Genomic DNA, 62,833 nt, shown 5'->3' with positions numbered 1-62,833 from the left:
TTTTTCAACACCAAATCAAGTCAAACTAAACCACTAGTCAGGTTCTTTTGTCGGTTTGACTAGGTTTATCGGTTTGGTGCGGTTTATCGATTTACTTTGTACACCTCTAATTAAGAGTAATAAATAATTTTAAATATAGGAAAATATTATTTTTCAAAATCTATGTAATAAAAAAAATGGTGTCATATCAAATGAATGGACAGGATAGTCCCACCTGCATAGATAAGGGACACAAAATGCTCGTGTTAGCTAGTTTCAGGTGCTAGAGGTAGCTATTGACCCCTCAAGAACCTTGATGGAGGATACTTCATCTGTCACAATGGCAAGTTAATATTGGTCGACTTCTAGACAAGAATTCACATGTTGTACTAAGCCATCGATGACTACGTACAACTGTATTATGTGGATACAAAGTTATTTAAAAAAAGAAAAAAGAATTCTCGAGGAGCTCCATCCGTCTCAATTTATATACTTTTTCATCGGCATTTTTTTTGAAAAAGAATGGCATTGATCTTTTTATATTTACTTTTTAAAAAAAAAATTAACCTTTAAGCTTTATTATAAAAAATCATGTTGTATTTAAAATTACAAATTTTAAAGGTACTTTCAATATGCAGCATTTTTAAGGCTAAATACATACGCAACCCCTTAAACTTGTCCGAATTTTTCATTTTGACACTTACCCTCTGTTTGGATGGTTATTTCCCGTGGTTCATTAATGTACAGTATGGTATGGTATAGTGTGGTGTTGTATTGTATTGTACTGTATTAATGAACACAATGTATGGATAGACTGTATCGTTTGTTGTGGTTTAATAACATTTGTATTGTTTGGTTTGATTGTATGGTACTATATAATAACTTGTAAGTTTACTAAAATATCCTTAACTCTTAATTAGAAATTAATTTATATATATATATATATATATATATATATATATATATATATATATTAATAAAATTCAGGTAAAGAATAAAATAAAAACTTTAAAAAATAAGTAGATAGTGGATAAGGATTGTGTATATATTTAGCCCATTTTTAAACTCTATGACTAGTTAAACCGGGAGGAGTATATTTATGTGAGATCTCTCAACATGGACAACCCCACATGCTTGGCCATTTCGTATATGTATACTTCATCTGATTTCTGATTGCACGCATGACCTATAAACACATTACACAAAGACAACAAACTCGGGACAATTGGCTTCAAATTTTTAGGTTCACGTGGAGCCTGGAAGAATAGCTATTAAGACACAAAGTCTTAGGTTATTCAATCACACTACTTAAACGGACAAAGGGTGCTTTTAGGCGAGAATAAGGCTCCCTGTAGATTTGTCGGATATTCATCATATAAACTCAGCCGACTCTTAATTATTTCAGGAACCAGTCTACTCAATCTAACATCCTTGGACCAGCTCAAAAGGATAAGAGAACATATATGTCGTAATCCTAGTCCATCCATATTGATCTATTTGCTTCTTCCTGGTGAATAACGATCTTAATATTATATACTCCCTCCGTCTCATATTATTTGTCTACTTCCTTTTTAAAAATCACATTATATATATATATATATATATATATATATATTGACCAACATTTTGAGATATGTTTTTTCACCATATTAATATGAGAAGAATTGTAATTTATATTACTTTTCGTGTAGTTTTTTAATAGCTAAATTATCTATACCTATATTAGATTAAAAGCATGAACTCCCTAACTTGAAAGTTAAATTATGTAAATATCCTTCTTAATAACTTAATTAACTATCTTTTTTTTTTCTTTTCAAAAAACTGATCCTACGAAACAGTCCCAACCAAACAATCACAACCATTCGGATTTTTAAGTGGAACTAGCCCACATGAGGTGTTCACGCTACATTCTAAATGACAGAATTGACGAATTGTGGTTATGTTGCCCTTTCACACGCTGCTTATTCACTGCATTGCTAAGGAACAATGTGCACTCCCTTTCCCCAATTTCCATCACTCATGATTTATGTACATTAATTTAATGTTTTCGATAAGTGTGTTGTAGTGTTGCGAGTAGTTATGTGTAGTTTTTAAGTATACCAGAAATGACTTTTCATTAATTTTGTCTTTCACTTTCTAAATCATAAACAAGAAACGGCGAGCGAAAGCGAATTAGTGGATATCATCCAATACCTAATCTCATTTGCATTTTTCAGACAATTTACCCAAAAAGAATCTACAAGGTGTTAGGACAATTTACTAAAATTTCATAGGGTTTCATGTTTGACTTTTACAATTTTTATTAGGCTTTATAGATTATTTTATGACATCTCTGCATAAACGAAGGCAAAGAAGTCATCGCGAAAAATATGACTTGGAAACACTTATAAAAATCAGAAAAGAAGATGCAAAATTTTTGAGTAAATTTTTCAAATGGTAACTCAGCTTGATAAAATTGTGTAGTAAAATTACTCTGTCTTAAGTCATTTTTATATCACTTAACTTATAAATTGTGTCTAAAAAAAAAACTCTCAATGGAAATGTGACTTGGACGTTCGGCCCCATGACGTAAAACAATGTCTAACCCAATATCAAGCTAGGACCCACTCATTATGACCGTTACTTTATAATAATTAGAGGTTTTTTAACTTAAACAAATTAGCATATCATAATAATTTATCTAACATTCTATATATTAGAAGATTTAAAAACGAGTGACTTTGCACTTAAATTCACATGAGATCCAAGTTAATGGCAAGTAATTCACCAACAACACCTAAATTAAAACAACATTCATAGTCTACCATAATATATTATTTGAATAGTTGAAGTGTTAGGCCTTCATTTTAATTAGTGGCGGCCTTTGAAGCGAGAAAGCTTGCAACGAGAGCCGATAGGTACAATTAACCCATACTAGGATGACCAAAGAGGTGAAGTTGGAGAACATGATATGTCCTATTTACGGTAGTTATTCTCTCTGGCATGAAGTTTTCTTTGATACACGCATGGAGAAAACCTTATTAAGAAACTATCTCTCTGAAACTCCTCTTGATTTAATTAGAACGCAAAAAGATTAGTATTACAAATTAAAATTAAATCTTTGCACTTCTTGATGAAACTGTAAGAAAACATCTCAAATACGTCAGATTTTTCAGTGAAAAAGGTGACTTATTTGGTGGGAGTTGTTTTGTAGAAGATAATGTATAAGAGAGTGATTTTATTGATACAAAATAAGATTTATTACATAATTTCACTAAGTAGAGTGAACATTTGAAAAATTTACTCCATGAATTTTGAAAGGTTGGCAGCAGGGCTAGATCCAGAATTTCAAGAGGATAGATGTACTATTACGAAGAGGTGGATTCGGGATTTACATTCAGATTAAATTTTCCAGTTCGTACCATGAATCCATTACAGTTTTGAAATTATTGGTTCAAAACTTCAAATTATCAATTTATTTTACATTTTAGTAACATATCTACAATTTGTTGAAGAAATGGGGATCAGTTAACCCGGTTGAATATATGCTACATCCTCTACTACTCTCAATTTTAATATAGACATTTGATTTGACTAAATAAAATTTATGGTGACAAAAGTAGAATAGTGATTTTAATGTGTCCGACAATTAAGAAATTAGAAAGAATAAATCAAACAAAGATAGAAAGGAAAAGAAAAAGGGTACTTAATTAAAACGCAAGTTTTTTGGAGGTTACTTTTTGTTCAAAAACATGTTAAAAATCTTATGGAATTATTCAAAAGCTCATACAAAATAATGCAAGATACACGTGCAAAGCACATGCCGAGAAACTAGTAATATTAAAATATTGGATTGATTTAAATCAATTTAGCTCCAAAAATTAGTCAACTTAACTCTCGAAAAGCAAAACAGGACAACTAATATGGACGGAGAGAGTACATAACAACTCAAATACGTACTTTTAACTGTACGAAGTTAAGTTGAGTTGCAATTACAGACAGTTACCATATCAAACTTGACTTGTCAATTTAAAAATTATAGTAATAATCTGCTAATCCATTAAATTGCATTGACAATATTAAAAAAATGTACACATTCGATGTATATTATGATTGTTGAAACAAATCGTAGAGCAGTTTGGATTTAATTAAGGACAGGGAAAGAAGGGATCTCCCCTAATAGCAAAATCAGTTAAACATCTAAATCATTATCGACATATCCCTTCAAGCTAGAAACTTCTTCCTAATTTTTCATGCACAATCAAACCAGTGAAAAACAATAATTGGCTCAGAATTGCCAAGACACATAATATACCATTATTTTACATCTTCAAGGCATTTGAACTCATTGGTCAAAATTGAAAAAAGAATATACTTACAATGTAATTTAATGTAAACTTTAGGTGCGAGTAAGTTCTTCGTGAGATTATGTTAGAAACTTCTGCATTACAGACATAAACGAAGATGAAAGATTTGTATTCTAGAAAATCGCTGATAATTAAACTATCTCTACCTAAAAGGAGATTGTACAATCTCTTTATGAACAAAGGTACGCCTGTTCAAACCCAAATTGATGAGTATAATTTAATAAGAATATCGATATCATTAAGAGTGAGAAGTAAGCCTTGATTACGTCGTAATATACCATTGTCTTATGATACTTTTGATGATATATATGTACATTGTTGTATGCGAAAGGTAGTATTTCACTGGAAGATATTAGTAATGCACTAAAATATAAAGAGTGAAAGAAAAGAAAAGCTTTGCAGATAATGTTGATTTGGCGTCACCATGCATTTATATTGTTTCTCCTACTGTACTTGTCACTAGGGAGATTAAAATATTAAATGCATAATGCATGTATACACCATGCACGATTATTGATCTCTGGAATAACACGAGGCAAGAAAAATTGGTTAAGAGCGGTTGTGATGTTGATCTAACGTTAGCGTGGTTAAATGTGCAGAAATGACTACTGATCAAAATCAGGATATATAGCTAAACTAATTAAGATCAAGTCATAGAAGCTCAACAACTCCTTGTAAATTAAGGTTAGCTATATAAATTTTCACTAATTATGCCATTCTATTTAAATTCATAATCAAGCAAGCATTATATAATAATAATAATAATATGTTGTGAATATTAAAATATGAATGTTTGTCCATTTTATTTATTTGGACTTGGGCAACAAGTTTACTTGGTCACAAAGTAAACTTGGTGGATGCCATGGCCCACTTACTGTAGGAAACTCTCCACCTCAAGTATTGAGGCATTATGTTGATATGTAAATGTAACAAAAAAAAGATTAGTAGAATCAACAGTAATAGCACCACTGTTCCCTCCCGGTCTCTGTACCTTTTGCCCTTTAATTTGAAGTTTAGTTTTATTTTATAACATAATATAATAATAATAATAATAATAATAATGACAACAACAGCATAAAAGTACTAGGATTTCCTTATATTTTATTAAAATTAATGTGATGTTGTATATGTGGAAGGCTAAACAATTTTTCGAAAAGTATAGGACGTAAAGTAAAAGTGCTAACGTGAATAGAATATATTATCAACTAGTAATATATATTTTCTATATAATATTTTTCTTCTATTGTGTTTTATTTTTTGCTTAAGTCTGCATAAATCCCTAGAAATTTTTAGGACATTTGATATAACTTTCTTTCAAGTAATTTTTTGTCGAGTTCATCTCTTTTTAACACCTTCGCTCACCATGGTTCACATCTACGAATCGGTACATCTGGTGGTCAATGTAGGAACAATCTTGTCTCATTTTATCCTCGATATGTACTACTTGAACCTTCTCAGGAGTGTGATCATCATTTCTAATCTTGTCTCTAATCTTATATGACTGCACATCCTAACATTTCATTTATGTGACAGTCATCTTGTAGATTCATTCGACATCGGCTCTCAATATTCACTTCGATATGATATTTTACCTTCATTTACAAATATCCTTAGATTTATTGCATAACACTTTGATGAGTCCGGAGCCTAAAGGGTATAAAAATAGACGGTATTTACCAAAAGGGGATGACCAAAAATTTATATACCAAAAGGGGTATATCGTGGATCAGCCCACGATATACCCCAAAAAAAAATTGCCGCTGTCAGAACCAAATCAACTAAAAAATTTTTTTAAAAAAAATTTAAACGTATAACGTGGACTGATCCACGTTATACAATATATTTTATAAAACGTGGATTGATCCACGTTATACAAAATATATTGTATAACGTGGATCAGTCCACGTTATACCTCTAAAGTTTTTTTTTTTTTTTTTTGCGAGCACTAAAAAAAAAATTTGGTAAACCTTTTTTTTTTTTTTTTGCGAGCACTAAAAAAAAAATTTGGTAAACCTTTTTTTTTTTTTTTTTGCAACACTTAGTGTGTTTTTTCATACTTTGACCAATGATTAGTCGTGTGTGAAGACTCCGAAACGTCAATATTTTATATAGAACCTGATATTTTTTTTCTGCGTACAATAATGTAAGTTCAATACATCAAGGATACGTACACGTTCGGATCGTCATTTTAGGGGTTGAAAAGGTGCCCGAAATAAGTTTTGTTTGAAAAAACTTAGTGTTTGACTGTAAGGTTATTTTAGTCAACTTTATATGTCGAGAAAATTAGTCAGCTTTATTTTCAAAAATTGAAACCGCAGAAGTGAAATTGACATTCACAGCTACATTACCCCGGGATTTTTACGTTGAAATCTATTGTGTATCATCATCTTATAATTAAATAAAACTGAAAATTTCACGCCAATTTTGGGGAAAATCGAAATTGAATGGGATAAAAGGCGTTTTTTTAAAAATCGGCTCGGCCAAACCGCCTTGCGGCAGTTTGTCCGCATAGATCTAGAAAAATACGCAAGTTCAAAAAACAAAACGCGTAAAACGGACATCCGAGCGTAAAGTTATGACCATCTAAAGTTTGACCACTCTACAACTAGTTTTTCTCCCTATATTTTTTAGAATTATATTTATATTCAAAATAAAGTTATGTCGTGATTAAAAAATAACACGCTTAAATCAAAACCTTAAAAAATAAAACACTTAAACCTTAAACAAAACTTACTTCGGGTACCTTTTCAACCCCTAAAATGACTATCCGAACGTCTACGCATCCTTGATGTATTGAGCTTACATTATTGTACGCAGAAAAAATATCAAGTTCTATATAAAATATTGACGTTTCGGAGTCTTCACACACGACTAATCATTGGTCAAAGTATGAAAAAACACTAAGTTTTTTCAAACAAAACTTACTTCGGGCACCTTTTCAACCCCTAAAATGACGATCCGAACGTCTACGTATCCTTGATGTATTGAGCCTACATTATTGTACACAGAAAAAAATATTAGGTTCTATATAAAATATTGATGTTTCGGAGTCTTCACACACGACTAATCATTGGTCAAAGTATGAAAAAACACACTAAGTGTTGCAAAAAAAAAAAAGTTTACCAAATTTTTTTTTAGTGCTCGCAAAAAAAAAAAAAAAAAACTTTAGAGGTAAAACGTGGACTGATCCACGTTATACAAAATATATTGTATAACGTGGATCAGTCCACGTTATACGTTTAAAATATATTTTTTTTAATTTTCGTTGATTTGGTTATGACAGCGGCAAATTTTTTTGGGGGTATATCGTGGATCAATCCACGATATACCCCTTTTGGTATATAAATTTTTGATCATCCCCTTTTGATAAATACCGTGTATTTTTATACCTTTTAGGCTCCGGACTCACACTTTAACGACACTTCTCCATTTCAACTATCTGATTTTGAAAAGTCACAATAACCCAATTTAAAAATAAAGATAAAAATGAAAACACTTTGTTAACCGAAAGTAAATGTAAGAAAATGATAAGGCAATATTTGCTGTTCATTTTTAATGTGCAAGAAAGGGACACAACTCAGAGGGCCCTCCAAAGACCAAATTGTCTCATTTTCCACTGCCGTATGTCCCTTGGAACATGGAGGAAATCATGGCACTTTTCCTCACTATATAACTCCTCTCGATCTCCTTCTCTTTTCACACAATCCCTTTCTTCTCTCAAGAAAAAAAAAACACTTAGTTTCCATGTAAAACTACCAATAAATCCTAAATAAGAAACAAAGCCAAAAAGTGATCAAAACTCATCCAAGAATAAGTCATGGAAATAGAATTGGCAAAGTGCGACTGTTGCGGGTTGAAAGAAGAATGCACAGTAGACTACATAAGTGAAGTGAAGGGAAATTTCGAGGGCAAATGGCTATGTGGTTTGTGCTCAGAAGCTGTTAGAGATGAAGTTAACAGAGGAAAAAAGCAACAATTTCTTGAGATGGAAGAAGCTGTAAAAGCTCACATGTCGTTTTGTAGAAAATATAAGTCTAATAATCCTGCAGTTCGTGTAGCTGATGGTATGAAGCAGATGCTAAGGAGAAGGTCAGGTGATTTGTCAAAAACTTCTTCATCTCCTTCTAAGAAGTATACAAGGTCAATATCCACATCACAAGTAGGAGATGAATATTCTTTCTCCTATTATTAGCTAAACAATATTATCAAGTACTATTGTGATGGAATGAGTGAGATTACTGTACTTTTATTAAACGTTTCAGATTCAAGTACTGAAAATAAAAAGATTACTAGTAATATTTAGAAACATATTTTCCTCTTTTAATAGGCATTAATATTATGTGACATGAATTCGAATTACTTGGACCTCAACTTCGGTTGAATAAGGTCTCGCAATTCCTTTTCATGACTAAATCTTTATGTACCATCTCTGTCTTTGTACAAAGGATGTAAATTATTTTTGTGGAGGCTACTGTAGATAGTTTTGTTTTCTCTTTGTTTATATATGTGGATATGCGCGTTACTGATTTTTCCACTTCAGTCACTGAATTATCATACTATATCTTACACGGAAAGGTATTTTTCTGCTTTTATTCCATGATAAAGGAATTTTTAATTAGTCTAAGTGCACACGATATATATTGTTTCTTCTCTTTTTGACAGAAGAGAAAAAGTAAAGTTACTTTACGATGACTCACTAGAGCACTTTCTGATGTAGATTGGATTAGTTCACCCACTTCATTAAAAATAAATAAAATGGTCTAAGCTACTCAACTAACTCACAACTATGATTACATGATTATTTCAGCAAATAAAGTTAATTAGTTGACTTAATATGATTTTTCTTGGCTGATCAAGTTCAATCAGTCAATCAATAAAGTACAACTCAATTCTAAACAAGTTAGAGATAAGCTAAACAAACTCCATTTTCTTTCTGCTCCTAATTAATTCCAACCCTTTCATTCTTTTTTAAATTCAGTAATGATAAGATTATACTGGGTATGTTATTGTCGTTGTTGTTCACAAGTAATCCATGTTGTAATTAAATTATTCCATTTTTTTAGTTTCTCACTCGGTGTCCGGTATTTGCATTAGAGTACGATTATATCCGGATTCGTGTTGCGTAGGGTCTTATTCGGGGGGAAGCACTCCCTACCAAGGATTTCTTCATACCCAGGACTTAAACCCGAGATCTTTGATTAAGAGAGTAGCAGCTCCATCTGCTACACCACATCCTTCAGTGGTAATTAAATTATTGCATGATTATATAGGAAAGTCTTCCATTATACCGGAAAGGTCAATTGCATTATTTCTACTATATTAGAAGCACTGGATGGTGCACTTTTTCGTCGTCCGTTTGTGGGCCCAAAAAAATTGTGGGCCCACATATTAAACACAAACCAACCAATATTAAAAAAAAAAAAAGTAAAAAAAGTGGAACCCACCATCTCCAAATTCACGGAGAAAAAAAAGTGGACCCCATATTAACAAAATCAAGCAATATAAAAAAAAGTGAATCTCATATTAAAAAAACAAACAATGTCAATAAAAAAAATGTGCAGACTTTGTATTCGTAGTAAACACTAATATTTCTACTATATTAGAAGCACCGGATGGTGCACTTTTTCGTCGTCCGTTTGTGGGCCCAAAAAAATTATGGGCCCACATATTAAACACAAACCAACCAATATTAAAAACAAAGTAAAAAAAATGGAACCCATCATCTCCAAATTCACGGAGAAAAAAAAAGTGGACCCCATATTAACAAAATCAAGCAATATAAAAAAAAAGTGAATCCCACATTAAAAAAACAAATAATGTCAATAAAAAAAACGTGCAGACTTTGTATTCGTAGCAAACACTAATATAATAAAGTTTTAGATACGGAGCACAAACTATACTGTTATATTAATCGTGTTTTGAATATTAAAAAAAAAAAGGTAAAAAAAGGTGAAACCCGCCATCTCCAAACTCACGGGGAAAAAAAAGTGGGCCCCATATTAACAAAATCAAGCAATATAAAAAAAAGTGAATCCCATATTAAAAAAACAAACAATGTAAAAAAAAAAAACGTGCAGACTTTGTATTCGTAGCAAACACTAATATAATAAAGTTTTAGATACGGAGCACAAACTACAATGTTAATTGTGGGCCCACATATTAAACACAAACCAACCAATATTAAAAAAAAACAAAAAAAAAGTAAAAAAAGTGGAACTCACCATCTCCAAACTCAAGGGAAAAAAAAAGTGGACCCCATATTAACCAAATCAAGCAATATAAAAAAAAGTGAATCCCATATTAAAAAAACAAACAATGTCAAAAAAAAAAAAAACCGTGCAGACTTTGTATTCGTAGCAAACACTAATATAATAAAGTTTTATATACGGAGCACAAACTACAATGTTATATTAATCGTGTTTTGAACATTAAAAAAAAAGTAAAAAAAGTGGAACCCACTATCTCCAAACTCACGGGGAAAAAAAAGTGGACCCTATATTAACAAAATCAGGCAATATAAAAAAAAAGTGAATCCCATATTAAAAAAACAAACAATGTCAAAAAAAAAAATTGCAGATTTTGTATTCGTAGCAAACACTAATATAATAAAGTTTTAGATACAGAGCACAAACTATAATGTTATATTAATCGTGTTTTGAACATAGTTGTATATATATATATATTATATGCATAAAAATAGTGTAAACCAATAATGTCCAAAAGGATGGGCCTCATACTAAACAACACCAAGCAATATAAAAAATGGACCCCATATTAACAAAATCAAGCAATATAAAAAAATAAAAAATAAATAAAAAAGTGAACCCAATATTAAAAAAAATAATGTAAAAAAAAAAGAGCAGAATTTGTATTCGTAGTAAACACTAATTTTCAAAGTATCTCATTAAGTCAATAATGATGGATTCATTGTCACGTGCGTATCAATCCATTAGTGAGAGCAAATGAAACTGTTTTTCTTCAAAAAGTTAAGTAGTCAAACCATACAGTTTTTTTTTTTATATTAGCCTGAGATCTAATCTAAATATTAAACTGTTGTATTTGCTATTCCGCCACGTCATTTATTTGTTATGTTCACTAAAATAAATATACTTAAAATATTTATATTTTAAAATAAGATAGAATAATGTGAAAAGAGATTCATGTCGTAAAAAAAATATATATCAAATAGAGATCAACTAATGAATAAGGTAAATTAGTCAAATTATAATTCTAATCGATGTTTTCTTAAAAAAGCATACAAAGACAACATGACAAGTAAAATGAGCTAAACCGAGAATATTTACCAAAAATTAAAAAATAGTATTTCGTCGTTTAAATAGAAAATCAATTTCTTCTTTGTTTCGTTTTAAACATGTAAAATTAATTTAATAATTTGAATTAGAATTATCCAAATCAAAATTTGATAAAAAATAACAAGTATTTACACCTTTAAATTAATCGAATTAAAATTGAAAGTATCAACTGATGCTTAAATATTGCTATTGTTTTATCTCAAAGAGAGGAAAATAGTTTCCTTTTAAATAAGTTTTCTCTTTTAAAAAATATTAATAAATTTGCCGATTTTGTATTCGTAGCAAACATTAATATAATAAAATTTTAGATACGAAGCACAAACTATAATGTTATATTAATCGTGTTTTGAACATAATATATAGTGTATATATATATATAATCACTATTCAAAAACAACTACATACACATAAATGCACTATAATCTAAAGTGTTGGGCCCGTGCGCAGCACGGGCCTAGGCCATCTAGTTTAATAGAGCTATTAAGGGCAGCTAAATGCAATTAATTGTTTAAATCAAAACTTTAATAAGAAACCTTAAACTTTTTGAACAAAATTCATACATATTTTCTTTTTGAAGTTCATATTTCTAGCTTTCGAAATGCAAAGTTATTAATATCTCTTTAAATTCAATTTATTCTATATCTCTCTCTTAAATTGACTGTATAGCCAATCTTAAAAGAAGCAACTTAAATTTTGGAGGTGTCCCTTAGTCAACAAAGTTCAATAATTTTATACTCCTAATGAATAATAGTACCAAACAATTTACCTCGTTTAAGGGTCATTAACATTTTTTAAACATAGTAGTGTAATATTTATGAAGCATAATCATCACCACAATTTACACCTTCCAAGCGTATAATTATATCCAAGTTCAAAAGCGGATTTCTATGCATAAAAAACACAATGAAAATTTCCAGTATATCTGAAGCCTATTTGGTCAGGTAAATTAATTGTAAATCCAGAAGGTCTTCAAATGCAGCCCAAAAAAAAAAAAAAAAGACAAGTATGTGGTTTTGTAGTTTAGATGGTTCCCAAAGTGATACCATTCTAATCCAAAGATGGATTGAGCCTTAGTGCTATGTTAGGTTAAGGTGGCTCCTGATGCTTGCTTCTTCTTGCGAAGTTGATTGATTGTCCCAACTTAAAACATTTTTTTGGTTCTTTGGGTACAAAGCAAACAGGAGAGTTCTAAAAGTATTGTCGCGGTCAATCGACAATGAAGTATGGAGAGACACACATCTGTTTTGTTTTGTAGTTTGCAACTAGAGTCTTAATTATTTTGGACCTAGGAAAGAGATGCGTACCTCATGAACCGCAGAAAAGAGTGGACTACAATTAAAGTTAGAGATAATGGTTAAAAAAAAAACACTCAAGTATCACCTTGTTTTAAATTTCCTAGCTGAACTATCAGGTGTGAGAGTTTTCTACCTAAATTATCACCAATTAGTTTTCAAAACACACCTCAATTATCAGTTGTTCACTTTTCCAACGTGAACTATCACCAACTAGTTAGCAAAACACACCTCAATTATCAGTTGTTCAATTTAATGAGGTGTGTTTTGCAAACTAGTTAATGATAGTTCAGGTAGGAAATGTGAACAACTGATAGTTGAGATGTGTTTTGTAAAGGGCAATTCGCAGAATTGCCCTTCCTTTGGGATGGTCTTTAGTTTTCGCCCCTTAAATGTTGGTCTTTAATTTTTGCTTTTCGCGTTGCTATCTGAGCTTCGCGTAGAAATCATGAGGTTCTGGGTTCGAACCCCCGCTCAGGCATAAATTAAAAAAAAAAATCGCAACGCAAGGCCAGGGTCGCGTGTATGCCGGACCCGGCATACACTTCTTAAGGAATAACTAAAGTTATGCCAAACCCAGCATAACTATAAGTTCCGCCTTATAAGGCAAAGTTTATGCCTTAAGGAAAAGTTCCTCCTTAGGGGCATACTTTTAGTTATGCCTTAATGAAAAGTCTGCTCCATAAGACATAACTAAAAGTATGCCCCATAAGGTGGAACTTTTCCTTAAAGCATAACTAAAAGTTTGTCTTATAAAGCAAAGTCTATGTCTTAAGCAAAGGTTATGCCTTATGGGGAAGACTTTTAGTTAAGCTAACTAAAAGTCTGCCCCATAAGGCATAACTAAACTATATCTTAAGAAAAAGTTCTGCCTTATGGGCAAACTTTTAGTTAAGGCTTAACTAAAAGTTTGCCCATAAGGCATAAGTATGTCGGGTCCGGCATAACTTTGGTTATTCCTGCCAGGTCCGGCGTACAAGCTACCCAAGACTTGCCTTGCAATTTTTTTATTTTAATTTATGCCTGAGTGGGGGTTCGAACCCAGAACCTCAGGTATAAGGCCATTTTTCAAGCGAAGGGCAAAACTTAAAGACCACAAATATGAGGGGCAATATTTAAAGACCACCCCAAAAAAAGGGCAATCTGCGCAATTTTTTATTTTGTAAACTAGTTAGTGATAGTTTAGGCAGGAAACTCTTATACCTGATAGTTCAAGTAGAAAACTCAAAAAAAAAAAAAAAAATGATACTTGAGGTATGTTTTTTTCCCATAACCCTTAAAGTTATATGCCATTATGCCCTTTAGATTAGACTTCGAAAAATCAGAATTTCGAAGTAATTGCACGGTTTTCCCTTCAAATGGGCCGGTCTTTAATTTTTGCCCTTTAAAATCGAACTTATGTCTAGCAGGTATAAATTCTTTAAAGGAGCTGACATAACTTGTAGATATTATGATCCGTAATTTATGTCCCTATAGACATAAGTTCAATTTTAAAAGGTAAAAATTAAAGACCGGCACAAAATTGGGACAAAAGTGCAAAGGGCCGTGAAGCAAAGGCATCATAAATCAAATAGTAAATGTTTAATTCCTTGTGATCCCATTAGCTCAAGATTATTCAACTAGCCCTTACATATATAACACGTATGTGGGCACCTTACATATATAACACGCATGCAATGTATACAATAAATAAGTTGATCTTATTTATTACGTACGTTGTTAACTGTTATACCTGAAATTGGTAGAATTTTAACTGCTATATAGTGGTTGCAAGTAGGGGCATTTAAATGAGACCGAAAAATCGATTCTAACCGATAAATCTAGTCAAGCCGATTTAATGAACCAAAACCCCGTTCGGTTTGGTATGATTTGGTTTTACATTTTGAAAAACCGATTAACATTTGGTTTGGTTTAATGTTACGCAGAAAAAAAAAAAAAAACCAAACCGATAAATACATATTTAAAATAATGGGTTGTATATGTGGGTATATATATCTTGTATATTAATTTAAAAAGTTATCTATCTTCTTTATAATTTTGGTTCATTTCAAGTCTAATACGAATTCAAATAATTAGAAAGAAATGTCTTTTCTTGGGTGGTGTTCTTATTCTGTTTCCCCCACTTTCTTAAGGGAATGAAACTAAGAGCTTCTTTTCTTATTTTTTTTTCCTCTTTTTTTTTTTTTGACAAAGAGATGATGAGACAAATTTGTGTAGTATTTGCTTGCGTTTTCAATTATGTCTCTGCTGTTGGGACAGGAAATAAAAACAAAATGGTCTCATAAGTGTAGGAATAGGTTTAAATATTTGATTCAATTTGGAGTTACCAGTCCCTCAAGCCTGGAGTCATATCTAATTCATGACTATCCAGTAATTCAAGGTTAACAACAAAACCTTTGTGCGTAACTTGAAGTCTTTAAACAAAAGAAGAAGTCCTTAAAGAAAAATGATAGGGAATGAATGTTTTAGCATTGATGTGAATGTGATACTGTTTTCAAGATAATAGTTGTATCTCATTTTCATTTTATGCACCTCACTTGTATCAATTTTTTTGCATTATAAAATACTTCCTTAAAACACGCAAAATTAAATCCGAACCAACCTGATAAAACCGAAACCGATTGAATTTATATATAATGGTTTAGTTTGATTTGAATATCCAAAAAATCCAATTTAATTGGTGTGATTTGGTTTTAATCAAAAATCGAGTCAAACTGGATCATGAACACCCCTAGTTGCAAGGTTACAATTTCACATTCAATATTTAGGTGTAAAACAAGGTTAAACTTCCACCTTACTAATTCATTTAGGTGTAAAATTTTATTACCACTAAAAACTCTCCCATCTTCTAATCAGTAATGTAATTACCTTATCTTCCTTTACTATTAACGACCTGCTCTTACAACAAAAGAACTTTAAAATCCTAGAAAATACTAAACAAAACTATCACAATGCCATCCTAATATATAACGGGATTCTTGCATGAATTTTTTTGATCCAAGGTCAATAGTAACAAACTCAACGAATACATGAGTCCACGACATGTCTTTATATAAGTAATAAATTTTCATCATTTAATAATATTTAATGAATACACAATTTTTCAGGAGAAATGATTTTTTAGTCTATATAAACCTTTTTAAGTTTTATGACCTTTTTATAAGAGATCTTCATTTTTTATATATAATAGATTTGAAAAAACACATAAGAAACCTGAAAATGTCACTTTCTTCTGTTCAAATTCTAAGAGGACAAGAGATCTCATTTCCTCCAATTTTGCCTCATTTTTGTCACTAACTAATGATAATAACCTAATGTATTTATGAATAGTTTTTTTCTCTCTAGCAATGAATGGCTCACGCCCCAAACCCGACTGGGACGGACTACATTCTACATGCTTACTACAGGCATCTACTGAGAAACTATAATTGTCTACATGACGTAGTAAATAAGTAACTTTGTTAGCATGAACTAAAAGATGCTCTATATGTATAGTTGAACATAAAACCCGTACATGATTGAACCCGACCACAGACGTCCACAAAGCCTCTACGAACATCTGACTGACATAACATAGTCGAGACAGGGCCCCGACCTACCCATAATCTCTATACATACAGGTACAAGACCTGACTCAACTCCAAGAAGAAGTGGAGCTTACACTATCTCGCTGAACACTTGTACCATCTAGAATGCGTGCCTGCTACTCAGTATACCTGAACCTGCAATGTGAACATAAACAATGCAGTGCCCCCGGCCAGAAAGATTGTACCGAGTATGTAAGGCAGATATGAAACATAACAATAAGACATTATCAATGAAAGGGGTAAGATATAACTTGAAACCTCTGTATTGCCACTGAGGGCCATGACATGCATAATGATTATACTTATGTATGATGCCACTCTACAGGGCTATATTATGTGTATCGAGTTGCTCTTTGGAGCTAATATCAACATCATAACTCTAACAGCTCAACTGATTAGTGGTAACTGCCCGACCGGCCATAGCTTAGTGGTAAATGCATGACTGCCCAACCGGCCTTAGTGCGGTGGTAAACTGGAATACATAACTACCCAACCGGCCGTAGCTTAGTGGTAAATGCATAACTACCCACCCGGCCGTAGCTCGGTGGTAAATACGTGTCTGCCCATCCGGCTATAATCCGATGGTAATGCGTGTCTGCCCAACTGGCTATGACTCGGTGGTAATTGGAGATACATGCCTGCCCATCCGATTATAGCTCGGTGGTAAGTAGTAATATTATATATTCATGCATGCTGACATGGAATAACATTCTAAACCTTTCAGAGTGACGTAAGGTCGGTAATCCTCTCAATATCATTATGTACATTAACATCATCATCATATGCCTCAAAGCGACTTAGTAATCATATTTAGACATGCTTGAATTGCATTTCATAGGAATGAATAACATAGGCATCCTTAATTATTAAAGGTCAAACCCATCGGGAGACACTTGTAGTTGGCAGAATCTTTCACTTAGACACCTCAACTAAACCTTGTATCAATTGAGCACTCAGACTATAACGAATTTATTCCAATTAGACATTTTTTTGACAATCAGCTAAAATTACAAGGGTTGTATAATACACTTGCGGGTGATGTGGCATGATAACTAATTAAAAGAGGACACCTGACTTAAAAGAAAAATTATTTTTCAGCAAAAAAACAAATAAAAAAACCCTATGTTCTAAACATACTCTCTTGTCTCCTGCACTGGTAACGTGTAGCCTCCGGAGCTGAAGCCGGACATCGACGAAGCCTGTCGTGACCCCCTCCCCCCCCCCCCCCCCCAAATTCACACACTCATCTCCCTATAGCTACCATCTTCCCATTCTCGTTAGTAAGTCATATTTTTCATTAGAGGACCCGTTTGAAGTTTCTATCAGAGAAATAGCTAGCCGCTATAACAAAATTGATTCAATCGTCTCTCACCATAGCAACACTATGTCTCTATAAACACCAAGCTTAGACGATATGTTTTCTAATTAATGAAGATCAAACTAAAAGAGAGAGAGAAAAGTTTGGGTATAGGGGAAGGACGACTATGGGGTTCTGATAGGTAAGGAAGGGACTGAAAGGGTTTGTAGGTTGGGGGAGTTTAGATTTTTTTTTTTTTTGGCTTTAAATACTTTTTTTCTCATACTCTATTTTTTAATTATTATATTAGGCCAAATATTAATCGTTACTTGTTCTTATAAATTGAGATGGTGGTGAAATTAGGGTGGCAGAATGGCGATGTATGGTGGTGGATGGTGAAGGAAGCAGGCAAAGAGAAAGTATGAAGAAGAAGAATATGGAAAAAAAAAATTGGCTCAAAAAAGCCTTTCACGCACTAGTAGTGAGTTTGCCACACTTAATATACCATGTTAGGAAAAAGTATCTAATTGAAACAAATTTGATGTAGTTTGAGTTCTCAATAGGTACAAGAGTTAGTTGAAGTGTCTAAGGGAAAGATTCTGCCAACAACGAGTGTCTCCTGATAGGTTTGGTTATTATTAAAAGTAGAACCATTTATGAAATAACATTACGCTTACGTTTCGTTACTTGGATCATGCTGAAAGAAGGAAGGATTAACCTTAACATACTATCGTTTATCTGAAGCATCTGTCATATTTGACAACGCTCTATGACCTCTTTCATTATACTTCGTATACCAAGAGAAACTCTAATTCCATCATAACAACTTGGAACTCGACTCTATGAGTAAAACGCTTGAGCACAGCTGATGGACATGTAACATTTCTTAAAAAGACACATAAGGCTTGTAATATGGAGTTTAACACACTTATAAATTCTAGGCTTCATAATTCATGTCGGAAACAATAAATACACGTCGTGCCATAGTGGCGAGTCAAGGAATAGCCTTACGTACCTTGATTTAACCTTCGAATGACTATGACGAGTCAATTCCTCCGATAAACGTTTAGCCTGTTAAAGACAGCTACTATCAACATAACCAACAACCCAAAAACGTATTACAACTATACCAACACTATCGTCAAGTAATCAAAGAGCGACAAGGTCCCGAAGCTATAACACAATGGTGTACTCCATACTCGACCTCCTTTCAACAACAAAGGAGCTCTACATAAGCTACCGACCCCCCCCCCCCCCCCCCCCCGATCTCCATACCATAAGAAAACAACCCATAACCTACTTATATACAATAAATGCAAGTTGAACCACGGCTTCTGATCACCATCCGTGAGCTCCTACGAAATAAACATCCCAATATAGTTCTTACGACTTTTTCTACAACAATAAGAAGAAAATCATACCTTAGCTACGGGAGAAACCTTGTCTCCTCTGGCTGAGCTTACAACAACAAGCAAAGTTCTTTGAAAATCTTGGAGAGAATTCATATAAAGTGAAACTTGCACTTTTTGTTGAAGGAAAACGTTCAGTACCTTGTTGATAATGTGTATATATGGTAAAACTAGTTACGTAAGGTCCATGCTGAACCCGGGCCCAAACTCAAGATATAAATATAGTAATATTTTATTTAAAAAGGTATAATCTATTATCTATTTTCTTACCGCATAATTAACAATTTAGTTGCACGTTAAATATGTATTGTTGATAAGTCTTCATTATTATTAATGCTCTTTAGTCATCTTATTAGATCATTTTAAAACAAAATTTATTTATGAGAAAGGAAGGTTGGCAGAAAAATTATCAAATACAAAAGGACACAAGCGACTCGACATTCTGTAACTAACATATTTTAATTATGTAAAATAATTACAACTCGGTGAAAATCATAAATTGAAAAATATTGACATTTTTATGAATCCGTGAGCATATAATTTTGTATTTATGGATAGAAGTAGATTTTTTTGGTATTTATAATTTTTAAGTTTACTCATAATATTTCATGGAACAATAGTTTATGCTAGCTAAATGTTGTGATTTAATCTTAGTTTTAGACGAAATTAAGAAAAGAATTATTTTCATTAAATGAACGCCAAGAATCAATTTATTCTTCATATATAGTTTATGCTTAAAAATATTAATTCTAAGTTAAAATTGCAATTTATAGTAATTTTTGTAATTTTAATATCTAATTTTTTTAATTTTAAAATATTAAGTTGATCTAATTCAATTTAGCTTTATAATTTAGTCAAATTAATTCCGGGAAGATAAAAATGTCACATAAATTAATATGGGGACAAGAGTAATTAGTAAGATCGAGTAAATCTCCAGTTCAAAACGATAATGCGGCTCGATAATTTTAATATCTAAATTTTAATTTTGAAATACTAAGTTCATCTAATTCAATTTAGCTTTATAATTTAGTCAAATTAATTCCGGGAAGATGAAAAATGTCACATAAATTAATACGGGACAAGAGTAATTAGTAAGATCTAGTAAATCTCCAGTTCAAAACTATAATGCGCCTCCATAATTACCTATATTTTGCAAATGTTTATAATAACAAACAATGTAAAAGATAATTTAATAATCCTTTCAATTCATATTATATGGTGTTTTTAAATTGGGCTAGAAAGTAAGAAGTATTTAGCTATTATACCTTAATTAAATAGTACCTACTTAATATGATCTTTTGGTTATGTAAAAATTCACTTATCTAAATAACGGAAAATCTGCTATAGGGTTAAAATTCTTGTGAGAACTACAGATTGCAGCCTCCCTTATATATAGTTACAATTTTTTGATTATGTAAAAATTTACTTATCTAAATAATGAAAATTTCGGTATAAAAAACTATTAACACCTCCTCAATTATATAAAAAAAATTGTTCGAATTAAATATAAAAGCTAAGAATACCATATAATATGAACCAAACGAAGTAAAGTGCAAGAAAAGATTCACAAAAAGTTATCACAATTCAATATACACCAATTACATATGCCCACATAAAATTTTACTTAAGCTAAAGAATGAGTCCAAAAAATTGATAATAGGTAAGGAAAAGACAAAACAAAGCCATGTGTAGCAACACCATTGGATTAAAATTCTTGAGGACTATAAAATTTGAGATCCTCCCTTATATATAGTAGTAAAATATACAACAATTACGTATGCCCTCATAAAAATTGGCTTAAGATAAAGAATGAACCCAAAAAATGATAATAGGTAAGGAAAAAACAAAACAAAGCCATGTATAGCAATACCATAGGATTAAAATTCTTGTGAGAACTACAAAAATTTCGGATCCTCTCTTATATATAGTAGTAATGTTTATAAGGACCTTGTTTGCTATCTTATATGTATAGAAATGTCCAGCCCCTTTTGCTTTCCAAAAAGGTGTATGAGCCCGTTTGGATTGGTTTATAAGGTTGTTTTCAGTTTTTTTGAGTGTTTAGGTAGCCAGCTTAAAATCATTTTGTGCTTCAAATAAACCAAAAAAAATAATTAAATCTGTTTGACTTAGCTTATCTAAAGCAGCTTATAAGCTGATTTTTTTAAGCGCATCCAAACAGGTATGTTGAAATGAATTAGCAACAATAAATGCCATGAGCCCCCTTCTGTCACGATGGGCTGCCCCATTTTTGACACATAAGCCTTAAAAGACAGTATGCAAGCTTGATCTTATCTCATGATTTGATACATAAATATTTCCTAGAATTCTGATTATATTATCTAAAAAGAAATTATTAATATTGCATAAATTGAGACATATAATAATACTTCATAAAGATTAAGATATTAATAAAAAATATATCTTATTAAATTCTAGTTTTTTAAGCTAATATCAAGAATTTTTTGTACTATAAGTTCTCAAAAAGGTAAACAGATAACTTTCTCTTTTTATAAGAAAATAATTCCTATCTTTATAATTAAAAAAAATCCCCCTTATAAACTTTCCGATATCATGTGTATAATTTAAAGCATATTCGAAAATAATAGTACTAGTAGCTATCGAAATAGCTACCCGAAATCATACTTATCAAATCTTTACTGAAAGGTTTTACTTAAAAGAAAATATATATACCATATCAAGATAATATCTAATGATATCAAATGTTGTTAAACTCATGGGATCTTACAATGATACTGTCATAAATCCTCTATAACCTCATGAATAGAGCTGTCAATATGGGCTTTGCCCGCGAGGCCGACCCAACCTAACCCTTTATTTTAGTAGGGTTGGGCTAAGATTCCTTTGGCCCATATAGAAGTGAGGCTCAAAAGCCCAGCCTCTCTTGGCCCGCCAGAAAAGAATAATAAATTAATTAATTTTTAAAAAATATATAAGTAAATTAAACAAAAAGATAAAAAGTAATGAGAAAAAGGAATGTACTTACTACTAAGTAGTAATTAGAAACTGGAGTAATACTTTTTAGTTTTAGAATTTATACTATGTTTAATTTTTTTTTAACATGATCTGAATTAGTGATTTAAAATAATAATTTATATTTGTTCTCTTACATTTTTTCTTCTATGATATGGTTTGCGGAAGAATGGGTGGTAAAAAATTTCATTTCATATTGCAAAAGTTTTTTCTATTTCATATTGCAAAAGTTTCATGTTCAAATTATACCAAAAATCACTTAGAAAATGTTATTTTGGAAGACGAAAAAACTTAAAGGGCTGGCCCGTCCTAGCCAGCGGCCCGCTTAGGGCTGGGTTGGGCTGCCATTTTGCAGGCCCTTCAACTAAAAGGGTCAGCCGTCTTAGCCCATTTAATTCTTTGGCCCCTTAGGGCTGGGCTGGGCTGGGCTGGGCTAACCCATTTTGACACCTCTACTCATGAATGACCTTATTCCCTTTAAACTCATATGAATTTATTACGACACATCCTAACGCTAATGTACGGGATGTTACAATATGGATAGGGGTTCACAAGTTCCCATGTCTCACCACCGAAGGACGTGGAACGTGGTGCAATGAATGGAAATGACTCAAGTTTAAATTCTGGGTATGAAAAATTCTTTAGCAGGAAGCACTTCTCCAAAAATGAGTCCTACCCGATATATTTTGAAATAGTCGAACTTCAATATGAATACAGAACATCACGAGCAACTAAAATAAAAAATCGCATGTCCCACCAATTCATAAATAAATTAAAAATGGTTTCGAGTTACGAGAGAAGCAAAAACAAAGCTTCACGAGGGGGTTACAAAAATGTTTTAAAAAAATAAAAAAATTGTAAGTTATTGACCGACCCGACTCTCGTTCATAACCCGTCTACATAGGATCAAGATTCAAGCAAAAAGAAAAGAAAAACAGGTGACTAATGGCGGAAGCTCTGTTTGAGCTGGAACAAGTTCTCATCTCCAGAAAGGTACCATTTTTAAGCACTAATAACATTCAAATGGGTTTTCTTCTAAACCCTTAATTCCCACTACTTTATAGCTGTGCATGATAATCTTTTTTTCTCTTCTATTTGGTTAGTTAATTTGTACTCTTGGTTCTTTTTTTCACTCTCGCGGTTTCCAGAATTTCTATTTCTGAAAATCAGGGTGTATTTTCTTTTTTAATTTATTTGCGTTTTGATATTTATTTATTTATTTATTTATTTATTTTTCTTGTAATGATGTATATTTTTTTAGGAAGCTCTGACAAGTGAAGAAGCTAAACTACTTAATTCATGGAAGCAAAATGCTGTAAGAGATTTTGGGATTGGTGCCACTGGTGCTTCTATTGCCACTTGGTTTGGTACATTTCTACATTGTCAAGTAAATTTTGTTTGGAACTTTTTTTGTTAGTTTCACTAATACTTTTTAATATAAGCTGCTTTGTAGTTGTGTCTTTCTTGATAAGGATGTCAAAACAAAAAACAAAAAGTAGAAGGATTCAAGATGATTGTGTTTTGATTGAATGTGGTTTTGAGTTAAATTTAGTTTGATAGAGGAGATATCACATCAAAGGTTAAATTTGAACAGATAAATGAATTTGAATTCTTGAAAGGCGTAAAAGTTATATAGAATAATACTATTAGCGGAGTGTTGTCAAACATTTTGGATCGTCCTAATAGAACGAGTATAATATAGAATGGGGCAAAGGGAGTATGGTAATTTTTTTTGGGGGGGTTCCATTGATGCTTTTCTGCGAATTTAGCTTTGACAAAGAAGTTCCCCTCTTCTACATGTCATGCTTCCTGAAATTATTTATCAGAAGCTGAGATCACAAAGTACTATGAGTAGGAAGAGTAACTAATGCGGTGGATTTGAAAGTATCGAATTTCTCTTGTTTGAAAGGATGAAGCACATTGAGCTATGGACTGAACTGTCTCACAACGTTCTGAACCCAACTCACGTACCGCTATACTGGGCGAACAGCCCAACCTTTGGAACATACTACAGCCCCAGGTGGCGAAGAGCCGACATCGAGGTACCAAACCTTCCCATCGATGTGAGCTCTTGGGGAAGATCAGCCTCTTATCCCTGGAGTAACTTTTATCCGTTAAGCGACGGCCCTTCCACTCAGCACCGTCGGATCACTAAGGCCGACTGTCATCCTAGCTCGACGGGTGGGTCTTGCAGTCAAGCTCCAGCTGTATTAAATAATAGAAAGTTTTGGCAGAACTATGTAAAATACCCTCCTAAAAAAGATTGTTCCAGAATAAAAGGGCAATGGTTAGAAGAGGTGCTCTAGCAGCTAGAAGAAATAGGGTTATTATACAAATCAGAAAACCGGCCTTAATCGCACATGTGTCTAGGTGTTGCTCTGAATTTTATCCATTCTAAAATTATTTGTTTTCTTATTTTTTTTGGATGAAGTATTTGTTTTCTTATTCTTTTTTCTTTTTTATTAGTTGCTTCTATATTTGACCGAACACCTAACAAAGTTCTCTTAATTTGTTTCTTTGCAGTAACCAGAAGGCTGAATAACCTAATTCGCATGAACCTGACAGTAGGTAAGCTCAATTTGCAATTTCATTTTATTTTTTTTCAGGATGTTTTTTCATGTTTTATCTTTTCCACCTATATGCCAGTCACCCTTTATTCCCTATCTGGTTTCTGTCCATGTATTTGTGGACTTGGTAGATAGTGATATATTTTAGGATTCCTTTTAGCGGCTTGTGTTCAAGTGCACAGTAAGTTTGTTTTTAAATATTTGCTATTAAAAGTAAATATTTAAAAACTTGAGTGACAATTGCTCAAGTGGATTAAATTACCTAGTAGAGTCACATATCTTTTTGTTGTTTCAATAAAATTACTTAACTTAACCATTATCTCTTACAAAATAACAATGTCAGAAAAGCCACTTTAGTCAACTCTGTATTTGCTTCTGACATTTATTCCTGTTTCTGCTCTTTTTGAATTATCTATGTGCTCATTCTCTCCAACTAGTTTATCAATGTTACTACATGCAATGTAAATAAAAGATTAGTAATTTATAGTATACTTCATATAATTTTTGTATATTTAAAGTTGATTCCAAAAATATTATTAGAGAATTCATGTCCAAATTTGCAGTGAAAATTTGATGGTGCCCCTCATTGGGAAATTCTTTCATTTGTTATGGAGGAAGTATAGGATATCAAGTTTCTGGAATTGGGTTTATTCTGGAAACATAATTTTACTCCTTGGTTTATCTGATGTCTAATTTTTTTTTTTTATAATGGTAACTTTTATCTGATGTCTAATTTGTGAGCTCGTACTTCGAAATAGACTAAAATAGATCACTGGCTGTTTTATTTGACTTCTGTCAAAATAAAAATTTATTCGTTCTTTGTTTATAGTCGTTGTGGTTAATTTGGTACTGGGATTATGTATTGGACAAGTTGATAGCTGAGTTCATCATCAACTTGTCTGTCAGATATAATGTCCAGCCATTGTTATTTTCTAAAAGTAATAGTTAACTTAGTGATTTTATTGGGACAAAAAAAAATTAAGTGACTTTACTAAACTTGCATACTAGCTTTTCATGGTGAAAAGATTATTCTGGTTCAAGATCCACCCACTAAATCAGTTATTTTGGGTGTGACTGTACTTCTCAATCACTCACCACCACGGATATTACCGAGTCATTGTTATTTGGGAGATTTGTAATCTCTCTTCAGCTGTATATTACCATTCTTGTAATGATACACACTGTTCAAAATGCTGATGTGGAGCTTAAAGTTACACAAGATCAAATTTTAAACCAAAGAGAACATTTTGTTTTGCTCTTGGTAAGTTTAGTACTTTAATCTTTTGAACTTTCCTCCTTCCAGGTTTTGGTTTCTATTATGGCATTAGGAGATTTGCCAAGTGTTTGGATTCAGAAGTTGAACAAATTCTCTCTCAGCATGGGACTCGTTTGCAGACTGGGTTGGCAGAAATGTAAGTTATTGACCAATGACAGACATTTTGATTTGTGCAAATACTAGTTGAGTTTTTACTCCTTATTAGACTTAAGGTGCTACACAGGCTCATGTATACATGACTCTAGTATGATGGAATATAACCTTGGCACTTGTATTCTAGTGCTTCATCTTAAACTAATTGCTCTACTTTTAGTGCAAGTCCATCTAGAAAATTTCTTTTTACGTATCAAAATAATTAATTCCTTTACTTCTGTCTTTTGATTCTAGTAGGTTTGCCAACTTCTCCAAACTAAAAATATACCATTCATTATTTGATTTCCTTTAATATATTGTTCTTAAGAAGATAATCAATGACCGACTTTTTGCACGAAAATAGTTCTTGAAAGAGTTTATTCAACTCCCAGTTTTGGACCCAATTCAAGTTCAATGGCCACAAAGTTCAAACCTTACCTGATTGTTCCCAACAAAGTATGACATCTAAATTAGGCTCAGGTTGTTTTATGAATTTGCAAGAGAATCAGTGATTATTCTTTTTGGATATAGGTTATGTTCAATGTTCAATAATTTATGAATTAGTTATATCAAAGCGGTAGCCTTTTTGGCTGTGTATACATACTAAATTTGTCCCTTAGAAAAAAACCCATTTGTTTCCTCACTTTCTGCAATGCGTCAGACTGAGAATCTCTTCTCTTGATTTTGGTTCAACTTGTGTGAACTCAAATGTAGACAATTGTTAACTTGAATCCCGTTTGTTATCACTGAGGGAAGACGTCATGATGAGAATTAAAGAAGAAAATACAGGAAGGAGATTATGAGGGTTGTTCTACAACTGTTAAATTGAATATAGTTATATTAAGTAATTGTTGCATGACGTAAGTGCACAAGAATCTAGGCATTGAGCTTGTTTGATCTTTGGTGGATTAATCCAAGTAAAACACTTGCAGAGCGTTCTTCACAATTTTGTGGTTCAGGAAAAAAAAAAAAAACTCAGTTTGAGAAGGATATACTCTACCTGCGGAAAGGTTGCAGAAACTTCTCTGAAGAAAACTCTTTAGTATTAACATTTTATGTACCTGATCCTATAGCTTCCTTTGCTAAAGTGTTATGTGGTAATTTCTTCTGTTTTTTCCATCAATATTAACTATTTACTGATGTATATTTTTACATGATAGAATGTTGAAGAAGTATCAGCATGATCCGCAGGTATTGCAACGTGTCTCCAAATATTTTTTCTGTGAAACTGTTTATGACGACGATTCAACAGACCGGCCAAAACCAAGGTGGCGCATTCGGAATCTCTTTGAGGAAGATCTTGCCTCTGCTCATATGACATGTGGTGATGACTCTTACAATAAGAAAATCAATTCGGAGAAAGCTGATCTGAGGAAGAATAATCTACAGCGCAAACAAATTAATGTGAGTATACAACTACTGCCTTTAAATAAATTTGAAATATGAAGAAAAAACTGGGGATGCAGGACATCTGTTGTACAAGAATGTACTTTTAGAATATGGTCGAGACAACCAAATTTCGTGCACACGACTGTACAAATTACAAAAGAGTAAAATATAGATAATATCCAGTAATCGTGCAAGCCTCCCTGTCCAGTAGCAGAGTGTACTGTTGCCTGCTTGCAAATAAATTCCTTTCACTCTTGCTCAGTTATGGCTGAATATGCAACTTTTTAAGTTATTTGTTAACTGGACTGTTATGTTTATAAATGTAGACGAGTACAGCAGCTGATGTTCTGGAGGCAATTGAAGACCCATTTGACTGCATATTCGGGTCTTCAGCAAGTGTCCAAGATATTCATCACGCTGACACATTTAGCACACCGCCTAGAAGGCGTAACTATAACCAGAAAAGGTATCATCGTAGGCATAGGATGCGTCACAAGGAGAACATGGATGTTTGAGCTTTCTTCAACTGGCCTAGTAGCCCTCACAAATGCCCCTCACATGTACCTGAAATTGCTAGTTACTGCAAAAGGTACTAGTATGTGGGTTGCTTTCTTTGATGCTGCTCTCTCCTCGACAAGCAGAGTCTTGCATTGTTGCCGAATGAGTCGCACCAAATCTCTAGCTGGAACTGGCATTAACTCCAAGCTGTTTATATATTATGGCTCCATTTGCATTTGAGCTATTCAGGGTTGATGTACAGATTTCAGCATAAGCTGGTTAATAGATAAACTCTGGTAATGGGTTAACAGAAGGGAAGCTAAGTGTTGATCTCCAGTTCAAAGTTTAGGATGAAATAAATTGAGTTCTGAATTCTGAGCATGTTTAATTTCAGACTTTAAATGCTTATGCTGATGAAGGTTTTCTTTTTTTCGCCCAATTGCTTCTGTTTTTACATTTTGCTTGATCTCTCTTAAGCTGAAAGATTCACACTTTTTCTAGCGTTTTACCTTTTGATCTCCTGAAAACTTTAAACTTGTTCATGTTAATCGTTCCGTATGGCGGATCAGAAGAAATCATCATGGTATAAAATTTTGTACTTATGGACAAGTTATGAAGTGATTATAATGCAAGAAATGCAAGGATTTCTGAGTTGAAGGCGGCTAAATGAAATAATGTTTGGTCGTCCGTTTTTGTGTCTCCAATCCTGAGTATTGCTTCATTGCTTGCATGGTCCTTAACCTTAAATCACCTTATTGACAGTAGAATGAATACAAACCGCAAATATTGATGATATTTGGCAAGTTATATAAAAACATTAGTATATAGAATCTAAGTTGCTTAAATTAAATAGGATTTTTTAATTCTACCTTAACAAAGAATTGAAACTTCCATGAAAGGAAGAATTGTCTCTGCTCACACACACCAAAAAAGTTTATTTTGCAGCTTCTCGGTTTCTCCCATTTTATGTTAGTTATCTCTTTGTTTTCTTCTTTCCTAAGAAATCTCCACCGCCTCAATATCAATAAGTCAATACCTTCTTGGTAAAAATAATTGGTGCATCCAATATCTACATCAAATTGAATATATTAATAATTAAAAATTAAAGTAAAATTACGTATTCTTTATTCATAATTAAGTGGTAAGTAACTATATGATAGATATAATAATTTTTTATACATTGAGTTAGTGCAAATACTTAAACCAGTAAATTTATACCTTCAAGCTTTGCTTACATTTGTACCCATCTCCCAAACTTTTTCATTTCCAATAGCCTCTCTTCATAACCCAAAATCCCTAAATTAGACAGTCAAAAAATCTAATGCAATTATCAATCTTCTCATCAGGAGTTAATAAGATCTTGCTAAAAAAGATCCCAAATCATCCCATTGGAATTTTGAACCTTTTCAGCGTTTGTCTTTTTCTAATCCTTTCAGCCCCACAAATTCAGGGTATGAGGGTACATCCTGTATCCTTGAAACGAAACATTTCCCTCCGTGAAAAAATCAATTCCAATAATGTTTCTTCATCAAATTCAGAACAGCAACAACAGTTTCCTTCGAAACTCCGGAGACTACCTCACGTATTTAACAACGTCCTGGAATTGCCCTTCCGTTATGATGCTGACGTGGCGGTGGAAGAGAAGGAAGGATTCTTCCATTTCGTCGCGAAAATCGAACTTCAAGGAACTGGTAATGTTTCTTAAATGAATTCTATTATAAAAGTTTTCTTGGTTGAAAAGACTACCATATCTATCCAAATTTATAATTTCTTCTCAGGCAGCAACACAAAGTAGCATCCACTTTTGTTTATTAGAAATTAGTTTGTCAATAGTTTACTATGCTTTTTTTACTTCATCCATCCCAATTTTCATCCAAATTTAACTTGACACGCTTTTCAAGAAAGAAAAGAAACTTTTACAAGACTAAAAAGTGGCACAGAGCAAGTATTAGCTAGTATTGTAAATATAGTTTTCTTTGTTTGATTTCATTCAAAATTTGCAATTATTAGGTGCAAACCCAACACAAGTCAAGGCACAGGCTGTGGAGATCCATCCGGGAGTAACGAAGATCGTTGTGACAAACGGGAAGGGAGACAGTGACGATGAAATTAAGTTATTGTTGGAGCAATTGAATGTGGATACATGGAGGTACAGATTGCCTGCTTCGACGATGCCGGAGCTAGCCACGGCGGCGTTTGTGGACGGAGAGCTGATTGTGACGGTGCCAAAGGGTGGCCGTCGCGGTAGAGAGTTTGATGATAAATCCAGGGGTGTTTGGGGAGGCGGTGGCCGACTTGTTCTTGGACAATAGTCAGAGTATTCTAACTTCTTCACATTTGATTTGATGTTCAATCAAACGAACTTCTATCTATGTTTTTTTATCATTCGTTATTTTTAGATTATAGTGGAGTACAACAACAATTACATACCCAATATCATCCCATACCCAATATAGCCCCATAAGGTGGCATATGTGGTGGGTAGAATTATACGTAGACCTTATCTTCTTTTGTGACGCACCCAATATAGTCCCATAAGGTGGCATCTGTAAAGGTTGGAGTATATATAGACCTTACCTCATTTTGTGATGGTAACTAGAGAGGTGGTATCCTGTAGACGGCTCACGGAAAAGTAAAAAGGATAAATAAAGTGAAAGAAACAATTAGGTGGTGTTAGAGCTATAAGAACAGGTAAACGTAGAAGAGATACTAGTGGTGCAGAAAAGAAATGCGCACACCAACCTAATTAATGTATTTCTCTACTTTGATACTCGATCTCCATGCTCTATTCAGGATCATGTTCACAGTAAGCTGAAGATATGTCATGTGTCGCTGCTCTCCTAAAGATTTCTTAGGCCTACCTCTTCTTTTTCCCAGGCCCACCACAAGCACTAGGGACTCAACAATTCTCCTTTGCACATGTTTGAACCATCTCAACCTCTTTCCGTATCTTGTCCATCACGTAGGCCACTCACACCTTGTCCAAAATTCGTTATTTGTTTATATATATATATATATATATATATATATATATATATATATATATATATATATAAAGGAGCAAAAAGGGTTTGTAGATTGGGGTTAGCACTGTCCCCAAAAAAGTGGAGGTCAGTGTTTATTCTACCTCAAGAGTGAAAGGATGCTGATAAGAATGCAGAGCTTATGGGGTTGTACTGAAAACAAAAGGAAGGTAGCTCTGGTAGCTTGGGACAATATGGGTAAATCTAAAAAACAAGGAACATAAGAAGTAGTATCTGAACAAAGCAGCAGTTGGAAAACTGCGACCAAGAAGAAAGAATCTCTGTGGGTGACATGGATCCATGACATATATATGAAAAATATATATGATTCATGGAGTCATGTGCCTCCAACAGACAACAATTGATATTGAAAGAAGCTAAATAAGCTGAAACGGGGATGATGAGTTGGTATAGGAATGATAGGCACACCTTTACTCTCTCTGATAAATACTGTCACTAAGAGTTATCTTACTATGTTACGAGTCTGGCCAAACCTTGCTACATCTGAACTTATTTAAGGTGTTACAACCTACGCATAAGTTCATTTTGTAGTTAGCAAATCAACAGAGATTGCTAACCAAGGGAAGAATGTTGAGCATGAGGTTGAACTATGATAATACTTTGTGTGTGTTGTGTACATAACAACAACTAGAACATACAAACCACCTATTTGTTACGTGTTACTGGACATATGTAGTGTGGAGGACTGTAAATACATGGATGGGTATAGATACGACGGGATGGGATAGGAGAGTGTTTGCAATGGCTACAACAGATGCATTAGAGCAGATTTAAAACAAGAGCAGAGGCATTGGAGCAAATTTAAAAAAGATATGGTGGCTGCAGTTCTGGAAGTAATGACCTACTTCATTTGGCAAACCAGGAATCCGAGGATTTCCAAAGAATGCAATGCGCAGAAGGAATTCATTATACAGCAAATACAATTCACGGTGAAAGAAAGAGTGTCAATGTTTAGAGAATCAAAGCAGGCTAGAAAATGTACATATTTAATTAATCAGTTTTGTTCATAGATCTGAGACTTGGGTTCTTCCTATACCCTTCCTAGAAGGTGGTAGTGGGATGGGTGCTCCTTAGCTTTGTTTTTGCTTTGCTACTGAAATTTTGATTTGTTTGTGGTAATAATATTTATAACTTATTGCAAAAAAAAAAGGGTTCGTAGAATTAGATTATGAAAAGAAAACATGAAATAAGAAAATCACTGAAAAAATAATTTTTTTTTTAAAAAAGAGACAATAAGTATAATGTATAACTTATTCTGATAATTGATTTAAAGAAAAAGGAAATGAGACAAAGGAAGACAAACGATATATTATATCATTATTTTAAAAAATTTTAAAAAAGGTGACTGAATATTTACTATAAGAAGAAAAAAAAAGAACAAAAAAGAAAAGAAGCAAAAAATGAATGAAATTCAATTATGGAGAAAAACAAGATTTAAATGAAATTAGAAAAAGAAAAAGAAACAGAAAACAGGAGAAAAAGGAAAGAAAAGAAGGGCTTAGCTGCGAATGGTCATGGCTAGCAATTATTAGTTTAATGGACAGGAAAGTAAATGGGTAAGCGCGAGTAATTACTTTGGATTTTACGGCTAGTTATATACTTTTCAATCCTAAAAGCAAGCTCATGAAGCAAGAATTGTCAAGACCACATGAGGAAACCAAAGACTCCTCGGCCCCACCAATGTGGTACTCCAACACCGAGCACATGAAATCCGCATGAACACGCCTTAAAACATCTGTTCAGCAAAGGTCCATCAAGGCAAATGAAGGATCCACGTTAAACAAGCTTCAAGACAAATGCATAAGTCAGAACAGCCTTCAGACTAACCATTATATGTAGGAGTGTCTAGAAAAAAAAAAAAAATGCAACTAGATATAGGGTCCTGCTTTACAGTCTTAGTTGTGCTATTCTTTTGCTCCAATAGCAAGCTTTAAAAAAAATACATTAGACGGCTCAGTTAAGATTAATGGCACATAGCAATAACTAGCAATTTACCAAATCTTTTCTTATGACATGGTGTCCGGACTAGCTTGTGCGCACATTGACTATTCCACTGAGTATTTGCTACCTCCCACTCAGCAACACAGGTAACTCTCAGGTAACTCTGTTGACTAATGCTTAGGCAAGCGGGAAGAAATCATTTAGTGTCTTTTGCTTCTGGCTGGGATTTTGAACTTGCAATGTCCCAGATTTCGCTGCAATGATCCAGAAAACAGCTTCATGAAAACCATTATCCAAAATTTCAAAGATCAAAAGAATCCTAGATGACATCAGAAATAGAGTAGGGTACTGCGACAAGATCGTTTAAAATAGCGAATTGAATACTGAACCAGGATTCCAGAAATACAAAAGACAAAACATATCAAATGAAACCTATGGACAACATAATTATATCCATGGGTGCACGTTGAAGTTACTCGGCCTTCACGAAATGGATTTGAACAAATATCTCTTGTTGACTTTCCTTTTTATTAATTGTGAGATCGGCTAGCCATAGCCACATATCAGCTATGCTCAATGCAGGATTTCTGTTGGATCAGAAGATAGTTCTTTGACCCAGTTCAGTGAGACTGGGGCTTAGCACTTTGAAGGAGATGTTTTAAGGAAGTTTCAAAATGCTTACACGAAAGAATACGGAAGAAGGGTTAAGTCAAAGTATATACTTTATTCGGTATAAAGTCTCTTTTTTTTTAGAGGATCTGCTATAATAATGAAAAAGATTTCTGCACATACACCCAAATCGGTGTATGTTGTTGTTGTACACCCAAATCGGTCAAAATAGGTCACGATTGGTGTATTTTAGTCGGTCAAGGGAAGCGGTAGCTTCGTTCTCCGCTTCTCTCGTACTTTCTTGCGTGAAGGCTTCGAGCCCTTTTCGCTAGGTCCAAAAGCTTCAAACCCAGCAATAGTAGTCACAAGCACAATAGCGGCAATATCTGGACATATCATCCTAACAAGTACACTCCAGAAAAATCTGAGCAGTATTGCTAAAGGCAGAGAGCCAATAACACGTAGTAATGTCATGAATATGAGGTTCAATTCTATGCTGTAGGGGCTAGAGCAGAACTCTTTACGCCACTAGAAGTTATTGCTGCAATTGACCAAAGCAGCACCCTACAAGAGATCTTTAAGCGATTGATGACTTTCTCTTTAGGCTGGTTACACCAAAGTTCCAAACTCTTAATAAGGATACAATTCATTTCCTTCCTCTGGTTAGGACTAAGGAACGGTTGAATAGCATTTACTTGATACGCTGTTGTATAATAAATAATTCCTCTTCCGGACTCTTTCCAAGGCTCTCCAATTTTATTTTCGGTACAACACTCCAAACTGATAATTTTCTGTTCATATTGTGGTTTAGTTGCAACAACAACAAATGCCTTTGATACTTGTGAACAAAGGGAAGCACTGAAATAGACAAACTTATGTACAAGTCACAGATGTATGTATTTCTGGACGGATAATAGTTAATAGCACACATAAAAAATATCTTGCTTAGATGCAGATATTCAAGTCAGCAAGTGACAGATTAACAGAAACAAGAATATGAGAAGGCAGAAAAGTTACCAGTGCTATCCACACAGCTTTCCTTTTCGAATAAATCTTCAATGCAGACTCCATCTGTAAGCTGATATGATTATCAGATTGGTCAGTCTGGTAATTTGCAGACCTAAAAAGGGGGAAAAAAGATGACATCATCAGGAAACAAAGTACCATTCATCAATCAGCTATACCTTTGCCATGATTGATTCAATACGATGCAACAACTGTTCTCCACTCCTTTTTTGTGTGCCACGCAAAATACAAATGCCAAAATTCAAAATCTTTTCGATGTCAGCACGAGAAGCAATAGATGTGCAGATGTTTAAAATCTTCAAAACATGTGGAACCAAATCCGTTCTTGAATCACAGTATCTACATAAATACTGTACATCCAAATTAATGCTTCCTCCAACTGTCCCAGCCATGTAAGCTCGTACAGCACACTCTACATGGGTAATGTGTCCACAAATGTAACCATCATCTACTCTTGCTTCACATCGAATGTAACTATACCCACCATATTCCGAACTGATAGTTTTACAACAAAGGATACAACAACAGTCTCGGCAAAAACCAGGTTCAATGCAACAGATATCACAAAACATGGTCTCCGCAAAAGGTTTTTCTGCTGTTAAACTGCTACACATTCTGTTACCGGCCTTACAAGTAATGGCTCCTAAAGGAGAATCAGACGGTAAAGGCTCCATTTTCGTCCCCGAAGATGTAACCTTCTGTTTCATGTCTGAGTCACCTTTATATTTAAATAAAAAGAAAACATATTTGACATTAGTTCAACAGATTACTCCATTAAACACTAAATAGAGACACAAAACATATACTATCCACTAACAGTTTATATTCATCGAACGAAATTCACTTCAAAAATAAAAAGATTCACTGACAGGGAATGAAAAAATAAAAATCTGTATAGCTATTTGTAATGAACAGGGAGCTGAAGTAAGATACTAGCATCACATGAGTACTAGCATCACATGAGTCTTTAGTGTGGATGAAACTGTTCAAAATTAGTAACATGGATTTTAGGTTTCAGCTCAGTGGGATCTGCGAGTAGATTACGTTCAGAAAGTGCACCAAGGATGTCTCACGGGCTCATTTGATTGGAAGGAAAAAATGCATTGTTTATACATGTCTAGATTCTGACATAATATTTGGTTTCCAACATAAAACTTCACATAACTAATATTGGCATAACTTATACATGAACTCATATGTATGACCTTTCCCAAGGTTAAAACAAACAGAGTATTATTATTCAATGCATATTAGTCCATGTATCATCCATGCATAACTAGTCCATGAACCAAATGACAATCGAGGGTATACCTAATAATTCGAAGGCTACAACAATAACAACAACAACAACAACAACAACAACAACAACATACCCAGTATAATCCCACAAGTGGTTCTGGGGAGGGTAGAATGTTCGCAGACCTTACTCCTACTATAGGAGGTAGAGAGGTTGTTTCCGATAGACCCTCGGCTCAGAAAAAGCAAAAATATAGCAGGTCAAAGAGTAAATAGGAACAGTAACTACAGCAAAACAGTATGCAATAATTAGAAGTTTAAATATTAGCTTTTTAACATTAACATTATTTTCTTTTGATAATTAAACTTTAATAAAAGGGAAACATTCTCCAGATTTTATATATTTTGATTCCTGTAGTACAATTCGACCTAATATGGATAACAACTTCCATATTAATTTCTAAGGAAAATAAGCAATTTCAAAATTTAACCAAAATATACCTATATATCCTGTATGTAGAGTTGTTAGCTAATGAGCTACATCCACTGTTTCTCTTGAATAATTAATGGAAATAATGAATATTCCAAAAAACTTTGCCAATGGGTGTCAGATATATTAAATACTACTATTAATTATGAAATACAAAACAAAGTTTGCACCTAGTAGCCAGTGGCGGAGGCGGGATTTCACCAAGGGAGGTCATAATATAAAAAGGTAAACACACAAAGCTTACAACATGATAACGGGCGGGGTGGCTGATGTGAAACAAGAAGATAAGAACAAAATAGTATTTGAAAGATAGAGAAAAAAAAAAAAAAAAAAAAAAAAAGAGATACAACTAAATTCAAACAATTAAAAGATGCAATGACGAAACTAACCAAAACACCACTTAATTGAGAATTAAGAGCACCTAATTTATTAGAATCTCAAGAAGGTACCAACATCTTACTAGCAAATCCTAGGACAAAATGTTGAAATTCAACACAAAGGTTTTCAAGCTCTCACAAGAGGCACAATTCATCATATGTCAAAAATCAGTTGTGAAACCCCAATATTCCTCTATTTATACTGAGGGGCTAAAGTAGTACAGAAAGACCCAATTGCTCCTTTGCCCACATTAAAAATTTACAAGCTAATTAAAATGGTAATACCCAGGCAAGACTAACCTTAACCCGCTAAATTTTAACTCACCTTGCATGCTTCGTTTAACATTTCTTCCTACTCCATCGAGCCCTTCTTAAAAAATTGTGTTTTTTCCCTTTCACTTTGTTGTGTTCTACTTTATTTTAAACATTTTGTTTTGTTTTCTTCCAAATTAGTGCCCTTTCAATCAATATATTATCTTTGAAAATTGCCAAGATTCTTGAATGAGAAAGGGATTGATATGATTTATGCATGAGAGAGAAAGGGGAACAAAAGAATCTAAATGTAATCCCTAATTCTGGAGAAAAGGTAGAGAATACACGAATAGATGTGATAGTATTTTGTTTAAATATGCTAGGTTTACTATAAAATCTGCTACTACGAAAATAATCCAAAAAATATGATCCTAATATATATATATATATATATATATATATATATATATATTTTGTAAGAGACCTACAATGTAAAAATAAGCAACTATATAATCGGGCCTTACTTTTACCACCGCTGGGAAAGAAATCTGGAAATGGGAATTTAATTATCCCGAGCATGAACTATGTGGGGAACGCCAAAGCAAACAAAAAGAAAACACGGCTTCGAGTGAGATTCGAACCAACAACCTTGGGGATAATTTGAACCCCCTTGACCGCTGAGCTAAGCTTCACGGTTGTGTCAAGGAGATTTAATATGGAATATTATACATAAACATTAAATTTGACCTTACATATACAGTGTCCAGGACAAGGATAAATATGGTATAATTATACAAATTTTCACACATTTTGTTTGGTAAATTGCAAGTACTTATAAATGGTATAATCAGATACACATTTGATAGAAAAGGAAACAAATAAAGTACACCATGAAGATTAGAGATGGAATAGTCCCTTCAAAAATCCGTTTGAAGAAAAAAAAAAAAAAGATTAGAGATGGAACAGAGTCCAAGACAAGGATAAATATGTAGAGGACAAGGGTTGAGAAAGGTGATAAGGAAGAGATCCTTACTCACAGCTGCTGTTCCAAGTTGCATAATGTTTCATTGGAAGTTTAGTATACATAGCGAGCCATGTGTAAGAACTTTTTTTGATTAATGCAAATCTTAACATGCTAAATACCAAAGAGCCTTATCGAAGCTAACCTTTTGAGCTTGGTGGCTGTTTCGAAGGAATTATCCAACTGAATGAGGCAAAGAATTTATTGGTATCGATGCGAGGAAACTCAGATTGGAGATATTTTTCAATGGAAAGCTTACTTCGAAAAGCATTTTTCTTTCCATCTTTGCGAACATGAAGACGCTTGGGAAGATACAGATATCTATCCCTAAAGTAGCCTGAATTTGTAGCTCTTTTCCCCGCCTTCCAGCCCCACTTATCACCAGCATTTGGCCAATCTACAGGAGCATATGGTAAACCTTCACCAGAGTCATGGTCAGAAACCGGATAAAGATGAAGTCCAGTTCCATTGATTTCAGATTCACTCCCATTACTTGCAACAACTGTATCAATCTCCCCAGCGTCCTTCTTGGCTGACATTTAGCTGGAAATCTTTAACTCTGTTGATTCAACAAAAGCTTAGAAAAACAAAGAAGTAATATCAGAAAGCAAAACATTTTGGCTATTAAAATAACCATTGGAGAAAAAAGAAACTCAATGAAATAAGCCAAAAGTTGGGCATACTCCCCAGGAAAACAAGATAGCTAATTATCGACCTGCAGAAATTATGCTTCAGATGAAGACAAATGTAAAACCTTTCAGCATGTGCTACAACAACACTCTCCTCGCAAGGAAAAAACAAAAAACAAAAAGAAGCATCAAATCTGACGCGCAGAATGTTTGTGCGTAATGCAGAACGCTTGACAAAAACACCCGAAGTTCCAAGCCACCTTTGGCATGAAATTGTTACTCCTGACATTAGATAAGTTGTGGCCTTGAAAAGTTTTTATTTTTTTTTATTTTTATTTATATATAGATCCTACAACAGGCCACTGCTGATATTGTCTCAAATCCTTTTGGTAGGCATAATTTAAGGTTCTAATGGAAATCAATCTGAGCAATACACAATTGAGATACACGTAGCAACTTGTGCCTCAAACTTGAGATGGCAGAAGATCTAAGTTGCTCGGACTCGGGTGCGGGTATCATATACGAGTGCGGATCTAATGGTCGGATTCTTCATCACGTAAATTTTAGGATTCGGGGGTATGTATCCGAGTGGGATACGGGTGCTGGGATATGGTCAATAAATGCATATCACGACTTATAAAGTATATATCTTGATTAATTAAAGCTATTAAACCAAAACTAATAAAATTTAATTATTTATAGACACCTAAAATTTTGAGGAAATGAGATCTCTCGGCCTCTTACAATTTCAATAGAGGAAAATGGCCTTTTTAGATCTCTTATGTGTTTTTTTTCAGATCTCTTATGTGTAAAAAATGAAGATCTTTTGTAAAAAGGTCATAAAACTTAAAAAAGCTTGTCAAGGGCTAAAAAACCATTTCTCGCTAAAATTTCATTCATAATATATCTCGTGTAAGAGCAAAACAATTTCATATTTCATATAACTATATAGATATGACATAAACCCAAAATCTAACCAAACCCAATCAATCTAGACTTCTCAGTCATTGATGTAGTCAAAGCACCCAAAGTAAGTTGACAAAATCCGAGGTTGATAGCACACCCATGTCGTGTCGATACGGGCACAACAAGAATTTTGAAGAATCCGAGCAACATAGCGGAAGACAAAGAGGAGTTTGTAGAACAGGATAAAAAGCACTTCAAATATCCATTCCAAAATGCCAACATGTTGAAGCACATACATTCTCGATCTCCCTTACATAGATTTTGCTTTTGGAACCATTTCTTTAGAAATCAAACTCCTAGTAAAATAAATAACCTAATATTAGCTGTGCAAATTAGGATTTGAGACTCTGTCAAAAAGTATACAACACATTTCTGTTTCCTCCCACTAAAGCTGTTTTTCGAACTAAATGCCCTTCGCCGAAAAATTATACTGCGCATATAAGGAAAAACATAAATTTCCTGGTAAAATGTGAATTATCAAATCTCCTTGATTAAGGGAAGATGCTAGTGTAGTGGAAAAGGGGCTCAAAATTTGTTTTAAATCATACATTCGAATCTTAGGTGAACATTCTAGTTTTAAAAAAAAAAAAAAAAAATTCTTGAATCTCCTTCGGCGACTACTATTATTGTGTCCTGTAGTCCTTCTGTTTAAACCATCTGCCAACTCCATATTAACTGTTTATAAATAAAAACCATACACTTGTTACAATCTGCTTCCAAGTGCTACTCAGTAATCCTTACCTTCTAACCAACAGAATAATTTTGAAGAAGACAAGGCCACTAGTCCAATTGCTACAGTAAGTAAGTAAACATCATTTTTTTTTTTTAATTAAGACCATGAACATTGGGCGTAACTCAACTCAAAAGCTATCTATTGCCCGGGACCATATAATAAGACAATAAATTTCTTCGACTAATTTGGGATACTCTAAAACCACTCAACAACTAAAAAAAGGCAGCCCGGTGCACTAAGCTCCCACTCCCGTTATGCGCGAGGTTCGGAAAAGGGCCGGACCACAAAGATCTATCGTACGCAGTCTTGCCCTACATTTCTGCAAGAGACTGTTTCCACGACTCGATAACTAAAACATGAAAAAGAAACATGGAATCAACATTGAGTAACAGGACAACCAAAATGCTTCTGCGCTGACACATGTTAAGAAAATGACCTTAGACGCCGGTACCCACATTAGCGCCCAACTAAACCAAATTCACGCCGGAAAGTCCTCCCTAACAAAGGCGACTCCGTACCCAGTAGACTCTTATATGAGCATATCTAACTACTTAACGGCATTACTTTAGGGGTATAAAACCGCTTATCATATAATGAGGACATAAACATCAATTATCAGGGAATATACCTGAGAAAATAATGGACTTGGATAGACTAGAAGGGACCACAGAGGAAGGTGTATTTCAAATTAGGACTAGCGTCTGTCTCCCGGTAATGACGACGATAATTAAGATTCCAACTAAAGAAAATGGGAAATCAAAAACCCTAAACAAAGGGCTTTAAATAACGATTTTGTAAGTAGTTAAAATAGGAAAAGAGATATAAGTTTTATAGCCTGTTTGCCCAGCTTTTAGGGAGTCAGAATTTATTTTTATTTTTTTGTAAGAGGTGGAACAAACTCCCTAAGTCATTACGCCTTTATTAGTTTTATACTTAAAACTATATTTAGTTTATATTGTCTCTTGAAGGCTTGAACAATAACTTTCAGGTGTTAAAAGTTATTGAAAAGTAACTTTCTCATAATATCACGTATATCAAAGAGTATCTTATAACAGATTTGAACTATTCATTAGTTAAATACTTTAACTTATTATTATATGTTGTACTCGTGCTGGTAGAGTGTACTAATTAAAAGTTAGGTTCTTGTTACTTGTGTTTAGCTTAAGGATTTAGCGTTATTCCTTCAAAAGTTTATTATACTGCATCTTTTGAAATTAAACCTTACAAGATTAATATAAATTATTGTCGCGACAGATTGAAAACAAATCTTTCACCTGGGCATGTTAAGTTTAGACTTTCAATAACATCTATAATTATTGGCTACTCTTAATATAGCATCATTATAGCAATAAACGAGAATGATTTTATGAACAAACATATCTATTTAAATTCAAGTTTTAAATAAAATCTAAATATACCAAAACTTTTACTTATATTTAAAGTCTTCAAACTTATTTCGTCATTTATTGTGAGCCAATCCCACTTCATATATGTACAGTAAAGGGGAAGAACAGGGAAACAACAATTGACCTCTATTTACACACAGAGGAAAAAAAAGGGAACGACAAAGGATTGAGAAGTATTTAGATGCAGTAGAAGGAAGAAATAACAGCTATCACAAAGGCGGTAATTTTCCAGATGTCAAAAGAAACTCCAAGCATTGAGTTATCAGCGCAGGCAAGAGTGAAATGATCGTGAAGTAAAGTGGCAAGACCAACTGATTGAAATGACTAATTTACCCCTCTAGATATCAGGCACGCTAGGCAGGTTTGTTGACCCTGAGGTGTTATTGCAAACTATCTAACAACTTCGAGTAAGTAGGCGTTTGGCCATGCCATGGTTTGAAACCGTTTGGACATGCGTTTGAAATCATAGTTTGAAACCATGGTTTCAATTTTTTTAAATATAAAATTTAACCCATGAGTTTATATTTTGTAAAAAAAGACCCATAAGTTGGTAGATATTTTTAACAACTTATGGGTGTATAGCATTCGCCGCGAAGTTCAAGAATTCATTCTTTTTATGTATACAAATATATATATATATATATATATAAATAAAAGTTGATTAAAGAGTAATACTTTTATATCATTCATTATCTTTTAATTTAAGTTGGAAGGTGTATAGCATTCGCCGCGAAGTTCAAGAATTCATTCTTTTTATGTATACAAATATATATATATATATATATATATATAGAAATAAAAGTTGATTAAAGAGTAATACTTTTATATCATTCATTATCTTTTAATTTAAGTTGGAATATCTTCAACATATATGATTTTTACGAGAATATGCCTTTTGTTATTTTTTAATATTAAGTTTAAGTTGAAATATTTTCAATTTTTTTTTACAATAATTTGCTATTTGTTATTTTTAATATTCAAATATTGGAGAAAGATCATTCACAAGTTCAATGAGGTCATTCATAACCGTGCGAAACACGTATAAATTAACTAATTTCATTTATAATTGCCTCAATTTCGGCCCCTGATTCATTTAATCATACAAGAAAACCGATTTTACATTAGGAAGGCAAGTCACGGCAACTTTAATTTTCTCTAGTGAGAAAAGTGTGTTTACCCACTTTGTACTATGCCCGTTAAATATAGTGATTTGAGATATCTTTCCTTTTTATTTGCTAACCTTTTAAACAGTTCTATCAAAACTGCAGTCAAACTTTTCTATAATTGCTATTTGATATAACAACATTTCATTATATTAGCCTGATTTTTTTCGGAATCCATTTTTCATGATATATTTTATTTCTCTATAACAACATTCTACCTATAACAGTAGTGACATTCATTATAGCGGTACACTTTTTGTAAAATTACCTCTATATAACAGTCATACTCAAATATTATATAATTATATTGTAAGAAATATATTATATATAAAAATAAAATATTAAATATTTATGGTAATCATCATTAATGTCATGGACATAGTAGAAGAGTTAACTGTTAATCCTTTAGATAACATTCAAAGAAAAGCTATTGAATTCCTTTTGCTGAAAGTTTGGACAAAATTATTCGTCAATTCATGCGTTATATTATAATAAGAGATTGAAATTTACGATACAATTGCAGAATTCTTCCATCAAACTTGAAATATTTAAATTCTCAATTAATTTTAAATGCATATGTTCTTTAGATTTTAATTATTTTTACTGTATGGTACAACTAGTTATGGATTTATTGATATTTTATTAGTCTTTTTAATTTTTAATAAATGACATATGAAAATCAATTGAGATTTTATAATAAACTAGCATATTATTTTCGTTTATAATATAAAAAGTACAGAAAAATAATTGTTTGCGTACTTTTGTTCATAACAGTTAAATGAGATTTAAATATCAAATGTCAGTATATATACATAACAACACCTTGCTATAACAGTCATGAAATTTTAAACGCTGCTATTATAGAGAGGTTTGATTGTATTTTTAATTAGATGTTTCGTATTTGCCTATTTGGTTTAAGCAAGATGCTTCTCACAAAACGTAGGCGAATTTACAATCAATTGCTAGATGCAAAATATGCGGATGACCAAATAGGAAATTTACTCCGATCATGATTGGTTGCTTATTTAGGAGAACGGAGAACAATTATGATAAATTAATATAATTTAGTATAAACATCGAATGTATCAAAACAGGTTATTCACAAAATTAACGTGAATAAAAAGGAAGGTACATCAATCAACGATTGCCCAAGGAACGATTTCATTATTGACGTAATATTCATTCTTAATGGCCAGGAGACTTTGAGAAGACAGAAGGACCGGAGAAATCCACAAAACAAAAAGTATTCCTTTTATCCCATTTTATGTGAAGGTATAATTTATTGTTTGGTGGTCAAACATTTTTTTAAAATAAATAAATTAAATCATTAGCTATATTAACTTGTAGTACTTTTTGTATAGGTTTTAAATATGAAAGTTTTAATTTAAAATTTTGAAAAATCTATATCCTAATTCATAATTAAAATTAAGTAGATATTTTGGCCCTCATACTCCGAGCTCCTCCATATAAATTGGGATAGAGGAAGGAACAGGAGGACTCTTAAGTTTACACGTGACTAACAAGGATTGTGATGAGATGGTTAGGGTCCCTCCACCTTTAATCAAAGGTCTCGACTTCGAGCTTTGTGTATGAAAAAAGCTCCTGTGGAGAAGCGCTTTCTCATTTAAATGGGCCTTACGCGACTCAAATCCGTATTAATCAGAGCGCAAATGCATTATCCGTACACTAGATGGAAACTAACCCAAAAAAAAAAGAAGCATAATACATAAACTGGTATATAAAATTAGCGTCAACTGACAAATAAACGCTACAACTTTGGGAGTGCACATATAGACAGCTAAAGTTGTCCCCAATGTGTCTCATGTACACCCGATGCTGACGTGACATATAAATTTTGGAGGTGTCTAGATGATCATTTTGTTATTTTGAGTGTTCAACCTCCAAATTAGAAACCAAGTTATTCTCCAAAGGAAGATTTCTCAATGCAAAATTAAATTAGTCGAATCTAATTTAATTGAAAAAATTAAATTACCATAAAAAATAAAAAAAGCGCAAAAGTTGGGAAAGCAAAGTCGGAGACCACACCTCAGCATTCAGCCATTTGATCAATCCTCTAGAAAAGTAAAGCGCCCAATCAAAACATAAAAAAGCGAGAAAATTCGAATTAATACGTAGGACATCCATTGCAAACCCCATGCGTAATTTTCCACCTTTTCGGCCTTTTCGCTAGGTGGATTTTGATCCATAGAGAGTTCAAAATCTTTTTTTTTTCTGCCATTACTTGTCTAGATAACCATTATATATATTACATTGAACATTTTGATGGTTTGCATTTTCAGTACAACTCCAACTCAAAGCACAAAGCAAATCAAAATTGCATATATAAATTGGGGCAAAATGGAGAATGGGAGTGAGTATAAACAACGTCCCTCAGTGATGGTCACAAATGATGATGGAATTGGTGCTCCCGGTTTGACATCTCTCGTTCAAGTTCTTGTCTCTTCCATTCTCTTCAATGTCCTTGTTTGTGCACCCGATTCCTACGTTCCTCTTATTTATTCCGAATTTCGATAATCAATTGAATTTGTAAGTGAGGTATAAAATATGTGGATAATTTTAATCTGTTTTAGGTTTATGAGAAATATTTATGGATTTGCTTGCTATGGTACGTATATATGAATATTAATGCCTTGAATGAATATATTGCTATAGATGATTAAGCTAATGGTGTTAGAGGAATATGCAAAGACCTCAAATATTCACTGAACCGGACTAAAGAGAGAGATAATGCTTTAATATATGTTTGCTATTACAATGTTCTCGATCTCCAAAGCTAACCCCTAAAAGTAGGGAAATGTCCTCTATTTATAGTTTTGTCTTATGGGCCTTACATACAACACAAAGCCCTTTTAGAATAAAGAAACCCTAAAAGGATAAGGTAGGACCGTACGGTCTGACACCCGTACGGTTATCAGCACAACGTGACAGAACGGTCTTGACGCGTGGCAACTCTGCAACTGGTTAACCGAACCAACAGCCACGATCAATTTGGTTATGGAGAAACGGGACTAACGGCCACGATCAATTCGGTCATGGAGAAACCAGACTAACGGCCACGATCAATTTGGTCATGGAAAAACCGGACTAACTGCGATGCAGAGTTTGGTCCGGAGATACCGGACCAAACAGATTTACTTCACTTTTCTCGGATCAACCGTATCTGTGCAATCCCCCCGGTCCGAAGGAAAGACTTCATACTAGTGCTTGTTTCTTCCTACCCTCGGTCCCCAGTTTTACCAGTTTTGCATAATTCCGGTTTTTACCGTATACAGGTAGTCCCCACACTTCCTGGACCGTAGTTTTACCAGAGTAATGGGAAGTGGATGAGTCACAAAACTGGCGGTTCCATCAGCTCGTTCCTATCTTTTCATTTTGGCGGGAACAATTGCGTCACGTCCCTCTGCCATCAGCCACGTGTCTCGTCCCGAATGACCGACCTCGGAACCGCCGTAACGCACGTCGCCTCGTTATCACATCTCATTAATTGTGGGACACGTGGCGCCCCCCCGTTGGCTGGCCTCTGTAACTGCTACAGTTACCATGCCTATATAAGGCCTTTAACCCCTTCATTTCACCACTTTCACTTCTTCACTTCTGATCATCTTCATCTTATTTTTTCTTGCTGTTTCGATCGTTCTCATCTCCCTTTCTTGTTTGTTTTGACCATGAGAAAAGCCAACATTACTAACTTCTCCATTATTGTTCTTTGATCAAAGGTGCTGCTTTGTTTCTTCATTTACTTCGTCGTTTTGAATTTTTCAACTGCCTCTTCAATCTCTCTCACACTTTCAACTTGTTTCGCCTCCTACTTCAAATTCACTAATCTCCATTTCCATATCTTCCAAAAGTCTGCCAACACCGAAACTACCTCCCAGGATGTTTCCTCGGTTTCTTCTCAAGGAGCCGAGCTAATTTCATAACCCAAAGGAAGAAACGTCGTTGAACCCACCGCTTTAGACATAGTACCATCCAAACCCAACTATAAAAAAGAATTTGAAGTCGAGAAGCCTTCTTCTGTTGCGGACAGGGGGTTCGATGTAAGGCGATATCCCTCATCCATTATCGAGGATAAACTTGACCAGGTCCGGGCCGATTGCAGATGGGATAACCGTCCCGTGCAAGTGTTCGCCCCCGGGCCTGACGAATCTATCATCGACCATAGGGTAGGCTTCTTGTATGTTTACACCTATCCCTTCACACTCAAACTCGACCCCCCAATCGACTCGGTTATTTTGGATATGTGCCGGACATATAATGTAACCTTGGCCCAAATTGGTCCGATAATCTGGAGGACTGTGGCCTGCCTCCGGCTGTTGGCTAACAATATAAAAAGGGAATTTACGATGACACATTTCATGCGTTTATATTCCCCGAGGTTATTCCGAGGGGGCGTGATAAAGCTCGCCAAGCGAGGTCGGAACCCGATCTTTTCGAAGATGGATGAAGACAAAGATCGAGGCTGGTTAGAGCGCTATGTCCGAGTGAGGACCGCGGACATTATTCCAATTGATTATATGCCCTTCCCGGAAGGGTGGAACAATAATTGTAAGTTTCTCAGTTCTCCCTTCAATAATCTTTCCCTCCAATAGTTAATCTTGAATGCTTTGTTAAACACTTGTATTCGCACTTTCTTCCCTTCTCTCTTTGTATCAGTCGTGGCATGGATACCTCCGGCCGTCCGGAACATGAATGAATGGGTTGGAGCACTCCTCGGTCAACACACCCATGAGGAACGGACATGGGGGCACCTGTCGCGTGGCCTATGGGTTGCCCAAAATCACAGTAATACTCTGCTTGAGTTGGAATATATTGTATCTTCTACTTTTTCCTTTCCTTCTTCTAACCTCTTCGGTATTCAAGTTTACCCAAGAGCTCGGTGGAGCCAAGACCGGAACCAACAACCGATCCTGCTGCACCGGTTCCTGAATTTGATTCAGCAGGAACATCTCGGCTCATTGCTGCTGCCAATAAGAGGCGGAGAAAGCCTTCAGACCAAGGGCAGAAACCAAAGAAAAGGGAAGGAGAGTTGTCCGGACCCTGAGGGATGAACCAGAGCCCGATATCCTTATTTGGATGGTCAATACGAGCTCCTTCGCAGCCTGCATTCCGGAGGAAAAAACTACCATTCCGGTCTCGACCATAGCCGCGGAAGGGAATTCCATCCCGACCTCGCACACAGGTGGGGAAGAAGATGTTCGTTTTCCGATTCCGCTGCGATCTGTTGAATTTATCGATATTTCAGGTGACGGATCGCCTGAAGTGACACCCTTGGTGACGAGGCCTAGAAGATCTGGGCCATCTTTGGGTACTGACGCCAAACAAAGAGCAGAGTCGGCCCCAGATACCGAGGCTCCAATGAATACAAGTCCACTGCCTGGTGGTGAACAAACGACCACATCTGAGGCACCTGCTAATACCGAGGCTGCTATTCCGACCTCTCCTGCTCCTGCTCCGAGGTCGGAAAACCTCGATGACATGTTCTCGGATGCTCCTCCAGCAACCGGGGAAGCTGCCAGTTTCAGACATCTTCCTATCCCTCGGGTCACGAGGGCAGCCAGCCGGGCCACCGAAACTGGTTCAAGGGATAGCCTAGTACGTGTCTTCCTAGCCCCGAGCGTGGAATCGCGAAGGACAAGATCGGTCATGATCACCGTCCCTGAGGATTGCAACTTTTTATCCCATCCGGTGGGAGTAGCAAGCTATTTGAGGCCTCTCATTTCGGATTCGGATAAGAGAAAGATGACCGGAGTCCCCTGGCAGTGCCTCATTAACGAGGGCATGCACGCGGGCAACCGGGTAAGCTTATTATCCAATCTTTACATAATTCAATATGGATCCTAGCTCCAGCTTTATCCAAGTTCAAACTTTATTTGTACTCTCTACAGAGTGTTGTGCTTGTCAACGAGGCATTTATCCGAGCCCAGCAAGAAGTTATCGATTTAGAGGGCCAGCTGGATGCCCAAGGTCGTGAAACGGAGAAGTTTGAGCACCTTTTGCAAGAAAAGGAAGACCAGTTGAGCCGGGACGTTGCCCTTTCCAACTTTCAACCCGAACTTGAAGCGGCGAAAGCCGAAAACCTTCGTTTAAAGTCCGAGTTAGCCGAGATAGTTGAAAATATCCGGCTCCTAGAAGCGGATAAGGCCAACATTAGCAAATACAATGCCCGTCTTTCTTCGAGACTCGGTGAACTTGAGGCCACTGTCTCTCAACTCCGAAGTGAGCTTGATTCGGTCAAGACTGATGCCGTGCAGATGGCAGAAAGGCATCGGCTGCTTGAATCCGAGAATGCTAGGGACAAGGAGAAGTTAAGGGTAGTTGAGCGGAAAGCCGAGGATAGGGCCCAGATTTGCGACAAGCTTAAAAGCATTCGAGGAGGCAGCCGAGGTTAATGACATTCTTAAGGCCGAGCTTGAGTCGGCTACTCAAGTTCAGAGTATTCTCGATGAAAAAAGGTCGGAGTTAGTGGCTAAATTGGCCCAAGCTGAGGCCGACTTAGCTAAATCTCTTAACAATGTGGAGGCTGCCGAGGCTCATACCACGATTGCAGTTGAGTATGAACGGTGGAAGTCCCGGAGGGCCACCCTTGAGCAAGCCCAGCAAGGATTTAGGGACCTCCCGGCCCTGATACTCAAAGCCAGAACAATCGAGGAGGAAGCCAAGAGAGCCCTCGATACCGATTCTAAGGATTCTGAGAGAACTGTATCCGAGCACTCCAGCTCCAGTCACACCGGGTAGACCAGGGCTTGCACTAGCCTTTATTTGTCCTTTGCCTTTTTGGCTCGTTTTTGTTTTTTTAACTTTGTAGGAATTTCAGATGTAAAAACCTTCATATATGGAATGTGCATTTTTCTTTCCGATTCTCTTTATTCTTTTATCTGAATACTTGTTACGACTTTTGCCCTAATCGTCAATTCTGTTAAATAACAAGCAAAAGCTCGAAGTTATCTTTCCGAACTCTGCCTTAATATTGGCTTTTCGTTTCATCCGGTACACTTTGTCCGGGGATTTGATCGAGTGGTTTGCCCGTGGGACTTATTTATGCTCGGTGAATTCAGACGTCTCTGAATCACGTTAGGCATTTTCGGGCCAATATTTTTTCGGCCGCTTACTTATCGTGGATTAGGTTCGGACACCTGAATCCCGGCCTTATCAAATTTTGATATAGCAGTCCCCATTCGGGAGTGTTAAAAGATTTTGGCTTGGTTCAACGCGACCTTGTTGCCTTTGTCGAATTTTGACTATAGTCCTCGGTGCAAGGTATTTGAATAAAGTGATGCCGAATTTCGGTGGTGATCACCGGGGTAGGATGCTTAACGAGAAGACATATCGGAAACGCAATAATCTAAATTTTCAAAAATGTTTATATTGCAAGTATTTGCACGTACATGATAATAAGGACTTCGTCCGTTTCCTTCTGTTTTTGCCGTAGCAAATACTAAGTGGACACGATTCGTTCTGATCGTTTGGTCCTTATATCGAAACCTAATACAGAAGGTCCGGCTTTGGACGAAGGTGAGAAATACAAATTTTCGAGGACTTTTCCGGGGTAGCACCTAACGACGTTTTCCTGCTTTGTTGAGCTGCTTCGTTTTCTATTTATTGGGGTAAGCCTCGATGTGGGTATAATAGTTCCCTAGTGGTTATCCAAGATGCATGATCGGGTAAGCACTATCAAGTCCCCACTCTTAGGGTATATTCCCGAGTTTTCGGATACTTGTCCTCGTTTTATCAAGTAACACGTAGTACTTGTTGCCTCGTTAAAAACCTTGTCGGAAAACCCATTTTGGGAAAAAACTGTACTAAGGAAAAGAGTGCAACACGTGTTTTCGGACCTAACACCTAACTTCATCCGGTACTCGACTTCCTTAGCAGTAGTATCTCTTCAAATGAGCCACATTCCAGTTACGGCGCAACCGTTGTCCGTCCATTAATTCCAGCTGATACGACCCTTTACCCGTTATTCCTGTTATCTTATACGACCCTTCCCAGTTCGGACCCAGCTTTCCATCGTTGGGATTCTTGGTGTTCAAAGCAACTTTACGAAGCACCAAGTCCCCAACTGGGAAATGTCAAAAATTGTCCCTCTGATTGTAGTACATTTCCATTCTCTGTTTCTGGGCTGCAATACGGACCAACGCGTTTTCGCGAAGTTCATCCATGAGGTCGAGTTTTATGGCCATGGCCTTCTCGTTTGACTCACCGGTGGTGTATCTGAATCGGAGACTTGGTTCACCAACTTCTAAGAGGATGAAGGCTTTGGCCCCGTAGACCAATGAGAAAGGCGTTTCTCTCATGCTTGATTTTGATGTGGTTCTGTAAGCCCACAATACCTCCGGTAGCACTTCCCTCCAGTGATGCTTCGATGCTTCAAGTCTTTTCCTTAGATTTTGAATTATTGTTTTATTCGTGGATTCTGCCTATCCGTTTGCACTTGGGTGATACAGAGTTGATACAATTTTCTTGATCTTCAACCCTTCGAGGAAATCATTGACTTTGCTGCCAATGAACTGAGGACCGTTATCACAAGTTATCTCGGTCGGGATACCGAAACGACAAATAATGTGGTCCCATATGAAGTCAATAACCTCATTTTCTATGATCTTTTCAATGGCCTGCGCTTCAACCCATTTGGAGAAATAGTTATTCATAAACAAAATAAAACGGGTCTTACCTGGTGCCCATGGCAGAGGACCAACAATGTCCATTCCCCACTTCATGAAGGGCCAAGGTGATATCACTGAGTGTAGTAACTCCCCGGGTAGATGAATCATCGGGGCATGTCTTTGATACCCATCACACTTCCGGACAAAATTCTTCGAATCCTTCTCCATCTGGTTCCAGTAATAACCGGCTCTGATAATTTTTCAAACTAAGGCTTCTGCACCGGAGTGATTACCGCAGGTCCCCTCGTGGATCTCTCTCATCACATAATCGGTTTCTCCGGGTCCCAAACACTTGGCCAGGGGCCCGAAGAAAGACCGTCGATACAATTGGCCGTCTATTAAGCAGAACCGTGCTGCTTTTGTCCTTAGTGGCTGTGATTCTTTTGGGTCACTCGGGAGCTTTCCATCTTGCAAGTAGTCGAGGTATTTGTTGCGCCAATCCCAAGTTAGGCCCATCGCGTTTATTTTAGCATGCCCGTTTTCTACCGCCGAATTCATCAACTGCACTATAGTGCCGAGGTTGATTTCTTGCCCTTCGACTGAAGAGCCCAAATTGGCCAATGCGTCGGCTTCGCTATTCTGCTCCCTGGGTACATGCTGCATGGTCCACTATTTGAACCGGTGTAGTATCACTTTGATTTTCTCCAGATACCTTTGCATTCGTTCATCCTTAACCTCGAAGACACCATTTACTTGGTTAACGATCAGCAGAGAGTCGCATTTCTCTTCGATTATTTCGACCCCCATACTCCGAGCTAACTCCAAACCTGCAATCATAGCCTCATACTCAGCTTCATTGTTAGTCAATTTAATAGTTCTAATAGACTGTCTAATGGCATCCCCGGCGGGGGCTTTAAGGACGATGCCTAGCCCGGAACCTTTGAGGTTCGAGGCCCCGTCTGTGTGTAAGGACCAAATACCCGAAGCCTTTCCCGAGGTTAGCAAGAGTTCTTTCTCAACCTCGGGGATCATAGCCGGGGTAAAATTTGCCACAAAATCGGCCAAGATTTGGGACTTAATGGTCGTCCGGGGTTTATATTCGATATCATATCCGCTAATCTCTACGGCCCATTGGTCAGTCTACCCGACAATTCTGGTTTATGCATGACGTTCTTTAGACGATAAGTAGTTACTACACATATCGGATGACATTGAAAGTAAGGTTTGAGCTTTCTTGAAGCACTTACCAATGCCAAAGCAAACTTTTCAAGGTGGGGATTACGGATCTCTGCATCCCCTAAAGTTCTACTCACATAATATATAGGGAATTGCGTACCTGATTCTTCTCGGACCAAAACACCGCTTATCGCCACCTCGGATACGGCTAGGTGGAGAAACAACTGCTCATCTGTTTTCGATATGTGTAGCAGAGGCGGACTGGATAAGTACCTTTTCAATTCCTACAAGGCTCTTTGGCATTCTGGTGTCCAAACGAAGTCATTCTTTTTCCTTAATAAGGAGAAGAAATGGTGACTTTTATCCGAAGATCTCGATATGAACCGATTCAGTACTGCTATCCTTACGGTGAGCCTCTGTACTCTTTTGACGTTATTTACCACTTCAATATCCTCGATGGCTTTGATATTTTTCGGGTTAATTTTAATTCCCCGGTTGGACACCATGAAACCCAAGAACTTGCCCGATCGGACACCGAAGGCACATTTCTCCGGGTTAAGCTTCATGTTGTACTTACGGAGTACATCGAAGGTTTCCTGCAAATGTTTTAAATGGTCCTCCGTTTCCAGGGACTTGACTACTATGTCATCAATATAAACTTCCATTTCCTATATGTTCTTCGAACATCCCATTAACTAGGCGTTGGTAAGTTGCACCGGCATTTTTTTAACCCGAAAGGCATGACATTGTAACAGTATGTCCCGTAACGGGTAATAAAGGATGTTTTCTCTTGATCCTTCGTGTGCGTCCAGATTTGGTTGTACCCGGAGTAAGCATCGAGAAAACTCAACATCTCATGCCCGGCCGTCGCATCGATCATTCTATCGATGTGGGGCATCGAAAATGAATCCTTCGGGCATGCTTTGTTTAGATCCTTATAATCAACGCATATTCGAAATTTATTACCTTTTTTCGGCACCACCACAACGTTAGCTAGCCAGTCTGGGTATTTTACCTCCCGGATAGAGCCTATTTTCAAAAGCTTTGTTACATCATCCTTTACGAAGGCGTGTTTTGCCCTTGCCATGGGCCTCCTCTTCTGCTTCATTGGGGGAAACCTCCCGTCAAGGCTGAGCTTGTGAGTAGTCACTTCCGGTGGCACACCTGTCATATCTATATGGGACCATGCGAAACAATCGGCATTAGCTTGAAGAAATTTAATTAACTTGTTCCTGAGCTCTGAGGTTAACCCCGTGCCCAGGTATACCTTTCTATCTGGTAGATATTCGAACAAGATGACTTGCTCCAGCTCCTCTACTGTAGAATTTGTTGCATCCGAGTCATCCGGTAAGACGAACGATCTGGGTACACCGAAATCATCCTTTTTATCCCCCAGGTCCGACCCCTTCTTCTTCGTTGCCGGATCCGTACACTTTAATTGCTATTTAGAGTCCTTGCCACCGACTGATTCATCTTTCTTTTGATCCGGTTTTTTGGGAAGAGGTGGCGCTTCCTCGACCGCGAACATCTCCTTTGCAGCGGGCTGTTCACCTGGGATGGTTTTTATTCCCTCCGGTGTTGGGAATTTCAGCAGCTGATGTAATGTCGATGGCACGACCCTCATGCTATGTATCCACGGTCTACCCAGTAATGCATTATACTTCATATCTCCTTCGATGACATAGAATACCGTCTGCTGAATGGTGCCGTCAATGTTGACCGACAAAGAAATCTCCCCTTTCGTGGTCTCACTTGCCATATTGAACCCACCGAGTACTCGGGAAACCAGTACAATTTGATCGAGTAGCCTTAGCTGTTCGACCACTCTCCACCGGATGATATTGGCCGAGCTACCTGGGTCAATCAAAATACGTTTAACTTGTGATTTAAAAATAAGAATAGAAATTACCAATGCATCATTGTGCGGTTGAATGATGCCTTCTGCATCCTCATTGCTGAAAGAGATGGAGCCCTCGGGTACGTAATCCCGGCTGCGCTTCTCACGCACAACATAAATCTTTGTTCGTTTCATCACCGGTCCTCGAGGAGCGTCTGTGCCTCCGATTATCATATTGATTATATGCTGAGGTTCCATCGGTTCGGCCCGTTTGTGAGATTCCCTTTCCTTGTAGTGGATTTTAGCTCGTTCACTCAGGAATTCTCGAAGGTGGCCATTCTTCAGTAACCGAGCCACCTCCTCTCTTAGTTAGCGACAGTCCTCAGTTCTGTGCCCATGGGTTCTATGATATTCACACATCACGCTCGGGTGTCGTTGACCCTAGTCTGACCTTAGTGGTCTCGGCCATCTTGCTTTTGCAATACGGCCAATAGCCGAGACAGTGTCCAAAGTGTTGACATTGAAGTTGTACTCCGATATCCTTGGCAAGTCTTTATTGCTAGCCGAGCTTCCGGCATCACTCCTAAATGAGAGACCTCGACTGTTAGAAGGGCGCTCGGTCCGTTTATCACTCCGGCCGGAGAATTTACTGGGGCCAACCCTTGATTTTTCCGACCTGAATCTTGGTTTTTCCGAATGAGAGTATGGCCGATACCTTTCCCTCGATGGTCTTGACTCTGGCTCGTAATTTTTCCTCGATCTCTCAGAGCTTTTGCTCATATTTACGGGCCCCGGGGGACGTTCGAGTTGGTCATCCTCTACCCGAATCTTTGATTCATATCTGTTATGGACATCTGCCCAGGTCACAGCCTCGTACTCCAACAAGTTTTATTTTAGTTTGAATGAGGTCATCGAGCTCCGAGGATTAAGCCCTTTGGTAAAAGCTTGTGCAGCCCATTCCTCCGAAACCGGAGGGAGCTCCATCCGTTCCTTTTGGAACCAGTTGACAAATTCTCGTAATAACTCATCGTCCCTTTGGGCTATACGGAAAATATCCGCCTTCCGGGCCTGTACCATTTTAGCTCTAGCATGGGTTTTTATGAACACATCCGCGAGCATTTCGAAAGAAGTGATTGAATGCTCGGGTAGATGATCGTACCAAGTCAATGCTCCCTTCGATAGGGTTTCCCCAAACTTTTTCAACAATACGGACTCAATTTCATCCTCTTCGACGTCATTGCCTTTTACGCCACAGGTGTATGAAGTCATGTGCTCCTGTGGGTCCGTTGTGCCGTCATATTTCTGGATATCCGGCATTTTGAACCTCTTCGGGATCAATTTCGGAGCCACACTTGGAGAAAAAGGCTTTTGAATGTACCTTTTTGAATCCGGTCCTTTTAGAATAGGCGGAGCCCCCGGGATCTGATCCACCTGAGAGTTATATATTTCCACCCTCTTCTATGTTGAATCTACCCGTTTTGCCAAGGTCTCGAGCATCTTCAGAACTTCAGTGGATGAACCGACTCTCGATCCATTACTTTCGACTCTCCGTGTTTCATCCCTTCTTGGTTTAGTGACGCCTTTTGACCTTTCCGGGGAGGCCTTATCATTTTTGCTCTGCAACTGAGCTATTGCAACTCCCTGTTCGGATATGGCGGTTCCCTGTTCCTGCAACATTTCAAAAATTAAACGTAAGATAATCTCATCCGGAGTATCCGGGGCTTTCCGGCCTTGGCCCGGGATAAAGTAATTGAGTTGCGAGTATTCAAGGGGTCAGTGGCCGGTAGGGTGGCATTCTCCTGGTTCACGATGTTCTGCCGGTTTAGGCCTTCCCTCGAATCAACAGAGTTTGGGTCGATTGGATCTGCTGGTAGATTTGGCAACCCATTGTTCTCGTTTTCGGCCACAATCTCGTTGTTATTGACATGACCAGATTATCCGTTGCTTGCCATAGTCCGTTTTTTTGGTGGAAATTAGTAGACGATTCCTTAGTCAAACGGTAAAAGGAGGTAGAAACTAAGATTCAAAAACCACTATTATCCTAGCCCACAGTGGGCGCCAAACTGTTTGCCCCGAATTTCTGTAATCAATTGAATTTGTAAGTGAGGTATAGGATATGTGGATAATTTTAATCTATTTTAGGTTTATGAGAAATATTTGTGGATTTGCTTGCTATGGTACGTATAAATGAATATGTATTAATGCCTTGAATGAATATGTTGCTATAGATGATTAAGCTAATGGTGTTAGAGGAATATGCAAAGACCACAAATATTCACTGAACCGGACTAAAGAGAGAGAGATAATGCTTTAATATATGCTTGCTATTACAATGTTTTGGATCTCCAAAGCTAACCCCTAAAAGTAGGAAAATGTCCTCTATTTATAGTTTTGCCTTATGAGCCTTACATACAACACAAAGCCCTTTTAGAATAAAGAAACCCTAAAAGGATAAGGTAGGACCGTACGGTCTGACACCCGTACGGTTATCAGCACAACGTGACAGAACGGTCTTGACGCGTGGCAACTCTGCAACTGGTTAACCGGACCAACAGCCACGATCAATTTGGTTATGGAGAAACGGGACTAACAGCCACGATCAATTCGGTCATGGAGAAACCGGACTAATGGCCATGATCAATTTGGTCATGGAAAAACCGGACTAACTGCGATGCAGAGTTTGGTCCGGAGAAACCGGACCAAATAGATTTACTTTACTTTTCTCGGATCAACCGCATCTGTGCAATCCCCTCGATCCGAAGGAAAGACTTCATACTCGTGCTTGTTTCTTCCTACCCTCGGTCCCCAGTTTTATCGGTTTTGCATAATTCCGGTTTTTATCGTATACAACCCTCTCTCTCATTTGTTCTTTAATCTATAGTTATTTATCACTGTCTGCTTGTGTTTTAGTGAATTTGTACCTATGATCAACTACATGTTGATGATTTTTATATTACTGGTCCCCTAATTTTAAACTTGTTTAAGTACTATTTTTTAAGTTTTTCCCAGTCTAGTTTGACTAACGATGTCGGAAGTTTTGCTTTCTTTTAATGTACCTTTGTGAAAAAAGAGAAACACCGTTTTTTTTTTTTTTTAATTTTCTTTTCTTACTCATGTCCTTGATAAGTTGATCCTATGGCTAAATTTTTTTACTCCCTCCGTTTTAATTTATGTGAATTTATTTGACTGGGCACGAAATTTAAGAAAGAAGAGAAAACTTTTAAACTTATGGTGTTAAATGAGTAACATATATTTTCATCATGGCTTAATGATTTCATCATCCTCTTTGTTGAATATTTTATATAACGTCATCACTTATCTTACATTTTGTGTTGTTTTCTTAAGAAACACCTTAATTAGATAGTTGTATCTTACTAGGACTAAAACATTATTTGAATCACAAGTTATATATTATGTATGAAGACTTTAGCGGAAAAAACCTAAACAACTTGAGAAAACTGAAAAACCCGAAGTTGAAAAGCCCGAATTTTATTGTTTGGTTTGTAGATTTAAAAACCCGACACAATTGTTTTAGTTTGGTATTTGAAAAACCCGGTCCATGTACACCCCTAGTTGTGCGCTTCCAATTAGTCCCGACCAATAGTATTTTATTTTTTATCACAAGTTCTTATTTCATTCTGTACTATCGATAAGAAATATATATGCTTTTTTGTATTTATTTTTTTCCTTACACGTAAGATCTATTTAAGAAGGAAGCGTTCCCTAATAGGATTTTTTTTCATAGTAAGAGCTCGAACCCAAAATCTCTAGTTGAGGGTGGAGTAATCATATCCGTCCTACCACAATTCTTATCGGGGTGTACGCGTAGCGGCGTAGCTAATAATTTCATTTATAATTGCTTCAATTTCCGCCCCTGATTCATTTAATCATGCTAGATGGAAGTTGTGATTACTGATTACGTTCAATGTGGGTTTCACTTGGACAAGTGTTAACTCTTTGAATTATTATCCACCTTAATGGGAAACATATTAAAGAAAAACGATTGTCAATTTATTAGGAAGGCAAGTCACGGCAACTTTACATATTAAAGAAAAACGATTGTCAATTTCTTAGGAAGGCAAGTCACGGAAACTTTAATTTTCTCTTGTGAGAGAAGCGTGTTTACCCACTCTTGTACTATGCCCGTTAAATATAGTGACTTGAACCATCTTTCCTTTTTATTTGCTAACTTTTTAACAGTTCTTGCAAACTTGATACAATTAGTTAATTGTATCAATTGATACAGATTTTGGTTTAAGCAAGATGCCTCTCACAAAAAGTAGGAGTATGTACTATCAATTGCTAGATGCAATATATTAGTCAAATGTGGATGGCCTAATAGGAAGCTTTGTCTATCATGATTGGTTGCTTATTTGGGAGAACGGAGAATAATTTACCCAAAAAGAAATCTAGGGAGAACTCAAGATATCAACCGTACAAATTTATTCACATTTTTACATCACCCAATAATTATATGGCACATGTGTTCATAAATACCGTTATCACTAACATATAGTTAATTAGCACATATTCTTACCTTACTTTATTATTTAATCAATACTAAATTAATATGATTTAAAGTAAACAAATTATTTACCAAAGAAAGTGTAAACTAAATGGAAGACGCAATAATTAACAACTGCCGGAGGAGTTATCCCTCTATTGACATAATATTCATTTATTAACCGTTCTGAAGATGGAGGGCCAAAAAAAGGGGTCAAAGAAAAAAGTACACCTTCCGTCTAATACAAATTTTGAGAATCAAATTTCTTAATTTTGACCGTAAATTGAACGTGAAAGCTTTAAGTTTTTTGGAATGAAATTTACAAATTTGAAAATTACAGAAAAATACTATAAGTTGTAATAATTAGTAATTTAAAATATTTAAGAAGACATGGATAAATTAGAATAAAAAATGTCTTTGCCTCTAAATTCAAAGATTACTCCATTAAACTATGAGGTAAGGGGTAAAGATTCGCATTACATTACGCCAAAGTCATAGATGGACCCTGAACTTGTCCTGATTTTTCATTTAGGCCCCTTAACTAAAACGTTGACCATCTGGACCCTCAAACATAAGATAAACTGTGCCATTTGAACACCTCGTGCCAGCTGGGCACACGCGTTCAGTATACTGCTTTAAACAGAGCGTGAGAGACCAAATTTTTTCTTTTTTAAAATTTTTAATCATTAAAAATTAATTTTAACAAAAACTCTATTTTAAAATCTATTTAAATAATTAAAAAAAATTGAAAAACCCAACCCATCCTCTCCGGTAGCTCACTTCGCCGCCGCTATTGGCGCGCTGCCTCCGCCGCCGCCGCTGCTGCTCCACTTCAAAATCTATTTAAACAAATCTTGACGAAAAACGACACCATTTTTTTAATTATTTAAATAGATTTTGAAGCGGCGGCAGCGGCGGTGGGGGCAGTGGAGGCAACACCGGCAGTGGCGGCGGTGAAGTGGGCTATCGGAGAGGATGAGTTGGGTTTTTTTTTTTTTTTTAATTATTTAAATAGATTTTAAAATTATCTTTTCTTAAAACTAATTTTTTCTGTTGACATGACTTATTTTTATTGATCTATTTTTTCATGTCACAGCAAGTGTACTGCACACATGTGCCAAGCTGGCACGAGGTGTTCAAATGACACAATTTATATTATGTTCGAGGATTCAGATGATCAACGTTTCAGTTAGGGTCTAAATGAAAAATCAAGATAAGTTCGGATCCATCTATGACTTTGGCCGATTACATTATAACAGTAATATATGCTGGATATCCTTCATCATGCACACTGCACAGTGCAGTTGCATCATTCTCTTAACTTTTTGCGTTAGTGCCTAAAAAACAAACAATAAAAAAGATGCTTCGATTCCTTTTTGCGTGCAGATTAAACACAAGTTATAATCCTCTCTGTTCCTTGACAATTTCCCTACACACACAAAGTCAAATATTCTGATAGTTGGCCTCAACTCTCGTCGTGCATTAGTGTGAGTATCGCTCAACTAAGCGAGCCATACACAAACGAAAAAAGAAGAAGAGAGATTTCTGTTTATTGCATTTTGTGGCATTATGGAGAATGGGAACGGTGATAAGCCGACGGTGATGGTAACGAATGATGACGGAATTGACGCACCTGGTTTGAGAGCTCTTGTTCGTGCCCTCGTTTCCACCAATCTCTTCCATGTTCTCGTTTTTGCTCCTGACTCGTATTGCTCTTCTCTCTTCCTCTCTCATATTACACAATCTATTCATTCCGGTGGATATTTAGTTGATTTTAGTTAGAGGTAGCAAATTGGAGGGTTGTATTGAATTTGAGGGGTTAAAATGAGCTGAGTTAATATACGAACTTTGGTTGAGCTGAAATAGGCTAAAATGCGGGTCAAAACTCAACTTGCCCAATTCTTACTATGTTTTAATTGTTGTATTTGTTCTTTTATAATTTTTTAGTGACTAATAAAATTACTTCTTATTTTTCATTATTATGGCTATATATAACATATCAAGGTCTACCGAAAACAACTTCTTTACCTGTCAAATTAGGGGTAAGATCTGCATACACTTTACTTTTCTAGACCCCACTTTGTTGGATTCACTCAGTATGTTGTTGTTGTATATGTAACATATCAAATGAAAAAAAAAAATTGTCTTTTGACAAGATTTCTCATGAATCAATATGGGCTAACTATTGGCCCAAATTTTATTGGGTTGAAACGGGCGGGTCAATAACTAGCCCAAACTTAGGAGAGTTGGGCGGGTTATGATTTTATAGGTTAATTTTGCCACCTCTAATTTTAATTATCTTTTTGTCTATGGGGCTGTTTGCAATAACTAACTGTGAACTGATTTTGTAATGAAAATTGTGTCCCTTGCTCAACCCGAAAAGTTAGCTCCACTTATTACATAGTTCATTTTTTCAATCAATATGCTTTACTATAACATCTAAGTTCTAACACTATATTATTTCATATGTCAAAAAACCTCCAATAGAAGCCTTGTGACACTTTTTTACATTATGATTACAATCTTCCAGTGAAAGATCGGCTGCTAGTCATTGTGTTTCATGGCAACGCACAGTTACTGTTAAGAAAGTAGATGTCCCTGGCGCCACAGCTTTTGCAGTTTCTGGTTAGTCCTGGTCTTAAATAATCAGCTCATCGACAACTGCTTAGATTTTGATTCTTCATTAATCTATAGTTTTTCCATAGTGCAATGTTGGTCGTTTTAATTTATGCTAATCTTTATACTTCTATAAATCCTGTTTCATTGGCTTATTGCATAACTGTCTACCTATATGAAATTGGTGGTTTGATGTTTTCAATGCTTTAAAATCTCAAATTGATTCAGTCTTTCTGCTGTGGACTGGAAAAGTGGTTAAAGGATCTGGACTGACTAATTTGCTTTCTTCAGTACTTTCTTTCTTTCAAAATGTTGGTCACTTTTCTTTTGATTCAATAGTATATTCTATCGCCAATTTGATAGGAGCAAAATCACAACCTAATATTTTTTATTATCTAATTTAAATTTCAAAATTATTCAACAAAATGTGTTTAGCTATATGTAAATGATCTTATTGATCCTCCACAAGCCAGAGGCACTACTGCAATAATATATTGTCTTAAATTAAGGAAATGAGCAATTGCCTTTAGTGTCTCTAAAGGCTGGTAACAAGCATAGCTAATTATGAAATTGTAGTTTATTCTGTGCTTGTATCTATCATATTCCAACAAGCTGGTGCAACTTAGACTGATTTTCTTACACCATCCTATTGGAAAATGAAAAAACGAGTACCAAAGTTCTACTATTGAATTTCAATCTAGTGAATGAAAACATGAGCACATGATATCTTCTAATTCAACCACCAGTCAAGTTGATTCGGAGTTGTACAGTTCCCTCAGCGCCAACTTCTTATCCGACTTCATTTATAATGATTATTGGATCTTTTTCTCTTTTTCACTCGCACAAATATTGTTTTCATTTGGCAGGAACTCCAGCAGACTCAACTTCCCTTGGGATCTCCAAAAAGATCTTTCCTTCAGTACCTGATCTGGTAGCTTTTGATACTAATGCTTGGCTTTTATATTTATCTAGCACTTAGCTTCACTTATCACTTATCTTTGTATGAACTATGTATGATCTTCATTAAGTTCACATAAATTTATTCTATTCATATTTATGAAAATTACATTTTGGGTTCTTCCTTTCTTTCACTTGTAGTCGCAGCCA

At 35.6% G+C, this 62,833-nt stretch overlaps 5 protein-coding genes across 12 annotated transcripts in view; 4 read left to right on the top strand and 1 right to left on the bottom strand.

Annotated features, from left to right (window-relative positions):
* Positions 1 to 7,852: 7,852 nt before the first annotated feature.
* On the top strand, positions 7,853 to 8,853 carry LOC132613783 (uncharacterized). The gene has a single exon (XM_060328046.1). The coding sequence runs from the start codon at positions 8,143 to 8,145 to the stop codon at positions 8,515 to 8,517; it is 375 nt and encodes a 124-aa protein (XP_060184029.1). The 5' UTR covers positions 7,853 to 8,142; the 3' UTR covers positions 8,518 to 8,853.
* Positions 8,854 to 23,003: 14,150 nt separating this feature from the next.
* On the top strand, positions 23,004 to 28,508 carry LOC132642222 (uncharacterized). The gene is made up of 6 exons (XM_060359482.1): positions 23,004 to 23,207; positions 23,476 to 23,581; positions 24,738 to 24,782; positions 26,085 to 26,193; positions 27,350 to 27,593; positions 27,905 to 28,508. The coding sequence occupies exons 1-6, from the start codon at positions 23,160 to 23,162 to the stop codon at positions 28,091 to 28,093; spliced, it is 741 nt and encodes a 246-aa protein (XP_060215465.1). The 5' UTR covers positions 23,004 to 23,159; the 3' UTR covers positions 28,094 to 28,508.
* Positions 28,509 to 29,183: 675 nt separating this feature from the next.
* LOC132642232 (uncharacterized) lies at positions 29,184 to 30,474 on the top strand. The gene is made up of 2 exons (XM_060359491.1): positions 29,184 to 29,767; positions 30,087 to 30,474. The coding sequence occupies exons 1-2, from the start codon at positions 29,398 to 29,400 to the stop codon at positions 30,386 to 30,388; spliced, it is 672 nt and encodes a 223-aa protein (XP_060215474.1). The 5' UTR covers positions 29,184 to 29,397; the 3' UTR covers positions 30,389 to 30,474.
* A 2,395-nt stretch (positions 30,475 to 32,869) lies between these two features.
* LOC132642185 (uncharacterized) lies at positions 32,870 to 41,298 on the bottom strand. Of its 5 annotated transcripts, none has more exons than XM_060359473.1 (5): positions 41,029 to 41,298; positions 38,218 to 38,649; positions 34,855 to 35,414; positions 34,688 to 34,741; positions 32,870 to 33,315 (listed from the first exon to the last, which is right to left on the bottom strand). In XM_060359473.1, the coding sequence occupies exons 2-5, from the start codon at positions 38,609 to 38,611 to the stop codon at positions 33,262 to 33,264; spliced, it is 1,062 nt and encodes a 353-aa protein (XP_060215456.1). In that variant the 5' UTR covers positions 38,612 to 38,649; positions 41,029 to 41,298; the 3' UTR covers positions 32,870 to 33,261. The 5 variants fall into 5 exon arrangements, with proteins under 5 accessions (XP_060215456.1, XP_060215432.1, XP_060215437.1 ...); XM_060359449.1 differs by having other exon boundaries at positions 34,688 to 34,748; positions 41,029 to 41,295; XM_060359454.1 differs by having other exon boundaries at positions 34,688 to 34,748; positions 38,218 to 38,631; positions 41,029 to 41,295.
* Positions 41,299 to 60,400: 19,102 nt separating this feature from the next.
* The window catches only part of LOC132642163 (uncharacterized), a 5,613-nt gene continuing 3,180 nt past the window's right edge, over positions 60,401 to 62,833 (top strand). For 2 of the 4 annotated variants that reach the window (XR_009583060.1, XR_009583059.1), the window contains exons 1-3: positions 60,401 to 60,816; positions 61,641 to 61,735; positions 62,593 to 62,657. Coding sequence is in view for 2 of the 4 variants with exons in the window: in XM_060359433.1 (XP_060215416.1) it covers positions 60,680 to 60,816; positions 61,641 to 61,735; positions 62,593 to 62,657 (297 nt within the window). In the remaining 2 variants the exon portion in view is untranslated. The remainder of the gene's footprint in view (positions 60,817 to 61,640; positions 61,736 to 62,592; positions 62,658 to 62,833) is intronic. The other 2 variants (XM_060359433.1, XM_060359429.1) reach the window with 2 other exon arrangements.

This window comes from Lycium barbarum, chromosome 1 (genome assembly GCF_019175385.1).
Source record: "Lycium barbarum isolate Lr01 chromosome 1, ASM1917538v2, whole genome shotgun sequence".
Classification (NCBI taxonomy): Eukaryota; Viridiplantae; Streptophyta; class Magnoliopsida; order Solanales; family Solanaceae; genus Lycium; species Lycium barbarum.
The sequence above is the reverse complement of the archived record's forward strand: the minus strand, read 5'-3'. Positions and strand labels throughout refer to the sequence as shown.

Excerpts from the sequence above, each read along its gene's own strand:
- LOC132642185 (XM_060359449.1), bottom strand. The coding sequence starts at position 38,611 with ATGTCAGCCAAGAAGGACGCTGGGGAGATTGATACAGTTGTTGCAAGT. Across the intron at positions 34,749-34,854 it reads TTGAATCAATCATGGCAAAG|CTTACAGATGGAGTCTGCAT; the intron begins GTATAGCTGATT and ends TAATCATATCAG. Across the intron at positions 33,316-34,687 it reads AAGCTGTGTGGATAGCACTG|CGAAATCTGGGACATTGCAA; the intron begins GTAACTTTTCTG and ends GGATCATTGCAG.
- LOC132642232 (XM_060359491.1), top strand. The coding sequence starts at position 29,398 with ATGCAATTATCAATCTTCTCATCAGGAGTTAATAAGATCTTGCTAAAA. Across the intron at positions 29,768-30,086 it reads AATCGAACTTCAAGGAACTG|GTGCAAACCCAACACAAGTC; the intron begins GTAATGTTTCTT and ends TGCAATTATTAG.
- LOC132613783 (XM_060328046.1), top strand. The coding sequence starts at position 8,143 with ATGGAAATAGAATTGGCAAAGTGCGACTGTTGCGGGTTGAAAGAAGAA.
- LOC132642222 (XM_060359482.1), top strand. The coding sequence starts at position 23,160 with ATGGCGGAAGCTCTGTTTGAGCTGGAACAAGTTCTCATCTCCAGAAAG. Across the intron at positions 23,582-24,737 it reads TTCTATTGCCACTTGGTTTG|TAACCAGAAGGCTGAATAAC; the intron begins GTACATTTCTAC and ends GTTTCTTTGCAG. Across the intron at positions 24,783-26,084 it reads TCGCATGAACCTGACAGTAG|GTTTTGGTTTCTATTATGGC; the intron begins GTAAGCTCAATT and ends TCCTCCTTCCAG.